At 36.5% G+C, this 72,089-nt stretch overlaps 1 protein-coding gene across 1 annotated transcript; it reads right to left on the reverse strand.

The window, feature by feature from the left end:
* Window positions 1-25,162: 25,162 nt before the first annotated feature.
* Window positions 25,163-50,107, reverse strand: LOC145029562 (uncharacterized). The gene is made up of 4 exons (XM_078978066.1): window positions 49,787-50,107; window positions 27,425-27,655; window positions 26,572-26,994; window positions 25,163-26,482 (listed from the first exon to the last, which is right to left on the reverse strand). Exons 1-4 carry the CDS (start codon window positions 50,105-50,107, stop codon window positions 25,163-25,165), a joined length of 2,295 nt encoding a protein of 764 aa, XP_078834192.1.
* Between the last annotated feature and the right edge of the window lie 21,982 nt (window positions 50,108-72,089).

Genomic DNA, 72,089 nt, shown 5'->3' on the forward strand with positions numbered 1-72,089 from the left:
CATCAACCAACAATAACCTGATTACCCGTTCCCATTATCCTCACATTACGTCGCTAAAAGAACTATCATAAGGGACCTAGATTAAGGATCAACATCGGGATGGACACTACTACCAAGGGGGTTCCTCAGCAATAAATGTGCTAAAGGAAACCATGAGGGGGATGGAGTACACCGGTGAACACATCGTTCACAAACACCTACAGGTTGCGAGCCTGCTACGTTCCGCTGGACTGTCTAGAAGAGTCTGTGGTCGTCATCCATACTCCGCTAGATGCTAGAATAAACAACAACAATATCGAAGTCTCTCATCATTTTATCACACATCATCTATTACATCTACCCATGTTTTACCCCAACATTTTTGTAGATATAAAACACATATACAGTTTAAATCATTTAAAACATGTATAAAAATCTTTCATCAGCATAGACAGCAAGTATTCATACAATATTCACACATAGCATGTAGTTTATATTAAATACTTCATATCTATGTGTAAGATGAAAGTAACTATGCACTCACCTGGTAAGGTGGTGACTTGGTACTCAGACAACACTTCGTTTACTCAAAACAAATTTTCGTGGACAAAACCTAATATCATTACCACTAGAGTTTAGTCTAATATTACACCGAGACTAATTAATAGTCTACCTATTATTACTATTATATAAGCACGAAACAATATTTCTCAACCACTATGTACAGATAGGGTCAAACATGAAACACCGGAGGGCAGGATCATTTTGGCATATAGCACTTCTAAATCCAACAACCCAAGCGGCCCTTCAAACCAGATTCCCCGTACCGCGAGTGGTTAAAAGGATATTATAATGACACTTATATAACTCATAATAATAGCCCAAATACTTATTATAAGGTCCTAATAACAATACTATATATAAATAAAAGCTATATTAGAAATCGTGTAGGCGTAGCTCACTTACAACGGGTTTTTATTAAAAACTGGGCTTCGCTGGAGCAGCGTTTCCAAGCCAAAAGCTTTTCTTCTCGGAGCCGTCGGGCACTGCGGGGCTTCCTACTCGTGCTAGGGAGGTTCCCTTGACTTCGGAGGAGTTAAGGGAGGCTAGAGAGAAGTTAGAGAGAGAAACAAAGGCTTATGGTGTGAAGAAATTATGAAGAGTTGATCTCTTATTAATAGGATTTTTATCGTAGAGTAGTCCATAATTTTCATCCGTATCTTCCACGTACATGCTCCTTTTTCTACGTCTTTATATCCACACATTGGTATTTACGAGTACTACAACTCTCATTTAGACCCCTTCGGCTAATTCTCATTTTATCTCAAATTTACAAAAATTGTATCGTATTTATCGCGCTCGAAGAGTAAAGACTAAGCTTCATCCATATCTTTCGCATACGAGCTCAGTTTTTAACGTTATTTATATCCATTCGTTGGTAATTATGGGTACTACAACTTTCATTTAGACCCTGTTAGCTAATTCTCATTCTTTCTCAGATTTACAAAACTGTATCGAATTCGTCGCGCTCGAAAAGTAGAGACTACGCTTCGTCCATATCTTTCGCATACAAGCTCCGTTTTCATCGTTCTTTATATCTATGCATAGGTAAAACAAGATCTACAACTTTTCTTTTGACTCTATTGGCTAATTCTTGACCGATTTTAAATTTAACAGTATACTGTTAAATGACGGCGTAAAATTCATAACTTCTACATACAGACTCTTTTCTCGTTTGTATTTTTGTCGTTGGGTTCCTATTAATGAGATCTTCAATTCTCATTTAGGTCGCGTTGGCCAAAAACCGCTCGATCTAAAATTCAAATTCCGTGCTGTGCACTGCTATGCCTAATCTTAAAAAAATCATAACTTCCTCATACGAAGTTAGATTTGGGTGTTGTTTGTATGCACGCTCCCGGTTTAACGTATACTATGACTTTTGGTTAGATCACTAAGGCTAAAAATTCTTCTACCATAAATTCATTATTTACGTCACACTGTGTCGTGCCGGTTTTGCTATAAAACTTCCACAGATCATAACTTCATCGTTATAACTCAAATTTCAGCGTTCTTTATATCTCTGGTATCCTTGTTTTGACAACTACAACTTTATGTAAAGATATCAGGTTTATCTAACACTTTAATTTTGATACTTATTTTTATCCTTTATTTATCATACATTTATAAACAAGTAATAAGCACAAAAATGCATATAATTAACATAATACTCAAACAATTCATCTTTATTACTTCAAAAAGAGTTACAATAGTTGACCTAGACTATTACATCATCTACTAATGCTTAGCCCACAAACACGGGCATTATAATTCTCTCCCCCTTAGGATGATTCCGTCCCGGAATCATGCGCCAGCAAAATGATGTGGGTAGTGATTCATCATGTCCCTCTCTGTTTCCCAAGTGAGATTCGACCCATTCGTATGTTTCCAATGAACTAGCACTAAGTCGACCATCTTGCATCGTAACTTCTTAGTCTTATGGTCAATAATCACCTCGGACTCTTTGATTAGCATCTGGTTCTCATCCATCCTTAATTCTGAGATTGGAATTATGTTGGGAACTTCTCCCGTGAACCTCCTCAAATAACACACATGGAAGGTGTTATGAATATCATCTAGTTCTTAGGGTAATTCGAGCTTGTAAGCTTGGTTCCTAATCTTCTAAAGAACTTTGAATGGTCCAATAAACCATGGACTCAACTTTCCTCACTTTCCGAATCTTATAAGTCCGTTCCATGGTGAGACTTTAAGCAAAACAAAATCTCCAACTTCAAAAGTCATTGTTCGTCTTTTCTTGTCAGCATAGCTCTTCTGACGATCTTGAGCTGCTAACATACTTTCCATGATCACCCTCAGATTTTCAGCAATCTCATGGACTTTCTCGGGGCCATAAACTACTTTTTTCCGGCCTCAAGCCAACAAGACGGAATACGAGACTTTTGTCCATACAAAGCTTGATAGGGTGCCATCTTGATGCTCGAGTGGAGACTGTTATTGTAGGAAAACTCTACCAAAGGTAAGTGTTCATCCCAGTTTCCTTGGAATTCCAGGGTACATGCTCTCAACATATCTCCCACTGTCTGAATTATTCTTTCACTCTTACCATCAATCTGCGTATTGTAAGCTGTACTCAAGTACAACTTCATACCCAATTCCTCTTGTAGGCTTCTCCAAAACCTTGATGTGAAACGACTATCACGATCCGATACAATCGTTAGAGGAACACCATGAAGTTTTACTACTTCCTTCACATAAGCATTTTCAAGCTTATCCATAGACCACCTCTCGTTAGCTGCTATGAAGTGTGCACTCTTAGTGAAACGATCCACGACCACCCAAATCTTGTCGTGACCGTTCTTCGTTCTGGGTAGTTTAGTCACAAAATCCATGGTGATGTCTTCCCATTTACCCATGGGTATAGGTAAAGGTTCTAAACTCCTGTACGGTTTCTGATGTTACGCTTTAACTCTTGCACATGTCACGCACTCGGCCTCATACTTTGCAACATCGAGCTTCGTCGTCGGGCACTAGTAGTAAGGTTTTAGGTCCCTATACATTTTATTGCTACCAGGATGAATCGAGTACATGGTCTTGTGAGCTTCTCCCATTAGAATATGAGCTTCTTCCATTAGAAGATCTCTTATGTCTACCGTCTTAGGTACCCAAATCCGATCTTGAAATACCTTCAGTCCTTGACTATTTGTATGGAACTCCAACATTTTGCACAAATGTTCTTCCTTTCGGTCATTCTTCTCTGAAGCTTCTTCTTGAGCTTTCTTTATGCTTTCCACAATCGTCGAGACAACTTCAATTATCAATGCTCTTGGCCTTTTTATTTCAAGGTTGACTTTTTGACTTAGGGCGTCGGCGACGATATTTGCTTTACCAGGGTGCTAAAGAATCTCACAATCGTAATCCTTGAGTAATTCCAGCTAGCGTCGTTGCCTCATATTCAATTCCTTCTGATTAAATAGATACTGGAGACTCTTATGATCAGTGAAAAGTTTGCACTTCGTGCCATAAAGGTAATGCCTCCATATCTTTAGGGCAAATACTATCGCTGCCAACTCCAGATCATGAGCGGGGTCGTTCTTTTCATGCTCCTTCAATTGTCGAGATGCATACGCTATCACCTTTTCAATTTGAGTTAGTACACATCCTAACCCAACTCCCGAAGCATCGCTATATACAGCGAAGTCTTCAATTCCATCGAGTAGAGAAAGAATCGATGCTTCACATAACTTCTTCTTCATGCTTATCACTCCACGTATTTGTAGCTCCTTTGTGGGTTAAAGTTGTTAATGGAGCAACTATCAAAGAAAATCCTTGGATAAACCTTCGATAATATCCAGCTAATCCCAGAAAGCTTCGGATCTCTGTCGGACTTTTTGGTCATTCCCACTTCATCACAACTTCGATCTTTGCTAGGTCAACCATTATTCCCTCCTGGTTAACCACATGACCCAAGAATTGGACTTCTCGAATCCAAAATTAGCACTTGGAGAACTTTACATATAGCTTCTCCTGCTTCAGGACATCTAACACTTCTCACAAGTGTCTGCCATGTTCCTCCTGACTTTTCGAATAAATCAGAATGTCATCTATGAATACGATCACTGATTTATCGAGGAATGGTTTACAAACCCTGTTCATCAAATCCATGAATGTTGCTGGAGCATTCGTTAGTCCAAACGACATAACAAAGAACTCGTAGTGTCCACATCTAGTTCTGAATGCAGTCTACTCGATATCCTTCTCTCTCACCTTTAGCTGATGATATCCTGACCTAAGATCGATCTTTGAGAAATAGCTCGAACCTTGCAAGTGATCGACTAGGTCATAAATCCTCGGCAATGGGTACTTGTTTTTCACCATTGCCTTATTCAGCTCTTTGAAATGTATGCACATCCGCATGCTTCCATCTTTCTTCTTCACAAATAGCACCGGATTTACAAAACTGTATCAAATTCGTCGCGCTCAAAAAGTACAGACTAAGCTTCGTCCATATCTTTCGCATATGAGATTCATTTTCATCGTTCTTTATATCCACACGTAGGTAAAAACAAGATCTATAACTTCTCTTTTGACACTGTTGGCGAATTCTTGACCGATTTTAAGTTTAACAGTATGAGGAGATTATATTGTTAAACGACCGCGTAAAATTTATAACTTCGGTATACGGACTCCGTTTTCGTCTGTATTTTTTTCGTTGAGTTCCTATTAATGAGATATTCAATTCTCATTTAGGTCGCATTGGCCAAAAAGCGCTCGATCTAAAATTCTCCAAAATCTTAATTTCTTGCCTCATGGTAGCACGAATGCCCACCATTGCTTCCGGGTTGTTAAGTAACTCTCCTATACATATCAATGTATTTTCCATTGATCAAGGTGCTTTTCCTTTATGCAGTCAAATGAGAACTCATAGAACTCACATGCATGGTTGACTTAAAACTAGAATGACATAGAAACAAACATATGTCAACACGATAGGTTATGAACTTCAAGTCGTGTGCTAGTGATTTACTATAGGTTTACTCTTTATTAGCTCTTGAACCTTTTCAAGATGTTTAAGACTCCCACTGACCTCTTGATATATATGATTCTCTTGTCAAGAACCATTCCTTGACAAAACAAGTATTCAAGGGTTAGTGTGAATTCCTATCAAGACCAACACTTCAAACAATTGGTTCTAGTTGGTCTTTGTCTTATCTAAGACATCACAACTTACCAATTTCAAATGTGCAGAATTAAGAAACTTTTCCTATTCCACATTTGATGAGTGTTACAAACCTACTAAATATGTGTCACTCAATGTCACAATCTCGGAATATGACGCTAAGACTCGATTTGGAATGAAGTATGATTCATCCTTTGATTTAACCATTTCAACAATTCACGATTCCTATACTTAGCCATACTAGTGCACTAAGTTTTTCCTAGAGGATCAATTATGATATGGTTCTATAATCACTAAGACGATCATAAAACATGATACAAAGGTACTCTCCCTTCTTTTCAGATTGGAGAAACTTTTATCTTTCTTCGTAAATGATTCTTCTTATTCGTTCTGCCATTCATTTAAACTTTTCAAGGATTCAGAATTATACATAATCTTGTAAGCTTGACTACATTTACTAAAATTTTAGCAAATCATGATGAATATTTTTTATCGTTCTTTGTGTTGGACTTAACAAGTACACAAACATGTGTACCAGTTCTCGTAGTCCTTCACTTAACTCTTTGTCAAGGAATTAGTCTTAATTTTCCAAATATGAAGATTCTCATTCCTCACACAATACAAATTGTACGATTCCAAGTTTTTGTCCAATTGAGACTTGGGCGATGAGAATCTTTCGATATTTGGTAAATTTTTGACACCAACACAAATAACATAACTAGAATTACATCTATTTCAATATTGCTAATAATACAAACAAACATATATTTTCACAAATGACATTTCAAGGATAAATAAAGAAGACAAAAATCAAAATTTCATTTTATTTATAAAACTTGCAAAAAACTTGTCCATACAACGCAATTCAAATGAAAACTATGCTATTACATATTCCTAAGCAATCTATCGTAACTCTAAGCAGCAACTCAAAAATCCGATCTTCAAACCATGCGATCGAAATCCATTTCTTCGCGATCAGACTTAGCTCACTTTTCCTTTAAATTTCCTTTCTTTTCTCCGATCCTTCAAAACATCAAAATGCAATCTTATCACATCATGTATTAAGAATCTACAAATAGGAACATAATAGAGTCAGATAGTGGATTTTACCTGAAGTAGAGTCATACATTTTGACTCTCCCATCTCTTAGATCTCGCAGGTAGTCAGGGCAGCTTCGTAACCAATGCCCCTTCTCTTGGAAGTAAAGGCAAACAGACTATTTTGGACTAGCACATGGGACAATCTCAGATTCAGTCTTTCACTTTACCATCCGGTTAAACGGTTTGACCATGGCAATCCCTTTCCATTGGGAAGAGAAGACTTTTATGGACTTCTAGTGTTGCCAGTGTTAATGGAAGTTTTGGAAGTTGGTCTACTAGACAAATTGGGTTGACCAGTGTGCCAAATCATCACTGATTCGACAAATAGGTGAGATCAATCAGGATCACGTCATCGTCCATCATATTGTACTCTCTAACGAACTCACTATATGAGTCAGGAAGTGATTGAAGAACCCAGTCAACAGCGAGCTTCCTAGAGACAACAACACCCATCATTCCCAACCTATCAATGTGTGACTTCATCTCCAAGACTTGTGCACATATAGACTTTCCATCTTTGTGTTTACTTGCCAAAAAGGCTTGAGTGAGCTTGAACTTTTCAAGTCTTCGAACACGTGGGTCAGGGAGAATAGTAGGAGGAGGAGGAGGAAGTGAATAATGATCTTGTGTTCCTCTATCGAATCGTGGAATATCATCTTCATGTGGAAAGCTTGTTCCAAAGGATTTGGGAAAACCACAGTTAGAATAAGACATCTACAAACCGGGACATAATTCAAGTTAGTTGATTGAGTACTTAATAAAACACCCAAATGAGATATTAAGGCAGGGCCCAACACAATATCCTACAACTCGGAAGAGGGATGTTGTAATCCAGTTGCAGAACATTTGAAGGTAGGTAAATGTCGATTTACCAATTTCCACCATGAAAAACAAAAAGGAAATTTAAGTTTTAAATGAATTGTACCTCCTAGATCTTTTGAGATTCATTGAACTTTACAATGTCATGTTTAATCTCAATTATGCCCTTCATGTTTGTGTCTGGGATACCCAGGATCACAAACAAGGTGTGAATAACCATGCAAATGTACTTGGTACACCCAATGCTACAAATCACCTAATCAATGTGCCAGTTAACCACACATGCTCCATTGATTTCTGATTAACATCGAGTTACCCTTTGCCACCCTTACCAGTCCCAAATTAGTGTGTTGGTTAACCACACTCGCTCCACTAACGTCTCGACAAGGTGCAAAGTGTAATTTCTTGGTTTAGCATCAACTTCACATTTTTCCTAAAGTAACTAAGATTTGGGAATTTTATAAAAACATTTAGTTACTTCGTGTTCATTATACTTATAATGGAAGGTTGTGTCCAATCTTACCCAACGGCTAACGACCCTCCACTAGTCAAGCATGTGGAGGGTAAGAGTGGATACCCAATGGCGGTCATTTTATATGCTAGCTCCTTAAACACCCCTTACGGACTAGCTTCGTGAATTAGGTCTACTAACGGTAAGATAACTCTTTTCCCATACATATATAATATTAGACTTTTAGTTTTATATATATTATAAGGGTGTATTTTACATTATGGATTTACTAACTCTCTTTTAATTACACACTTAATTAACTTAATAAAACCATAAGTGTTGAATTTTAGACTTGTAAAATTCTAGGGTTTAGAATTTAAATATTTCAAAACTAAACTTTTAATCAAAAATTTAAATTCTAAAACTTGAGGGCAAGTTTTGAAACATTTCAAAACCATCTAGATCAAATTACAAATAATTCATTTAATCAAATAATTGGTGGTTATCAAAATTTGACCTAATTTAATTTTCTTGCAAGATCATTCAATCAAACAATTCAAATAACTAAATTTTATCATATAAGGCAATGATTATCCAACTAAATGACAATTATCTTCTATTTTGGAAAAGACAATCACTCCATATCAATAAAAATCGGATTTTATAAATGAAAAACGTTTTAGGTAATTATCCAAAGCCAAAACAGGTCAAAATCCCGAAAACTTTGGCATCTGACTCTTTGAATCGTCGAGTTCCAAGTGGACTCAGCGAGTTCACATATGGACTCACCGAGTCCATGCTTTAGAGTGGATTTTTCGCGATTTTCAGCCTTGAACGATCATGTAAAGCATCAAATACATTAGATAAACAGCCAAGGCTATTATACAATTAATGGGTTTTGAGCATTACATCAATCCTATGGTGCACATGCAAACCCTAAAGCTTTGGATGTAGTTTGTCTAATTGTACATGCAATAATCATCCAAAGCTCATAAACCCTAGATCTAGCATCCTATAATCAAAATTAACATATGAAAAGGGTTTAGATCTTCCCTGGATTGTTATGTAGCAATAGCAATCATAAACCTTCTTGATCTTGAATACTGAAAGCCTAGTGCCCCAAGTGTTACACCTATAACAGAGTCATAAACCCTAAAGGGTTCCTTTTATATTTAGGCTTTTAGGGTTATCAACTTGGAAACCCTAATCCAATTGCTTAGTCCTTAAGCAACCCAAAGATCCTTCCAAAAGTCCCCTTGGATGATTTCTATATGGACTCTCATATAAAATTCGTCCATTGCTTCTTTATGGATCCTAAGCCCAACTTTGTAGCTATCTTAGAATTATAGTATCAGTCCCCTTTATATAATTAATCTCTTTTGACTACAAAATTAATTCTAAATTAATTGTTGATCAATATTTGTTAAACAATATGATTTCTCTTTTAATATATTATTATTATAATATATTAATAAATCATAATTAATCATCTTTCTCATTTATTCATCCTATCAGTTTGCTATGGTGATCATCCTAATCCATTTAAAAGATAACTGTCAAAATTTCAAGTTTATAGTTAGTTTATAAGATAAGCTAATTTTTTTGGAAATTGTTGATATGAATTATCTTGGCTTATGAGATTAATAAGATCATAGAAAATTATTTGGTAGTATTTGTTAGTGAAATAATTGATCTTAATGCCTTTAATGAATTCGATAACTTGTCCTCAAGTTATGGAAAATGAAAAGTCTTATTTTTAAAAGGTCATTAAACTCATAAGTTAAGGAAACCAAAAGTTTTTTAAGAGTTCAAAACTTTCCCTCAAGTTTTGGAATTTGTAAAGTCACACTTATGAATACGTTAATTCCAAACACTAGAATTTTAAAAGTTAAAATTCAACCCTTCTGCTATTATAATATTAAAGTTAATACTTATAGATATGTATAAGAATAAGTCAGCCTTACCTTTAGTAAACCGGCCTCATTCACGAAGCCAGTCTATGAGGGGGAATAAGGCTACTCCCTATAAAATGATAGTTTAATGGGTGTCCACTCTCACCCACGGCTTCCTTGACTGGTGGAGGGTCGTTAGCCGAACGGGTAGGATAGGACACCAATTTTCATTATAATTATAATGATAATTAATTGAAGTAACTAAACTTTTATTAAATTCTAGATCTTAGTTACTTAGGAAAAATGTGAATTTGGTTCTATCCCATGAAATTGCACTTTGCACCTTGTTAAGTCGTTAGTTGAGCATGTGTGGTTAACCGGCATACTAATCTAGGACTGGTAGTGCACGAAAAAGGGTAGGCTAATGTTAATCATGGATCAATGAAGCGTGTATGGTTAACCAACACATTGATTGGATGTTCTGTAACATTAAGTGTACCAAGTTAATTTGCATGGTTATTCACACTTTGTTTGTGATCCTCGGCATCCCAGTCACAAACCTAAAGGGCATAATTGAGATTTAAGCATGCTTTTGGAAAGTTCGAGGAATCGCAAAGAATCTAGGAATTTCACTTTATTTAAAACCTAAAATTCTTTTTGTTTTTTTATGGTGGAAATTGGTAAATCGTCATTCAGTTACCTTCAAATATTTTGCAATTGGATTACGACATCCCTCTTCCAAATTGTAAAATATTGTGTTGGGTCCTAGCCTTAATATTTCATTTGGGTGTTATATTAAGGACTTAAATGAACTAACTTGAATTTCTCCCTCATAGATGTTGTCACACCCCGCTAAAGCGGAAACGCAAGGTATGACAGCGATAACGGTTTCATTGCAAAAGATAAAGATACATCACCATAGCAGTATTTAAAAGTTTACAACCCATAGCTTCAAAAGAACAAAATACAAGTTTTTCAAAATAACATTGTTCAAAATATAGCTTCATAATAGCTTCAACACGATGCAGCATGCTCTATGATGATGAATCTTTACATCCACTTACTAATTATTTCCTGAAAAAGCATGTAAAACGAGCGTCAACTATGAAAATAGTTGGTGAGTATCACAAGTTTATAAAATCGAGCGTACAATAAGGCTTTTCGTAAATACAAGTACATTGCTTCAATGATAAACAAGTTGATTGCTATTAATGAATACAAGTTTATTGCTATAACGTGAAACGCGTTTGTATGTGTATGAGCAAACAATGAGTCTCAACCAAACCTATGACTGAAGCCCTATCGAGATCTATGCTTATCGTTCCATAGATGAATATGGTATCATGCACTCCAGCGATTCGGGCGAGTGAGGAGTTGTCAATTCCTAATAGCGCTATCCATAACGACCATTGGCTCAAAGAGTTAATGGTTAGAGATAAGGGAAGGGCCTTTGTACGATAAGTTCTCATGTTCCGTGTTGCATAGACATACATAAAGAAACATATCAATACAATAGCAATCATGTTTGATACAATTCAATTTAAGTACAACATGCAAACAATAGTTTTTCTGGACATGCTTTTCCACCCCAAAACATAAAACTGAAAATAGGGGAGTGCGTGAATACTCACGATGTTTTGTGTAGACACAAGCGGTACTTCGGGATGCACCAACGTCTTACTACCGGGATCCTACGACACCAAACACACGCACTAGTGAGTTTCCATGTCGATATCTAATGCTAATATACTAAACTCTACATATAGGGAAATGCCAATTTATGTTTTAGTATTGGATTTATATCATTTTGTTACACTTTTTCTGATGTATTGAAATTTTACAAGTCGTGCGATTAATTACAACCTTGGAAGGTTAATTTTCCAAATTTTAAGTCTCAATAACAACATAAATTCACGAAAAATAGCATTCGAGGGATAAAAATTCTCAAACTTTTTATTTAACTGTTAATACACAATACTAAGCTGGGAAAATTATAAAAATGGATTTCCAAGCTGTTTAATTATATTTTATAATTTTTGAGCATTTATTTCAATAAAAATTGAAATAAATAGTAAACAGTTTCCAAAATTACCCAAACTTTTTATTTAATTGTTATTATACATAAATAGGCTGGGAAAAATATAAAATATATTTTTCAGTGGTTATTTGTATTTTTCCTTGTTTTATTCCTTTAAATAGTCATTAATTAAAGAAATATTATTAAACAGTTAAAATAAATTACCATAAATTTTTGTAACATCTTGGGAAAAATATCAAAAGTGGTTTTCATAATGTATAAACTGGTTTTGGGTATTTATGTATATTTAAGTGAATTTTAGTGCAATTAACTTTAGAAAATAAGGGAAAAATAGTTTACAGTGGAGAAAAATATTCAAAATTTTTATGTAACCTCCTAATATATAATATGATATCCTGGCAAATTTTCATGAATTTTGGATAATCAGAACTATTTTTCCCATTTTTAAGCCATTATAATTACCAAAAATTGGGAAAAATAGCTAGACATGATGAAAAATCTTGAAATTATTTTCTTGAGTCACCCATCACAAGTAAGGTATGCGAAAATTGTTAGATACAATTTTCACATCCTAAAAAGTGGTTTTGTAATTTATCATGTCCTAAATAAAAGAAAATTAGAAATCATATGAAACAGTAACAAAAATTGCTGAAATTTGGTGAGGGGTCATTATTCCCCATAAGTATCATCCATGAATTTATTTAGGATTTATTGACCTCTGGAAGTATTTTATATGATTTATGCCCTTGGTTTTAGCAATAATTCTAATAAATCAAATAAATAACAAAAGCTCTTGAAATTTTCCAGATTATCTCATGCATGCAAGGGCTTTCAAAAGTAAAAATGTTAAGAATGTATTCAGAAGAGAAATGAGGGTAATGATTCCAAACAATTTAAGAAAAGTTGCATGCAATAATGCATGAAGTGTAGATGTGGCTGAGGTTCATGAATTTTTGTAGCCCATTCAGTGAGGTTTTAAGCCACGAAATTTCAACCATAACTCACTAGATATGTTAAGTTTCTAAGGTATTTTTCCTAAGATTTATGGTTGGGTTTAAGACCATTGTTTAAGCAAGATAAAAATAGTGATCACAGAAAAAGAGCTGTATGCGCAACCTTTTTGTAAAATCTGCCAAAAATCGGATATTTAATATTTTACAGTAAGACCAGTTGGGTTTGAAAGTTAACTCGTGGAACTAACCAATACAAAAAGAATATCATGATTTGGTTAAAAAAATGACTGAGTTATGACTGTTCAAAGTCGAACAAAATAATCTGGCAGATTGCATGTTTGCTTGTGTGCATTTTTAGGGTATTTCAATAAGAACATCATGCATGTCCTTGGTAAGGCCCGATTTCTAACACATGCATGGAATGAATGAGCATCCAAGATGTACTAGAAATGGTTTAATGCTTTCGTTCATGCATGAACACACAAGAAATGGAGAAGAACATGAAATATTATGTTTTGATGTCACATGATCATATGTGCTTCTTTTCCACTCCTTGCATGGGTTTGATCCCGGATTTTCACCATCTTTAACACATGCATTGTGTTATGGTGAGAATCTACAAACCACAAGGGGAGAATAAAGATTTCTAGCCATGGAAAGGCATAGAATCCGAAAAGTAGAGAAGACTAAGAAGAAAAAGAGGTTTAACCATGAAACTATGGAAGAAGATGTTGTTGTTTACCTTGGTTTTGATCTTGAGAGAAGTAAGAACACTTCAAGGGATTCAAAATCTGGAAATTTTGCAGAGGATTGAGAGGATTTTCGTGAGTTTAGAGAGAAGGAAGAAGAGAGTGAAGTGAGAGAGTGAAGTGGAAGAGGTGGAGTAAGGGTTTAGGCTTGATGATTGTGTTTTGGGGAAGAGAGAGGGCATGGGGAGAGGTGATGGCCGGTTTTTGCATGCCTTTTGGCCTCCTCTCTCCTAAATTTTAAACTTTATAAACTTCCCTCCCATATTTTATATAAAAACATTCATTTTTATAAAATGTTTATTAAGCAATTTGATTTATTTAAAAATCTTGTTTTCAACAAATAATTTATGATTAATACTTGTAATTTATATTTCTAGTTCATTGGTATAATCCATAATTTGATTAATATAATTTGATACTAGGAAGTTTATAGCCAAATTTTATAAAGTTTTTAAGCTTTATATTTTATAACTTTGGATTTTTGGCTCTTTAGGGTTTTTGGAACATTGTTTGGTATTCAACAACATGTTGAAGTATAATTAGAGTGTTTTAATTTATTTTTAGAGTTTTATACCCTATTTCAATTATAACAAAGTTTGAAGCTTATTCTAATTATAGTATTGGCATTTCCTATTGTAGCTAAGCAACTTACTAGAATTGTAAGTATCAAGTATATTAGTCCTAGACCTTAGTTGGATCCTAGTTTATGCAAGATTTTTGACCTAATTTATACTACTAGGTCATGGCATGTTGTGCATGAATGGTTATTATAAAGATGCATGAGTCCAAGAATGACCTGAATTGACAGTTGTCACAGATGTCTAGTTCTGACAACTATGGTCTTCCTTATCCTCTTGGAAAAAGCCTTCCTGATGTAGATGATATCCCACATGGTGATCAAGGTGAAAGATTAATCCCTTTATCGTCCATTAATGGGACTGGAAATAATATTGCACTTCCTCCACCTTCTCTAAATTATTCTCCCTAACCCACAAGTTCAAAGACTTGAGAAGTTTAAGGTCACACAAGGCCTATTGGCAAGCAAACACAAATATGGAAAGTCTGTGTGCACTCACTTCCTGGAGATGAAGTCACATATTGATAGGTTAGGAGACTTGGGTGTCGAAGTCTCGAGGAAGTTGGCTATTGACTGGGTGCTTCAATCACTTCTTAAGTCATATAGCGTGTTCATTAAGGAATACTATATGACAGACTACGACACGACCCTTTTTCAATCTTACCTATTTGCTTGTTGCTGCTGAATCAGCAATGATTTGGCGCACTGGTAAAGCAAATTTGATGGAAGATCAACTCCCCAAACTTCCATGGACATTAACAATGGTAACATTGAAAGTCCCTAAAATCTCTCTTTCCAATGGAAAGGGATAGACCATGGTCAAGTCATTTGACCAAATGGTAAAGAGAAAGGCTAAGTCTGAGATAGTCTCATGTACCATTCCCAAAGAGTCCATATGTTTCTATTGCCAAGAGAAGGGGCATTGGTTGCCAACAAGTCCTATTTACGTGAAAGATCATAAGAAAGGTAAAGTCAAAAAGTTTGACTCTGTTTCAGGTAAGTCCACTATCTAATTCTATTAAGTTCCTATTTGGAGATTCTTAATACATGATGTAATGTAATTACATTTAAAGAATCGAAGAAAAGAAAGGAATCTTAAAGAAAGAGTAAGCTGATTCTGATCGCGAGGAGATGGATTTCGATCGCATGGTTCGGTGATCAGAATTTTGAGGTGTTGCTTAAGAGTTGTGATAGATTGCTTACGCGTAGATAAGAACATAGTTCGCACTTGTAATTGCATTGTAAGGAAAAGTTTTCTGCAATTTTATAAATAAAAGAAAATTTTTGTTTTTTATTTTATTTTCGTTTGGTAATTCCCAATAGTGTGACAAATCTTTTTTTTTCGTAGTTGCACAATTTTTTTTTGTAGTTGCATGATTTTTTTTATGTAGTGGCACAATAGGTCAAAATAAAAAAAAAAAACGAAACTTTTTCTACTACGTGCATGAAACCTTTTACTACGTGCATGAAAGCTTCTACTACGTGCACGAAAGTTGGGTGTTGCCAGTGCCACACCGGGCACCTAACTAGGATCACCCTTGACATACTCATGGTCCCCCACTAAAAGTGAGATATGATGTTTGTGCCTTGGTCACCTTCAAGACACCTTCAGAAAATCTTTTAGGCTTGAACTCGCTCACATCAGCAGCCAATATATCATGATCATGGTGCATAAGCATAATTTGCAAATGGAGGAAAGTTCCAGCTGGTTATTTTACGTCCCCTAATTTGGTTTCCTCATGTGTCATTCGTCCTAGTCCTACTACTGGTGGGTATAGCCTAAGAACCTCATGAAGAATCATGTTAACTTGAAAAACATAAGGAGCGAAGCTCACACACACCGGCTGATGTAGGGTGGGAAAAAGTTGCCAATGCGAGTCACGCGCAGAGTTGGACACTTTTTTTGAAGCGTGACGCTGATAAGTCCACTCGATAAGATACAACTTCCGAGGCCTTATGGGGGAGGGCCGACCTTGGTTTTAGCCCGGTGGTGTGGTCCGTAGTGGGTTTAGTACGCCCCGCCAAAACGGCTCCGAAACAAACAAAAAGGTGTGTGCCGCACTCACGAAGGACTGCCAGTGATATACGGGAGGGCGTTACCAGCCGGTAATAGCCGAAGGCAAAAAAAAGGGGGAGATAGAGAAGAGGAGATTCAATATATATATATATATATATATATATATATATATATATATATATATATATATATATATATGTTATTTGCTCAATATATAGATCAAAATATATAATCATCTGAAATAAATAATACAGGGACCAAAATGTAAAATTTTTTTTCTTAAATTTGTTTTCGTTTGACTTTCCTTATGTTAATGACGAACTTCAAAAGTCAAACACATTTCATTATTTAGTTACATGGTATGGGCGGATCAACAGGAATTGATTTTGATATTCTCCACAGAGCAAGCGTTTTATAATGAATCGCTTTTGCTACCTTTTCAGATCATAACATTATGACTACTTTTTACCTTGACATGAGTTTTTTCATGTGATCAACTTTATTATTAGAATTAATCACTTAAAATTAAAATTTGTCACCTTATATGTCTTTAAATCTTACTTAATAAGGTAAAGATACATATCAAATAAAAAACTCTTTAAATCTAACTTAATAATGTAATGATACATATCAAATAAAAAACTCGTTAATCAAAATTATATTTGGACACTGTTTTTTATCGTGGTCATGGGGATGCTAAGAGAAAGGCAAAGTGGACACTTGTACATGGCCCAATTTTTTTGAGGGATCAATTTCTTTAATATATTATCTAAGTGTGTGTGTGTGTGTATATATATATATATATATATATATATATATATATATATATATATATATATTAGGGTTAGGTTCATTTGAGACCAACTATATTTTGTGAAACTGTGAGTCGCATTTTTTTATTTTTTTATTTAATTTTTTTAGTTAATTCAAGTTCGGAAAATAATATTTAAAAAAAGAATTTTTGGATTTTTACATTTATTTTGCATTTTAAAATTATTTTTTAGAATATGTACAGTATAATATTCTATTAGAATATTTCACGTATTTTTCAAACAAATGAGATTTTTTTTATTTTTTTTAGTTAATTCATGTTCCGAAAATAATATTTAAAAAAACAATTTTTAGATTTTTTCATTTGTTTTGCATTTTAAAATTATTTTTTAGATTATGTACAGTGTAATATTCTATTAGAATATTTCACTTATTTTTCAAAAAAAATGAGATTTTTATTTATTTTTTTTAGTTAATTCATGTTCCAAAAATAATATTTAAAAAAATAATTTTTAGATTTTTCCATTTATTTTTCATTTTAAAATTATTTTTTAGAATATGTCAGTGTAATATTTTATTAGAATATTTCACGTATTTAAAAAAAAAACGGGATTTTTTTTATTTTTTTTTATTATTTTTTAGTTAATTTATGTTCCGAAACTAATATTTAAAAAAAGAATTTTTGGATTTTTTCATTTATTTTGCATTTTAAAATTATTTTTAGATTTGGTCTCACGGCCTCACAAAATTAGAATGATCTCAAATGAACCTGAACACAAATATATATATATATATATATATATATATATATATATATATATATATATATATATATATATATATATATATATATATATATTTATAAATAAAGTACTTAAAATAGTAATAGCGGTCCTTCTTTTCTAGCTCGTCCATGACATTTAAGGATATTTAAATCCTTAAGATAGGTCCTGACTGTGGTACTACTTGTCAATACTCTTACATAAAATCGATGTTAATATGTGAAGTTTGATTTGCAATGGTGATGTGTTTTGAGTAAAATGTCATGGAAACAATATTGGAAATTAGTGTATGGCCTTTTGTGATGAGAAATATAAAACCGACACCTCCTTGTTTTTAGAAATTGTCACTAATAGACAATTTGTATTAGTGAACGATAAAATTGTATACCTCTAATGAGGGCATGCCAATGAAAACCGAAATTGATTTTTGAACCATAATGTTTAATTATGGTAATGTGAGGAATGAAATAGAAACAAAATATATACACAAAGAACATAATGTATTTGTGGAAGCCCTTTAAAGAGATGAGATTATTTGGGCAGAAAGGGAACATTCTATTTACTTTTTCAGACTTGCTTTTTCATCTGAAAGTTTAAGAGGGATATTTTTAACTAAGAGGCATAAATTCATATGCAATCAAACAGTCTACATTTGAAAAATTAAGAGGTTGCCTCTTATTTTTTCAATTAAGAGGCTACCAAACAGGGCCTAAGGCACATGCTAGAAACTTTTATAAATAAAATTAAAGAATTAGAATGGGTTTTAAATTGTTAATAGGAGAATAATATATATGAGTCCATAGGATGCAATGAAAAGAACAAACAAATATAGAATCTAAACATATTTATTTAGGCTGGAGCATGTAGGTCACTTCCTGATGCATACTAAATTTTTTCCACATCATCCTCCACATTACACCATTTTTGTTATGCAAATACCCACCACACCGCCATATAGGTAAAACCCTTTTTATTGGTTTTTTAATCTAAGGTCCAAGGACCGTTTCTTTTATTTTCATTGATGTGCATTGAGCAAGCAACAAGAATTAACACAATGAGCAGGTATAGAAGTGATTCTTCATCCTTAACATCACAGAGGCGTTCCAACTCAGACACTCAACACAGTTGAGAAGCCCATACCGATCAACCTTATACATGAATAACTACTAATAGTAAGGAAGCATTGCTAACTATTGTGCTACTTGATAATCAATAAATCAAGTAATATTTTAGGTAAGAATTGGCTCACAGAGTAAAACCCATGCACCATTAAAAGAAATGGTGCATTCAAATTAGAACCTGCAATGTTGCATAATGCAACGTCTTAGAAAATGTAGGTTTCGATACATCTTCAACAAAAATCCATCTTGAGATAAATCCAATCTTTAGAAAAATGTAACGCTCATGTATTTTTGTTAAGAATTTCATAAAAGAATCTTAAGTTACGTTAGTTAATAAAGTAAATTTCCATATCCCTAACCTAATAAATAAGTACTAATGTGCCATGTGTCAGTCACTGAGCACCCTCCCATGTAATTTTCCCGCTCAAAAAACCAATTTGAATTTCCATCTTTTCCCTTTCTTTCTTTTCCTGCTCATTTTACATTGATGTTGTCTTCTTTTTCTTCGGATAAGATACCATGAATTAAAGAGTGGATTGTTAATTTCAATTTTGTGTCCTGTAACAATCATCTTCCATAAATAATGTTGCATCCCTTATCAAACCCTAGAAATTAGCAAAACAAAAACATTTCCTCTCACTCATGTCCCCTCTCTCGTATAACCAACCCACAATCCATGGTGAATGGGATTCCGCTATCACAACCTGATTGTGACAACTTCATCACACAAAATCAGCAACGATTTTCTCCAAATCACTAAAGAAATTAACAACGAGATTATCTCCCAAATCGAATCATATAAAGCCGCTCTTTAATTGATCTCCATCGAAGCTGATAATCTACGTCGAAGCTTGTATTTAAAGTGTATTTTGTTGTTAGGCTATATCTATTTCTTAACGTTACTGCTTCATTATGATAATTCTAAGTATTCCTTAATGTTTCGTATGTTTTACTTTGAATGATTTGAAGTATTGAAGTATTGAAGTTGAGATTAATATCCATCCGAAGGAAAATGAGAGATCTTTCTGTGACTCATTCCCAAAATCAAATATATCAAATATGATGATTAGAAGGAAATTAGGAATGAATTTCCCAGTTACCGATTGTAGCTATTCCAAAAAATCAACAACATAGTTTGAATTCGATTCCATTAGCAAGAAATCAAGAATCCATGATCAATTTCAAATATAAATTCGACGGTCTATATATACCTCCATCGTTCTTTATTTTATTATGTTCTAATAACAAAGATTAATAAAAGGATTGAATAAGTACATAAGGTTAGTAACTAATGCCCAATCTATCTATTTATACGATTTGGTTCTAGCTTTTTACCTTTCGATTAAGTGAAAGCTTTACTTTAGGCAGTCATGTATAATGTTTGCAGACATTCAGTGAATGAGTTTTACCTATAATGATGTTTTCTTTATTCTGTAAAATAATATGTGATTCAATTATGTGTATTATGTGTATTGATGTTTGTACCGAGTATGTGTTTTATATGTAATCCAAAGATTCAACTGATTAATGTTGTGGTTATTTCAAGGTTTGTAATTTTCAAGTTCGTATTAATCTTCTTGATAGCAATTATTTCTTCCATGAATTCTACTTCAAATTTTGAAGCTTTGTATTTGAAGCTTAGATTGAAAAACTGAATGATACTATGGATAAGGAAAAAAAATCAATGATATAATGTTTTTTAAATGTGACAAGTTTGATTATGCACACTTAGTGTTCAATGAAACGCTTGAACTAGATCTTATAGATTTTTCAATATATTGTTGAATCACTTCATTTCTCACAAATATATTTCTAATTTAGGAGTGAGAATTAATCAGACATACTCCAGGTATGTCTCCAGACATACTCTAGGTAAAAGCAGGGTTGTATGTGATTCCTCCAACGGATATGGTGATTGGAGGGCTAAACTGCAAGCAACATGTTCACTGCGAGACATCATGAATACTTTGTGTATCTTTCCATCGTTCTCTCAATTTTATATTTTCATGTTCCTTAATAATTTGAAATTTGTAGTTTTGTTGATGCATCTTGTACAAATCAGTATTGTTAACTTTCCATCTATTGTAGGAACTGGTTATTGGGTGAAAGAAGATATTATATTTTTTTCTTCTACATTTATATGTTATGCCAAATGGGAGGAAGTTGCGCCATCCTTGCATGAAATGGACCATCTTTAAGAAAGCTACACCATCTTGGTGCAAGGTGCACCCTGATGAGTGACATGTACTATGAAGTCCTCTATGATCCTCAGAAGTTAGAGATGGTCAAGTAAGATTCTATGTATGGTTGATGTACCATCTTGATAGCAGGTGCACCATCATGATGTGCCATGGTGGCTCATGATGCGTCATCATGGCCCATGATGCTCTATCATATATCTAGTTGATGCTCATGAAGTTAACGGTTCTAGAAGCGCCTACACAGCATTCCGTAATTGGTTAGAAATTTGGCATCACCTTAAAGGTTTGATTATGAATCGGCATGGCCCATGAACATTAGCGTTTCCCATGCTTGCCTATAAATAGACTCATATCTCTATCATTGTAAATCACTATAACTTTATGAGCGCTCAAAGTGAGAACAATTTTAAGTGCTTGTAATAGTTCTAGAAAATTAATTAAATCCTCTATCCCTCGTTCGCCCATGGACGTATGTCACCTTGACTGAACCACGTTAAATATTGTGTTTCTTTTTGGATTACGTTTTTCAAAAGTTTTATTTCCATGAATTTCAACAAAACTTGTTTGATATTTGTTTGAAGTGTTTAACTTGTTTTGTTGTAACCCAATAATTTATGGAAGATATGTAGAGCAAAAAGAGATGTGTAGAGAGAGAGAGAGAGTGTGTGTGTGTGTGTGTGTATGTGGGTGTGTGTGTGTGAGAGAGAGAGAAAGAAAGAGAGAGTAGGTCTTATGGCTACATTAGTAGAAATAAAAATATTGGCGGTTGTTCAAATGAAACACATTGACGCTGACAAAGATCAAAAGGGGTAGGAAAGACAATTGTAGGGGGATTCGGTTGAAGCTATTTACATTCGAGTGGTGACTTGTGGTGATGAATATATGAAATCTGTGTACCTGAATGTTAACAAAGATGAGTGATGGTGGTCGGAGAAGACAAGGTGAGGGGTATAAAGGAAGAGATAAAGAGAAAGAAGACGGAGGGGTCGATAATAGAAAAGGAGTCAGTAATAGAAAAGAGGGGGATACATGAGGGTGGGGTTGAGTTACTTTAGATGTGTATTAATTTAAAATCATTAAAACCCGAAACTGAAATCAATATATATTTGAAGAGTAAATAGTCATTTCATGTTTAATCTCAATTCCAAAAAATAAAAAATAATAAAATAATAATAAAATAAAAAATAACCTCCTATGGTTTTTGAACTAAATGCAACCAAAACAGTAGACATAGGGCCTTTTTTGTAATTTTACCATAGTAAAGTGAAAAAATAATTAAAATGAAATGAATAAGAAGAAAGTTAACCACACATACTCTGATATCCACAATCACCCATATACTTACATGTTGATACATACATAACCACACATTTGTGACATCCCCCAATTCATTCTCAACTTCTTAAAGTCTACTACTTTCAGCTTGAATCTCCTGATTGGCTTTCTCAATATTGTTTTCTATGTTAAATAACTGTGCTTCGGATCATATGTTGTATGTATGTAAAATTAAATTATGTAATGAAGGGTTTTGTGTCAAAATTATGGTGTATATACATGGAAGAATGACAAGTCATCAAAATGGCATATTTTTTTCCTCGTTATTTCCAAATCAAATGAGAACAAAGTTTCTGGTTCACCTCAAAGGTTATTAGACATACAAATGAACTTCCTTCTTCTTTCATGAAATTTCACATATTGTATTTCCAAATCTTCTATGAACTTATTTTGATAACTCGTTTATTTGTTTTCATTGTCACAAATAATTATTTATATAGATTTGTGATCAAACTTCATATTTATATTAATTCTTTAACCTTTGTCATTCATATCATTGTCCCTTTATTATTCTTATTAGATTTGATTAAATTGTTAAACGAATAGTTGATATCTCAAATATTATTGACTAAAAAATCTCAATGTTCAAAGTTTGAGCATGACATATTTATTTTATTAAATTTAATATTAGGCGCCATTAAAAAAAGAAAAAAAAATCTCGGGTAATACATAAATTTTCCAAAACCAAGCAACTACCCGAATTTAATTTGTGTTGGGTAACAGGTAATTTTTTTAACATGAAAAACTCGAATTACCCGAAACCCGAAAAATTTACCAAAACAACACCTATACTTTAGATGTGTATTAATTTAAAATCATCAAAATCCAAAACTGAAATTAATATATTTAAAGTGTAAATAGTCTTTTCAAGCTTAATATCAAATCCAAAAAATAAAAATAAATAAAAAATAACCTCCTATGGTTGTTTGAACTAAATGCAACCAAAACAATAGACACATGGATTCTTTTTTGTAATTTTACCTGGGCATGAGAAAAAGGACCGAAACGGCCAAAACCACCTCTACTCAGGATTCGGTTTTGGCCAAAATCAAGAACAGAACTGGCCGACGGTTCTACCGGTTCCGGTTCCGGGTCTGCTTTTTGTCGGAGTTTCGATTTTTGAACTGGCCGGTCTGATTTGACATGCTTCCTTGCGTGGCTTGTAACTCATTAAATTTTTAACCAAATCAAACGTTTTTATAGTTTAAGCTTAACTACAAAACCTAAACTACGTTTAGGAAAAAGATTCAGATAAAAAAAACTTAAATTGAGTGAGTTTTTGCACATTTGAACAACAAAGTCAGATTATGTTTAATTGCTATAACGTAAAAAAATTCTGCTTTGACACCCTTCCTTACGGGGCTTGTAACTCATTCAATTTTAACTAAATCAAGCGTTTTTATAGCCTAAGCTTAATTACAAATCCTAATCTACATTTGGAAAAAGATTCAAGTCAAAAGAAGTTAAATTGAGTGAATTGTGCACATTTGAAAAACAAAGTTAGATTACATTTAATTGCTGAAACATTAAAAAAAATTCTGATTTCACACTCCCTCCTTGCGGGGCTTATAACTCATTCAATTTTTAACCAAATTCAACGTTTTTATAGTCTAAACTTAATTACAAAGCATAATCTATGTGTAGGAAAAGATTCAGGTCAAAAAAAGTTAAATTTAGTAAGCTATGCAACTTTCAAATTTTGAGTGAGTTATACGGTCCCGTTCCCGGTTTTGGGCCGATTCCAACGACCGGTTTTACTGGGTCCCGGTTCAAAAAATTGACGAAATTATAGTTTCGGTCTCGGCCCGACCGATTCCATCCCGATGCCGATTCCGGGACCGATTCATTAAATCATTAAAAAAAATGAAATGAATAAGAAGAAAGTTAACATAAATAAATCGAATGGGAGCCACAATATATGGTCTTATCAATTTTAGGAACGGTTTTCCACAGTTTCAAATTGTTAATGAAGATTACACAAACAAGTCTCTTTAAAAAAAAAATGGTTAGCAATACACATGCATAGCGTGGCAGGATGACCACGCCAGAATATGATGTCTTAGATCAAACATATATTGGAAGTCAAGATAAATTAAACCGCAGAGACAAAGTTCAGGAAATGAGCAAGAAGGTAGGATTTCTTAGGCGGCTATAGCTAACAACTGCGCGCCACACTCTTTTCTTACCAATTTCCTTTACTCGGACTATATCGTTGACTAAAACAATTGGACACTGTTTGAACAAACCATTGGGGAATGATCGTGTATAAATGGATCTTTCATCAATGGTTACTCACACATCCATATTCATTAAATCATTAAAAAAATGGCCTCGATCTTAAAAGGAGGGTGACTTACCTTGGCTCTTATCATACTCATCGTCATTAGTTCATCATCTCACCTCATTACAACCATCGCTACTGCTCGGACTCCATACAAGCATGTCCGCCAACTAGGTTCGGTTTTCTCTAAACATCTCACATCTCACAGTTAATAATAAAAAAAACGCTAATAGAAGCTGCTCCACAGGGACGGACGCAGGAATTGATAGTAGGTGTTGCCGAATTTTTTTTCCGGTCAAACATAATATAAAACCAAAAGCTAATTCATTATGTCTAATACAAATAAGCGATCCAGTACATAAAAGTTAAAACCATAAAAACAATCTATCATCTATTACAATTTAAATTTGTCCTCTTCGTGCGGACATCTTTTGAAACCGTTCCATTACCTTTTCATTCTCAACTTTCACAAGTGCTTCGGTCTCAACATAGCAAAGCAACGCATCGTTCAAAAACTCATCGCCAATCTTGTTGCGCAAGTCGGTCTTCAGGAGCTTTATCTTCGAAAAACATCTTTCTACACTAGCGGTTGCTACAGGTAATATGAAAGCTAACTTTAATAGCTTATAAACCAAAGGATAAGACTGATGTTTCCCCGTACTAACCATCAAATGAGAAAGCTCGAAAATTCCTTTCAAAGTGGTAAAACGCTCATCTTTAATGGAAGAGTGATAAAATATCTCAAGTTGTCCTTCAAGATCTATCAAATCCGAATCATCAAAGTCATACTTGTACAACTTAGCCAACTTCAACAACTTTGATTTGTCAAATTGTGAAAATGAATCACAAGGGCTTAAAGCACCCATGTATTCTAGTAACTGGGTGCTTGTTTCACTAAATCGATCCCGATATTCTGTCAGTTGCATATCTACCACCGTGTTGAAGATTTCAACCTCAAAGTGAAATCTATTAGTCTTTGTGGTCGTACGGTTTCTCGCACCAATATAAAAATCCTGCATTTGTAGAGTAGCAATATTGTGTGTTTGACAAAAAGAGGATACCTTTGGCAAAATGGTAGCAAACCCCGTGTCTCTTAAAGATTGCAATGCGTCCATTGTCCCTCTAACCATCGAAGCCGCTTCTAAAATGTCTAGATCTTTTTTTTGAAGTTGCTTTGATAATGTACCCGTGAGGTGTAAAATGTCATACATCATATACAAGTAAAACACGAACTTATAAGATTGAAAATATGCTAAAATTCCGGACGCTTGTTGGCGGTTTGTCAGTGACCCTCCATCCACTTTCACAAATTCTAAAACCAAAAGAACATCCGCAAACAACTTCATCAGACTTGTGAGTGTGTTGAAATGTGAACCCCATCTTGTATCTCCCGCCCGAACAAGTGTAGTCTCTTGATTTAACCCTCTTCCCGTTTCAAGTTCACCACTACATAAGCCTTTTTGCACCCTTTGTCTTGCTTGTTCCCATAGCATGTCTTTTCTTTTACACGAGGCACAAACAACATTAACCACCAACGAAATTTGCTCAAAAAAGTCACTAACACCATCATGCTTTTTTGCTACAGCTACAACCACCAATTGAAGTTGGTGTGCAAAGCAATGTACATAAAAAGCTGTGTCATTCTCTTGTAATATCAAAGCTTTCAAACCATTGAATTCCCCTCGCATATTGCTCGCCCCATCATAACCTTGTCCTCTTATCTATTTAAAAAATTGAAAAATATATAAATAATATAACACAAAGCTAATTAAATTAAATTAAAGTAACAAAAAAGTAAAGAATAAATTACCTGACTAAAACTCAACTTATTACTTATAAGTACTTCATTTAAGGCGTTTTTGAGTGTCAAAGAGGATGTATCCTTTACGTGCACAACTCCAATGAATCTTTCTTTCACAAAGCCAAGACTATCAACATATCGCAAAACAATAGCCATTTGTTCCTTTTTTGAGACATTGCTAGATTCATCCAATAAAGCGAATACATCTTGACCAATCTCTTGACGAATACTCAAAAGTACTTCTTGTGCAAAACATTGCACAAGTTCTTTTTGGATTTTAGGGCAAATAAGTTGATTGTTCTTAGGAGTATTTTCTAAAGTATTGTTGAAAATATCTTCACTAGTCTCTCGAATGGCTTTTAACACTTCAATGTAAAGCCCTCCATTTTCCGAGTTAACCGACTCGTCATTACCACGAAACGGTAAACCGGTCTTCAATAAAAGTTTAACAACAATAATAGAAACACGTAATCGTGCTTTATATTTATGGTCCTCTGCTTCGTTTGCCTCCTCAACACTACATTAATAGCTTGTTTTTCTCTCAATAAAAAGTCACACTTTTCTCTTGCTTTGTTGTGAAAACTATCAACATTACCCATATGAGTCCGAAATGCATTTTTTTTATTCCAAGTATCAAAACCTAGGGAAACAAATGCATCTCTCCCTCCTTTTTGTCCCATGAGGTCTCCACATACATAACAATATAAACAATATTCTTTTTTATCTTTCACACTATATTCTAACGAATCAAAATCGTAAACCATGAAGGAACGAAGCTTCTTAATCTATCACCTATTTTCTTTTTTGGAAACTTATGTAGCCTTATTTGACAAGGTCCTTGAAGCAAATATGCCCTTCTTACATCATCTCTTATATTTGAGGCATAACTTGTAATCATTGGCTTATACGCCAGGTCCTTTGGAAGATCTTTCAAATCAACACCATCATTAGTTTCATTAGAGCATGGTGTTTGTGGAATTGCATTAGAGACCGAAGGAATTGATTGGTTGGTGATTGGTGTTTGGGAAGACCCTTCACCACTTTCATTAATATTAGGTCTTGGTCTTTTGGTAAGAAAACCACCAAGGGTAACCTACAATTCAACATTAAGCTAAATAACTAATAATTTCACCAAATCATCCAATAGCTTCAATCAAAAGTCAAAACATAGAAATTACACCAAATCAAAATTGAATTTCAATAAAGACAATATGACGTAGCAATTTTATTTCACCAAATCAATCAATAAGTCAATAACATCAATGAAAATATAGCAATTTCATCAATTCAAGATAAAAACATAGCAATTTCAACCTAAATAAATTGGTAAAATTTCACCAAATCAATCAATAAGGCAATAACATCAATGAAAATATAACAATTTCACCAATTCAAGATAAAAACATAGCAATTTCAACCTAAACAAATTGGTAAAATTTCACCAAATCAATCAATAAGGCAATAACATCAATGGAAACATAGCAATTTCACCAATTCAAGATAAAAACATAGCAATTTCAACCTAAACAAATTGGTAAAATTTCAATTTTCAAACACTTACTTATTTCATTCTTAGCTAGGGCTTGGTCAATTGGAGTCGAATTGAACAATTGGGAATCGATTTTTGCTACTCAATCAACAAGATACTCAAGAAATTAGAAGGAATTAGCAATGGAAGTATCAAGCACCAAGTAAGTCTTCGTGAATCATGAGGGCTGAGGCGTCACAGTCGAACTCTCCAAGTCGACTTCACTGTGTCGATTTTTTTTTCTTTTTTTTTTTGCTTTCTGTTTTGCTACTCATCTTGGCCGCAAGTTTTTTTTTACCCTTCTTCCAATTGGATCAAAAGATCCAATTATCCAAATGAGCTTTGGGCTACACTAGTTTTTTTTTGGGCTAAAATTAATAGACTTTTTGGACTACTAATTGATAAATCTAAGTTATAAATATATTTTTGGGCTTAGTTGATCCAATTGGGTGGCAAATTTTTTTTTGTAGTTGCCAATTTTTTTTACATAGTTGCCGATATATAAAAAAAAAATTTTGAAAAAATTTACAATACATATACGAAAATTAGGTGTTGCCGGTGCCACACCGGGCAACACTACAAAACCGTCCCTGCTGCTCCGGTATTACTTATAAATTAACTAAGTTTGCATTGTAAATACGTGTAGTTATTTATTTTTTTATAAGAAAACAATTTTATTTTATCTTACTTTTGGTAGGGTTATATTCTTGTGATTTTGTTTTCTCACATGTTATTTTGAATTAATTTTTATTCCACGTGTAATTTTGTGGTTTTCTATTTTATTAAATTTCATATGATATTTAAATATTCTCTAATAAATGAAGATTTTTTTTGCTACTTTGTCACTTTTATTTATTTTGCGACATGTTATTTTATGGTTATTTTGAATTATTTTTTTCCACATGTAATTTTGTGGTTTTCCTATTTTATTAAATTTCATATGATATTTAAATTTAATAGTAAATGCATATCAATTTCATTAATAGACTTTTCTTATAATTTGAAAATTACAAAAATAAAGTTTCATTAATTTACTTTGGTTATTTATCTAAATTATTTGTTTAAACTTAAAAGAGAAAAAACAAGACTTTAATTCTAATAATTCAAAATTTTTCTCATTTTTCTTATAAATTCAAATTTCTCAAATGTTTATATATATATATATATATATATATATATATATATATATATATATATATATATATATAATTGTTTTAAGTATACTCATGTAATACACATGCGGCTCACACCTAGATTACTATCAATAGTCTATAGTTAATTTCTTTTCCAGTCATCACTGATTTCTAGATTTTCTGATCAAACTAACCTTAAATATAATATATAGGAGTGCATATACAACTTGTCCTTCCCTAAAGATTAAAAATATTTGAAATTGATGTATGCAGCTACAAAATGCGTTGATGACTATGTACAACAAATAGATGGACCCGACGGGTGTGGTAGTGGAAGTCGAACTGGAAGTGGAAATGGAAATGGAAATGGTAATGGAAGTGGAAGTGGAAGTGGCGGATCATTAAAACCACAATCATGTGGTTCAACACCGGGTGGGAGCCTTTGTAGGAAGGGTTGCTGTGGAATAAATAAAATGCAAAGAGCCATATGTTGCTTGTAGTACAACCTCCTGGAGGTTGTACTACATCAAATAATACATCTGAATCCCTTATTTAGATGAGAAAATAATAATTAAAATCATTTCCAACCTTTTTTTACTGTTTTTCCTTAAAGTTCTACATGTATGAGTATGTCAACAATAATTTTATATATAGATGTTGTTCAAAATGTTGTTTGAATCTCGAGGAAAAGATTATATTACATTTACGTATTCTAAATAAAATCCAATATCTTTAGTTATTAAAAAAATCAATAGATCGTTCATTTACACTTGAGTGAAATTTCACCAAGAACTAATAACATGTTGTATCCTCTAATTACAGATGTGGGGTGAGTCTTGTTTTTTACTCTCTTAAAATATACTATAGTAGTACATATCCTATTTCTTTATCTTGAAGCTTAACCAATTCAACAAGAACCTATATAATTAAACATATTTAATTAAACAAAAGTAATAAGTAGCTATATAGCAATTGGAAATAACATAAAAGATATAATTTTACATGTCTCACCTTGGAAGCGGGATATGCTCAAACATCAAACATCTTGAGAATTTCAACACCATCATTTGCTGTAACATTTGGTCCAAGTATAAAACATTTCTCAAAATATTAGAAAATCATGGTTGGAACTCGACGAGTTGGCGGCTGGGATGAATCCCTAATTTTAAGGTGTTGCATCCTATTTAAAGGTCCTAAACCCCCCTTTGCTGGCCTCCTTACCTACCTCCTTTGTCCAGAAACCCTAAGTTTGTATATCACCTTGCAAGTTTGAGTGTATGAGTTGTGGTGAGCTTGGAGAATTGATTTTGGTGATCCTTTGGAAGGAGCTTAGAAGTTGGAAGCATCTAGCTTGGAAGAAGGATTGTAGATCCAGAAACTCTTCACCAATAACAATCTTCTTGAGGTATAAAGTCGACATATTGCCTTATATTCATCTAGATCCCTTTGTTTGAAGTTTTAGCACGATTTTGGGATTTTCATTAGGTTGTCGAAGATGTTGAGGTTTCCAGTGTTAATAAGTTAGATCTGACACCTTCATGACTCCTCTTGACTTAAAGTTGCAAACGTTATTAGTTTTTAAGTTCCATTCATGCAATAAGTCCCTCATTAAGACTTTATTAAGCGCTAGAGTGTATTTTAGCTTGTATGGACGTAAAGTTGGACACTTTACGTGATTTTCCAACCTTTGGACACCAGATCCGGGTTATGGGACTATGTCGTGAAAGTTTAAGGGATTAATGTATTAAGACTCACTCTAATAAACCTAGAGATTGATTTTGACTCATTATGGATGGTACTTAAGGGAAAAGTTGGAAACTTTACTCTTCTAGACATCATTTTGGAAGAAATCTGAGATTTGGAGTCTATAGATTCGTTGGAATCAGATTAATACATTAAGACGTTGGATTTTTGGCCAACTCGACAAGTTCATTAGTGAACTCGACGAGTTAATGGGAATTTTTTGTTGGAATAGCTGTCTAAGCCCATAACTATAATTGGTATGTACTTAACCCGAGAGTAGCTTGGTCCATTTCGGGTTGTATATCACCATGGAAATTTGATATGATGGACTTTTGAGAAGAGGTTACGTATGATTTATTAATATATTATAATGTATAATATATTAATATGAAATCATATGATTTAATTAGTATTGATCAAGAATTAATTTGGAATTAATTTAGTGATCAAAAGAGAGTAATTAAATTAATGGGGACTAATTGTGTTAATTAGTTATATACATGGTTTGGGATTATGATACATGATGGACTAAATTTAAGGGAGAATCCATAAAGAGTTAGCCCACTTGAATCATGGATCATAGATAATTAGCCCAAGAGTATGGATTAGGGTTTACCCATGACTCTTGGATTCCTAAAATATATATACTTGACCCTATAGGTAAAATCGGAAACCCTAATGTTCTATGAGTTCATATGAGCCAATTTGTGAGCAAGACATTCTCTCTCAAAATTCATCCTTTGTCCAAGGTGTGTTGTGAACCGTTTGAGGTGCAACATTTCAGGCACTAAGTTCTTAAAGGCCAAAACTACAAGCTACAAGATTTGGAAACAATATATGTTAGTTGTAGGCTTCAAGATTTGGAAACAATATTATATGTATAATTAGAGAAAACATAGATGAAAAGCTTTTAGGGTTATATATGCACCATAAGATGTTATAGTATACAAAAACCAATAGTGGTATCCGAGACAAGGGTTGTTTTCTATTATATTTGATGCAGAGCTAATTGTTCAATGCTGGAAAACCAAAAAACAACAATCTGGCAGGTTGAACTCGCTGAGTCCAAAGATGAACTCGACGAGTTGCATGATCAGACGCAAATTTTCGGGGTTTTTGGCCATAGTTGGTTTAGGATCATTACCACAAACTGTTTTGAATCATTAAATCTATTTTTTTATTGTATAGTAGCATGATGGGTTTTGATGATTACATCAATCCTATGGTGGACATGCCAACCCTAAAGCTTTGGATCTAGTTTGTCTAGTTGTACATGTAATAATCATCCAAAGCTCATAAACCCTAGATCTAACATAATATAATGAAAATAAACATATGAAAAGGGTTTAGATCTTACCTTGATTGTTATGTTGCAGAAAAAACCATAAACCTTCTTGATCTTGACTTCTGGAAGCCTAGTGTCCTAAGTGTTGCACCTCTAATGGAGTCACAAAAACCACTTAGCAAAAAGATGACTTAGCAAGAAGAAGATTTAGGCAGGTTTTTGGAGACATAAAAGGGTTGCTTTTATTGTTAGGCTTCTAGGGTTATCAAGTTAGAAAGCCTAATCCAGTTGTTTAGTCCTTAGGCAACCCAAAAATCCTTCGAGAAGGCCCCTTGGACGATTTCTATATGGACTCTCATATAGAATTCATCCATTGTTTCTTTATGGATCCTAAGCCCAATTTTGTAACTATCTTATAACTACAGTATCAGTCCCCTCTATCTAATTAATCTATTTTGACCAAAGAATTAATTCTAAATTAATTATTGATCAATATTAATTAAACAATATGATTTCTCTTTTAATATATTATTCTTATAATATATTAATAAAATCATAAGTAACCCTCTTTCTCCTTTATTCATCATATCAGTTTGCTATGGTGAAGGCAACCCACAAGGACCATACTCATTATCGTCTCACCAATCACTCATTTTAAAATCCATGAAGTGATTCAAGTCAGCGTGGGTTTAATACAATACTCTAATGTTATTACAGGTGCACTCATGAACTCTGCGACAAACTTGTGCTTTTTCTAAACACCTTAGAAAATCTACAGACGGATTCATGACAGTGCTTCCTCATACCTACTTCCAACGCATGACCGACCATAGATGTTTTGAATAACCTAGTTATTCTGGAAGTCAAAACATGCAAAGTGAAACATAAGAATAATATTAATCCTATATGGCCCCAAAACTTTTGGGTATAAATAGAAAACACCTTTAATTTAATCACCATATTTATTACCCAATATTCATTTCACAATGTTTTGGATAATCAACTTATTACTTGAATCATAACAACAGTTGTCTCATGCTCCAAGCATGCACACTATGTTTACTTATAGTCCTTACTTTGTGAAATAGATCACTTGAAAACATTTCTAATGATGCACATTTCACAATTCCTAATTCCATATCACAAAAGTCACTGAGACTCTAGCAACGAAATTACAAAGTGCTCTATTGGATATTGTTACAAGACAATTCCATAGACATGAAGTCTCACATTCAAAGTACATTCCTTTGAACATCCTTCTTGCATAAAGGATTCTAATCTACATAGATTCTTAATATCCAACTCCCATTATGGAAAAATTTCCATATTTTCCATATGACAAATCATTTTAAATAGAGTCCTATATATTCATAATAAATTCAATATGGTCCATTCATTACTATACTTCCAACTACGCACAAGTGACCAATCCTTGACGAACCTTAGATTGTCTTTGACAGTTGTTTAACTATTTTAGTCATGACCAGTTCTGGTCCATTTTCCCTCTTATTGCCCGAGTCATTTGGAAAATCAGAAGGGTAGAATATTACAGCATATGCAATTCATATTATACCCTAAGCGTATGGGACACGATTCATAGTAAGAAAGTGATACTTTACCAGTTTTTTTTCTATAATATTGCCATATATATAATTTCCTTATGTTGAATCTTTTCAACATAACATTTATATATGTCCTATGAATAATTTTGATTAAAATTTCTTGATCTAAGATTTTAGATTTTAAATAAAGTATAATATTCTCTCCCTTAATTATAGCAAAACAACCCGTGACATCCTCATTTTCACGGCCAGAAAAAACCGATTTCGGTTCCCAAAATAAAATATGATAAAGATTAGAAAAGAATTTCCATAGAAATGTATTTCATTAAAAACCTCGGTATGTCATGTTCGATACAGATCAAAAGCATAAATAGTATAATATAATCCTTACGGCATTTATTCATAACTGTAGGCCTGTATTCGTAATCTCTCATCCCAAACATCATGTCTATGCTCGTGCGCCACTACCTATAACAAAAGAAACTGAGTGGGTCAGGCTTGGGAGCGTGGTGAGCACATAGGGTTTTCAACCCACAATAAATAAGTTTATTAATTTCATCAACCAACAATAACCTGATTACCCGTTCCCATTATCCTCACATTACGTCGCTAAAAGAACTATCATAAGGGACCTAGATTAAGGATCAACATCGGGATGGACACTACTACCAAGGGGTTTCCTCAGCAATAAATGTGCTAAAGGCAACCGTGAGGGGGATGGAGTACACCGGTGAACACATCGTTCACAAACACCTACAGGTTGCGAGCCTATTATGTTCCGCTGGACTGTCTAGAAGAGTCTGTGGTCGTCATCCATACTCCGCTAGATGCCAGAATAAACAACAACAATAACGAAGTCTCTCATCATTTTATCACACATCATCTATTACATCTACCCATGTTTTACCCCAACATTTTTGTAGATATAAAACACATATACAGTTTAAATCATTTAAAACATGTATAAAAATCTTTCATCAACATAGACAGCAAGTATTCAGACAATATTCCCACATAGCACGTAGTTTATATTAAATACTTCATATCTATGTGTAAGATGAAAGTAACTATGCACTTACCTGGTAAGGTGGTGACTTGGTACTCAAACAACACTTTGTTTACTCAAAACAAATTTTCGTGGACAAAACCTAATATCATTACCACTAGAGTTTAGTCTAGTATTACACCGAGACTAATTAATAGTCTACCTATTATTACTATTATATAAGCACGAAACAATATTTCTCAACCACTATGTACAGATAGGGTCAAACATGAAACACCGAAGGGCAGGATCATTTTGGCATATAGCACTTCTAAATCCAACAACCCAAGTGGCCCTTCAAACCAGATTCCCCGTACCGCGAGTGGTTAAAAAGATATTATAATGACACTTATATAACTCATAATAATAGCCCAAATACTTATTATAAGGTCCTAATAACAATACTATATATAAATAAAAGCTATATTAGAAATCGTGTAGGCGTAGCTCACTTACAGCGGGTTTTTATTAAAAACTGGGGTTCGCTGGAGCAGCGTTTCCAAGCCAAAAGGTTTTCTTCTCGGAGCCTTCGGGCACTACGGGGCTTCCTACTCGTGCTAGGGAGGTTCCCTTGACTTGGGAGGAGTTTAGGGAGGCTAGTGAGAAGTTAGAGAGAGCAACAAAGGCTTATGGTGTGAAGAAATTATGAAGAGTTCATCTCTTATTAATAGGAGTTTTATTGTAGAGTAGTCCATAAGTTTCATCCGTATCTTCCACGTACAAGCTCCTTTTTCTACGTCTTTATATCCACACATTGGTATTTACGAGTACTACAACTCTCATTTAGACCCCGTCGGCTAATTCTCATTCTATCTCAAATTTACAAAAATTGTATCGTATTTATCGCGCTCGAAGAGTAAAGACTAAGCTTCATCCATATCTTTCGCATACGAGCTCGGTTTTCAATGTTATTTATATCCATTCGTTGGTAATTATGGGTACTACAACTTTCATTTAGACCCTGTTGGCTAATTCTCATTCTATCTTAGATTTACAAAACTGTATCGAATTCGTCGCGCTCGAAAAGTAGAGACTACGCTTTCATCGTTCTTTATATCCATGCGTAGGTAAAACAAGATCTACAACTTTTCTTTTGACTCTATTGGCTAATTCTTGACCGATTTTAAAGTTAACAGTATACTGTTAAATGACGTCGTAAAATTCATAACTTCTACTTACAAACTCTTTTCTCATCTGTATTTTTGTCATTGGGTTCCTATTAATGAGATCTTCAATTCTCATTTAGGTCGCGTTGGCCAAAACCCGATCGATCTAAAATTCAAATTCCGTGCTGTGCACTGCTATGCCCAATCTTAGAAAAATCATAACTTCCTCATACGAAGTTAGATTTGGGCGTTGTTTGTATGCACGCTCCAGGTTTAACGTATACTATGACTTTTGGTCAGATCACTAAGGCTAAAAAGTCTTCTACCATAAATTCACTATTTACGTCGCACTGTGTCGTGCCGGTTTTGCTATAAAACTTCCACATATCATAACTTCATCGTTATAACTCAAATTTCAGTGTTCTTTATATCTCCGGTATCCTTGTTTTGACAACTACAACTTTATGTAAAGATATCAGGTTTATCTAACACTTTAATTTTGATACTTATTTTTATCCTTTATTTATTATACCTTTATAAACAAGTAATAAGCACAAAAATGCATATAATTCACATAATACTCAAACAATTCATCTTTATTACTTCAAAAAGAGTTACAATAGTTGACCTAGACTATTACATCATCTACTAATGCTTAGCCCATAAACACGGCCATTATAATTCTTTCCCCCTTAGGATGATTCCGTCCCGGAATCATGCGCGAACAAACAGATGTTGTTAGTGATTCATCATGTCCCTCTCTGTTTCCCAAGTGAGATTCGACCCATTCGTATGTTTCCAATGAACTAGCACTAAATCGACCATCTTGCATTGTAACTTCTTAGTCTTATGGTCAATAATCACCTCGGACTCTTCGATTAGCCTCTTGTTCTCATCCATCCTTAATTCTGAGATTGGAATTATGTTGGGAACTTCTCCCGTGAACTTCCTCAAATAACACACATGGAAGGTGTTATGAATACCATCTAGTTCTTAGGGTAATTCGAGCTTGTAAGCTTGGTTCCTAATCTTCTAAAGAACTTTGAATGGTCCAATAAACCTTGGACTCAACTTTCCTCACTTTCCGAATCTTATAAGTCCCTTCCATGGTGAGACTTTAAGCAAACAGAATCTCCAACTTCAAAAGTCATTGTTCGTCTTTTCTTGTCAGCATAGCTCTTCTGACGATCTTGAGCTGCTAACATACTTTCCCTGATCACCTTCAGCTTTTCAGCAATCTCATGGACTATCTCGGGGTCATAAACTACTTTTTTCCGGCCTCAAGCCAACAAGACGGAATACGAGACTATTGTCCATGCAATGCTTGATTGGGTGCCATCTTGATGCTCGAGTGGAAACTGTTATTGTAGGAAAACTCTACCAAAGGTAAGTGTTCATCCCAGTTTCCTTGGAATTCCAGAGTACATGCTCTCAGCATATCTCCCACTGTCTGAATCATTCTTTCACTCTTACCATCAATCTGCGAATTGTAAGCTGTACTTAAGTACAACTTCATACCCAATTCCTCTTGTAGGCTTCTCCAAAACCTTCATGTGAAACGACTATCACAATCCAATACAATCGTTAGAGGAACACCATGAAGTTTTACTACTTCCTTCACATAAGCATTTGCAAGCTTATCCATAGACCACCTCTCGTTGGCTGCTATGAAGTGTGCACTGTTAGTGAAACGATCCACGACCACCCAAATCTTGTCGTGACCGTTCTTCGTTCTGGGCAGTTTAGTCACAAAATCCATGGTGATGTCTTCCCATTTACCCATGGGTATAGGTGAAGGTTCTAAACTCCTGAATGGTTTCTGATGTTACGCTTTAACTCTTGCACATGTCACGCACTCGGCAACATACTTTGCAACATCGAGCTTCGTCGTCGGCCACCAGTAGTAAGGTTTTAGGTCCCTATACATTTTATTGCTACCAGGATGAATCGAGTACATGGTCTTGTGAGCTTCTCCCATTAGAAGATGAGCTTCTTCCATTAGAAGATCTCTTATGTCTACTGTCTTAGGTACCCAAATCTGATCTTGAAATACCTTCAGTCCTTGACTATTTGTATCGAACTCCAACGTTTTGCCCAAACGTTCTTCCTTTCGGTCATTCTTCTCTGAAGCTTCTTCTTGAGCTTTCTTTATGCTTTCCACAATCGTCGAGACAACTTCAATTCTCAATGCTCTTGGCCTTTTTCTTTCAAGGTTGACTTTTTGACTTAGAGCGTCGGCGATGATATTTGCTTCACCAAGGTGCTAAAGAATCTCACAATCGTAATCCTTGAGTAATTCCAGCTAGCGTCGTTGCCTCATATTCAATTCCTTCTGATTAAATAGATACTGGAGACTCTTATGATCAGTGAAAAGTTTTCACTTTGTGCCATAAAGGTAATGCGTCCATATCTTTAGGGCAAATACTATCGCTGCCAACTCCAGATCATGAGCGGGGTCGTTCTTTTCATGCTCCTTCAATTGTCGAGATGCATACGCTATCACCTTTTCAATTTGAGTTAGTACACATCCTAACCCAATTCCCGACGCATCGCTATATACTGCGAAGTCTTCAATTCCATCGAGTAGAGAAAGAATCGATGTTTCACATAACTTCTTCTTCATGCTTCTCACTCCACGTATTTGTAGCTCCTTTGTGGGTTAAAGCTGTTAATGGAGCAGCTATCAAATAAAATCCTTGGATAAACCTTCGGTAATATCTAGCTAATCCCCGAAAGCTTCGGATCTCTGTCGGACTTTTTGTTCGTTCCCACTTCATCACCACTTCGATCTTTGCTAAGTCAACCATTATTCCCTCCTGGTTAACCACATGACCCATGAATTGGACTTCTCGAATCCAAAAGTAGCACTTGGAGAACTTTACATATAGCTTCTCCTTCTTCAGGACATCTAACACTTCTCGCAAGTGTCTGCCATGCTCCTCCTGACTTTTCGAGTAAATCAGAATGTCATCTATGAATACGATCACTGATTTATCGAGGAATGGTTTAAAAACCGTGTTCATCAAATCCATGAATGTTGCTGGAGCATTCATTATTCCAAACGACATAACAAAGAACTCATAGTGTCCATATCTAGTTCTGAATGTAGTCTTCTCGATATCCTTCTCTCTCACCTTCGGTTGATGATATCCTGACCTAAGATCGATCTTTGAGAAATAGCTCGAACCTTGCAGGTGATCGACTAGGTCATAAATCCTCGGCAATGGGTACTTGTTTTTCACCATTGCCTTATTCAGCTCTTTGTAATCTATGCACATCCACATGCTTCAATCTTTCTTCTTCACAAATAGCACTGGATTTACAAAATTGTATCAAATTCGTCGCGCTCGAAAAGTACAGACTAAGCTTCGTCCATATCTTTCGCATACGAGATTCATTTTCATCGTTCTTTATATCCACACGTAGGTAAAAACAAGATCTATAACTTTTCTTTTGACTCTGTTGGCGAATTCTCAACCGATTTTAAGTTTAACAGTATGAGGAGATTATATTGTTAAACGACTACGTAAAATTTATAACTTCTACATACGGACTCCGTTTTCGTCTGTATTTTTTTTTTCATTGAGTTCCTATTAATGAGATATTCAATTCTCATTTAGGTCTCATTGGCCAAAAAGCGCTCGATCTAAAATTCAAATTTCGGGTTGTGCACTATTATGCCCAATCTTAGAAAAATCATAACTTCCTCAAACAAAGTCAGATTTGGGCGTCCTTTTTATGCACGCTCCCGGTTTAATATATACTAAGACTTTTTTTTAGATCACTAAGGCAAAAAATTCTTCTATCATAAATTCACTATTTACGTCGCACTGTGTCGTGCCGGTTTAGCTGTAAAACTTCGACAGGTCATAACTTCTTCATTATAACTCGGATTTCGGCGTTCTTTATATCCCCGGAAACCTTGTTTTGACCACTACAACTTTATGTAAATATATTGGGTTTATATAACAATTTAATTTTGATGCTTATTTTTATCCTTTATTTATTATATATTTATAAATGAGTAATAAGCACATAAATGCACATAATTCACATAATACTCAAATAATTCATCTTTATTACTTCAAAAAGAGTTACAATAGTTAACCTAGACTATTACATCATCTACTAATGCTTAGCCTAGAAACATGGGCATTACATAGCCTTTTAAACCCTGCAACTTTGCAAAGTGAAACTTTTGTTTTCTATAATTAATTTTGCTAACTTGCAACACTTAAAATAATAATCATGCTCCCCTAACATGATGATTATGTGCTTACTAGCATAACAGTTATGCTCCCACTAGCTTTGACATGTACCCAGAAATCAGCTGAACTTCTAGAAATCAATACTTATTGACTTTTACCAAAGTTCAAATTTCTTATACGAGATGCTTTGATTAACCTTTATCTAAGCTTCTCAAACTCATACACCTCTCCTTAGATAACTTACATGTGTGTTTAAACAATTCCAGAACTTATATCAATAAGTCCCAAATGTTTAGAATAATTGCCAAATCTTACAATTCGAACTATGTAGACGGATTTCGTAATCATAATCGAATCTGAGAACACAATTTTCACAATTAGTATCTCCTTAAAATATCTCTTAGTAAAAGCGTTTCCTCGCAATCATTTTCATGAAATGGAGAGAAACCTTATGACACTTAGATATTACGGTGTATGTGTTCCTATCCATGTGAATTTGTCATAACCATAATTACAAGATAATGTTTGTGACAAATCCAAACTCATATGGACAAAACTACTTCATCTTAATTTCTTGCCTCATGGTAGCACGAATGCCCACCATTGCTTCCAGGTTGTTAAGTAGCTCTCCTATACATATCAATGTATTTTCCATTGATCAAGGTGCTTTTCCTTTATGCAGTCAAATGAGAACTCATAGAACTCACATGCATGGTTGACTTAAAACTAGAATGACATAGAAACAAACATATGTCAACACGATAGGTTATGAACTTCAAGTCGTGTGCTAGTGATTTACTATAGGTTTACTCTTTATTAGCTCTTGAACCTTTTCAAGATGTTTAAGACTCCCACTGACCTCTTGATATATATGATTCTCTTGTCAAGAACCATTCCTTGACAAAACAAGTATTCAAGGGTTAGTGTGAATTCCTATCAAGACCAACACTTCAAACAATTGGTTCTAGTTGGTCTTTGTCTTATCTAAGACATCACAACTTACCAATTTCAAATGTGCAGAATTAAGAAACTTTTCCTATTCCACATTTGATGAGTGTTACAAACCTACTAAATATGTGTCACTCAATGTCACAATCTCGGAGTATGACGCTAAGACTCGATTTGGAATGAAGTATGATTCATCCTTTGATTTAACCATTTCAACAATTCACGATTCCTATACTTAGCCATACTAGTGCACTAAGTTTTTCCTAGAGGATCAATTATGATATGGTTCTATAATCACTAAGACGATCATAAAACATGATACAAAGGTACTCTCCCTTCTTTTCAGATTCGAGAAACTTTTATCTTTCTACGTAAATGATTCTTCTTATTCGTTCTGCTATTCATTTAAACTTTTCAATGATTCAGAATTATACATAATCTTGTAAGCTTGACTACATTTACTAAAATTTTAGCAAATCATGATGAATATTTTTTATCGTTCTTTGTGTTGGACTTAACAAGTACACAAACATGTGTACCAGTTCTCGTAGTCCTTCACTTAACTCTTTGTCAAGGAATTAGTCTTAATTTTCCAAATATGAAGATTCTCATTCCTCACACAATACAAGTTGTATGATTCAAAGTTTCTGTCCAATTAAGACTTGGGCGATGAGAATCTTTCGATATTTGGTAAATTTTTGACACCACCACAAATAACATAACTAGAATTACATCCATTTCAATATTGCTAATAATACAAACAAACATATATTTTCACAAATGACATTTCAAGGATAAATAAATAAGACAAAAATCAAAATTTCATTTTGTTTATAAAACTTGCAAAAAACTTGCCCTTACAACGCAATTCAAATGAAAACTATGCTATTACATATTCCTAAGCAATCTATCATAACTCTAAGCAGCAACTCAAAAATCCGATCTTCAAACCATGCGGTCGAAATCCATTTCTTCGCGATCAGACTTAGCTCACATTTCCTTTAAATTTCCTTTCTTTTCTCTGATCCTTCAAAACATCAAAATGCATTCTTTTCACATCATGTATTAAGAATCTACAAATAGGAACATAATAGAGTCAGATAGTGGATTTTACCTGAAGTAGAGTCATACATTTTGACTCTCCCATCTCTTAGATCTCGCAGGTAGTCAGGGCAGCTTCGTAACCAATGCCCCTTCTCTTGGAAGTAAAGGCAAACATACTATTTTAGACTAGCACATGGGACAATCTCAGATTCAGTCTTTCACTTTACCATCCGGTTAAACGGTTTGACCATGGCAATCCCTTTCCATTGGGAAGAGAAGACTTTTATGGACTTCCAGTGTTGCCAGTGTTAATGGAAGTTTTGGAAGTTGGTCTACCAGACAAATTGGGTTGACCAGTGTGCCAAATCATCACTGATTCGACAAATAGGTGAGATCAATGAGGATCACGTCATCGCCCATCATATTGTACTCTTTAACGAACTCACTATATGAGTCAGGAAGTGATTGAAGAACCCAGTCAACAGCGAGCTTCCTAGAGACAACAACACCCATCATTCCCAACCTATCAATGTGTGACTTCATCTCCAAGACTTGTGCACATATAGACTTTCCATCTTTGTGTTTACTTGCCAAAAAGGCTTGAGTGAGCTTGAACTTTTCAAGTCTTCGAACACGTGGGTCAGGGAGAATAGTAGGAGGAGGTGGAGGAAGTGAATAATGATCTTGTGTTCCTCTATCGAATCGTGGAATATCATCTTCATGTGGAAAGCTTGTTCCAAAGGATTTGGGAAAACCACAGTTAGAATAAGACATCTACAAACCGGGACATAATTCAAGTTAGTTGATTGAGTACTTAATAAAACACCCAAATGAGATATTAAGGCAGGGCCCAACACAATATCCTACAACTCGGAAGAGGGATGTTGTAATCCAGTTGCAGAACATTTGAAGGTAGGTAAATGTCGATTTACCAATTTCCACCATGAAAATCGAAAAGGAAATTTAAGTTTTAAATGAATTGTACTTCCTAGATCTTTTGAGATTCATTGAACTTTACAATGTCATGTTTAATCTCAATTATGCCCTTCATGTTTGTGTCTGGGATACCCAGGATCACAAACAAGGTGTGAATAACCATGCAAATGTACTTGGTACACCCAATGTTACAAATCTCCTAATCAATGTGCCAGTTAACCACACATGCTCCATTGATTTATGATTAACATCGAGTTACCCTTTGCCACCCTTACCAGTCCCAAATTAGTGTGTTGGTTAACCACACTCGCTCCACTAACGTCTCGACAAGGTGCAAAGTGTAATTTCTTGGTTTAGCACCAACTTCACATTTTTCCTAAAGTAACTAAGATTTGGGAATTTTATAAAAACATTTAGTTACTTCGTGTTCATTATACTTATAATGGAAGGTTGTGTCCAATCCTACCCAACGGCTAACGACCCTCCACTAGTCAAGCATGTGGAGGGTAAGAGTGGATACCCAATGGCGGTCATTTTATAGACTAGCTCCTTAAACACCCCTTACGGACTAGCTTCGTGAATGAGGTCTACTAACGGTAAACCAACTCTTTTCCCATACATATATAATATTAGACTTTTAGTTTTATATATATATTATAATGGTGTATTTTACACTTTTAAAATACTAGGTGGTCTAACTTAATAAATTATACTGTTAATTTAATTAAATATAAACCATTACATTATGGATTTACTAACTGTCTTTTAATTACACACTTAATTAACTTAATAAAACCATAAGTGTTGAATTTTAGACTTGTAAAATTCTAGGGTTTAGAATTTAAATATTTCAAAACTAAACTTTTAATCAAAAATTTAAATTCCAAAACTTGAGGGCAAGTTTTGAAACTTTTCAAAACCTTCTAGATCAAATTACAAATAATTCATTTAATCAAATAATTGGTGGTTATCAAAATTTGACCTAATTCAATTTTCTTTCAAGATAATTCAATCAAATAATTCAAATAACTAAAGTTTATCATATAAGGCAATGATTATCCAACTAAATGACAATTATCTTCTATTTTGGCAAAGACAATCACTCCATATCAATAAAAATCGGATTTTGTAAATGAAAAACGTTTTAGGTAATTATCCAAAGCCAAAACAGGTCAAAATCCCGAAAACTTTGGTATCTGACTCTTTGAATCGTCGAGTTCCAAGTGGACTCGGCGAGTTCACATATGGACTCGCCGAGTCCATGCTTCAGAGTGGATTTTTCGCGATTTTCAGCCTTGAACGATCATGTAAAGCATCAAATACATTAGATAAACAGCCAAGGCTATTATACAACTAATGGGTTTTGAGCATTACATCAATCCTATGGTGCACATGCAAACCCTAAAGCTTTGGATGTAGTTTGTCTAATTGTACATGCAATAATCATCCAAAGATCATCAACCCTAGATCTAGCATCCTATAATCAAAATTAACATATGAAAAGGGTTTAGATCTTCCTTTGATTGTTATGTAGCAATAACAATCATAAACCTTCTTGATCTTGAATACTGAAAGCCTAGTGCCCCAAGTGTTACACCTCTAACAGAGTCATAAACCCTAAAGGGTTCCTTTTATATTTAGGCTTCTAGGGTTATCAACTTGGAAACCCTAATCCAATTCCTTAGTCCTTAAGCAACCTAAAGATCCTTCCAGAAGGCCCCTTCGATGATTTCTACATGGACTCTCATATAAAATTCGTCCATTGCTTCTTTATAGATCCTAAGCCCAACTTTGTAGCTATCTTAGAATTATAGTATCAGTCCCCTTTATATAATTAATCTCTTTTGACTACAAAATTAATTCTAAATTAATTTTTTATCAATATTAATTAAACAATATGATTTCTCTTTTAATATATTATTCTTATAATATATTAATAAATCATAATTAATCATCTTTCTCATTTATTCATCCTATCAGATTGCTATGGTGATCATCCTAATCCAATTAAAAGATAATTGTCAAAATTTCAAGTTTATAGTTAGTTTATAAGATAAGCTAATTTTTATGGAAATTGTTGATATGAATTATCTTGGCTTATGATTTTAATAAGATCATAGAAAATTATTTGGTAGTTTTTGTTAGTGAAATAATTGATCTTAATGCCTTTAATGAATTCGATAATGTCACACCCCGAAAACCAAAGGCGGAAACATTTCTGAGGTTGACTCCACGTTGAGTATCAAATCCAATGCACATAGAAAAGCGGTAATCACAAAACATTACATTACATAATATTGTTTACATCTATTTGAAAGTAAAGTTGTACAAGTGTTTTACATATGTAATATGAACAAAAGTAAAGACGAGTCTTCGGAACGCTCCGTCTTCTTCAAAAGGTTGTGATGTACGTGTCTAACGCCGACCTAAGAATACAAGCGGTTTGAAAATCAGCATAAAGCTGGTGAGTTTATAAGCGGTTTAGTTTTGAAAGAACGAGTTTCCTTTGCTTTCTGAAAAAGTTGTTGTTCAAGAAAATCCCATATTTTATTATAAAAACAGTTTGGTTATCCTTTGTTACAATTTCGAAAACGGTTGGTTATATCATTCCAGGAAAATCCCAAATTTTCCTTATAGTTTTAGTTATTCGTTTGTGACTTTATCCGTTTATGTTTTGATGTGCTACCAGGAAAATCCCATATTTTCCTATGTGTTGAGTTGTCTATTTGATTCTAAGTTCGTTACTAATTGTTATGTTATCCCAGGAAAATCCCATATTTTCCTATGTGTTGAGTTGGTTCTTAGGTTTGATTTCAAAGTACTAGTAATTACCAGGTGTATAGTATTAGTTAAGTATTCTAAACCCTTAATTATTCTACATTCGAATGACTATTATCTACTAACTTAGTTGTATTTTCGAATATTTGGAATCACACAGAAGCGTACATTATAGTATTTTTGAAGTTCTGTTGAGTTCCAAAAGAGTACAATAGTTGTGTAATCGAAGCTCTGTCGACATTTTGAGGCGGATATATTCGAAACTCAGTAGAGGTCCAGAGGCGTATTTTCGTATTTAATTCGAAACTCTGGTGACACTCAAGGGTTACACTAGTTGTATATTCGAAGTCTTGGTGTCATCCAAAGGCGTTAATTCGCATTCGTAGTCCTATTTCTATCCGTATTCGTTCTATCCTATTTGTTATATTCTTATTTGCATTCGTATTCGTACTATGCTATTGGATAGATTCGTATTCGTATTCGTTCTATCCTATTAGTTATATTCGTATTCGTACTAACCTAATAGTTATATTAGTATTCGTTCTATCCTATTAATTATATTCGTATTCGCATTCGTATTCGTACTAACCTAATAGTTATATTCGTATTCATTCTATCCTATTAGTTATATTCGTATTCACATTCGTTTACTATTAATCTTAGTTATGATTAGTATGATTTATTTTACAAAAAGTAATATAGTTTATAACACTTTAAAAGAAATTTGTATTTAACCTGCAATTCGAAACATTAGTTATCTCAATCTTTGGAAATCAAGATATTTAGAAACTGAAACCATTAATTTGAAAATCAGTTTAAGTACAAGATACACTTGTACCATTGAAAACACGGAAAAAGGGTAGGGGTATGAACTCACCGGACTCGGAAATGCGACGATTTCGGACACTAAATGTCGGTTCGGGGTCTGATTACTCGCGATGTCCCTATGTAAAATGAAATAATGTCCATATATATCTAATTAGATTTACAGTCACTAATTATATAGAACATTATACTCCAATGAGATTAAACACCTCAAAACGAGTGTTTGGAGTGACCCGGGTGACATCTACGGACGTGTAATGGTACTAAGGACTTGGGATTTGAGTTTACTCCCCAAGAGTAAACATTTTAGGGAGTTTACAACCATAAAACACATACATACATGAGTTCACGGTCGTGAACTCATGTTGGTGTGATTTTGAGTGCTTAATGGCTTGTTTGGACTTGGGAATTGTTGGAATGGACTTCTAAAATGCCTTGGATTAATTTAAGGGGACTTATACCATGTTTAAGGGAGTTCACGGCTGTAAACTTGGAGTTTACGGCCGTAAACTCTGTTATGGTCAAGAATAATTATTTTGGGGCACAAGGAACAATCACATGTGATTCTAGTTAATTTTCCAAGCCTTGTTATGAATTTAGGGCACCATTTAACTCACATTTAGGAGTTTATGGCCTAAGAGCATGATCTATGGCCATAAACTCTTATTAAGAGGATGTTTGATGTGTTTAAGACCCCCAAACTCTTTTTAGATGGTCCTACGATTTACCACAAGGCTATTGGTTGAGTTTCAAGGCATTTGGACATGTTAAAAGGGGTTTACTCTCCTTTTTTGAGGGGTTTACGGCCCAAGCATGTGCCTTCGCCGTAAACTCCCATTTACTCCTCAAAAATTATGTTTGTGATGTTCTAAGGCCATTACCAGTATTCTAAATGTCATATCTAAGCCTTGTTTGAGTCTTGGAAGGGTTTAAGGGCTTAAAATCCTTTTAACTTAGTGTTTACGGCCTAGGCACCTTCCTGGGCCATAAACTCTTTCAAATCCCTCAAAATCCTTGTCTATAATGTTCTAAGTCCAATCCATGAAGTCATTTAGCCATATCTAAAATCTAGTTGTGGTTTGGAAGGGTTTTGTTACTCAAACCCCCCCCCCCCCTTTAAATGAGTTTATGGCCTAGGATAGTTCTAGGGCCGTAAACCCATGATAATGGTCCTAATCCATGGTTTAAACTCGAATTTGAAGGCTAGAGGGGTTGTATAGCAAGTTAGGGAAGTTACCTCAAAGATTTGAAGCCTTAAATTGATGATTTGGACCCTTAAACTTGGATTTAGGAGAGAGGTTAGAGAGAGATAGTTGTGAAATGAAGCAAAAGATTCAAATGAAAGTTTGGATCACTTTAAATAGTATCCAAGTTCAGGACATGGTGGAATTCTACCCGATACCGGCACTAAACGGGGCTTTTGGTTGCACCCGATTAAGTTTCCGTAACCCGACGGGGACGTTTCTAAAATGTTTGAAATAAGTATTTTGGGCTAATTTCATGAGTTCCTAAGGGGTTTGGACAATCCTTAGAATATAATAAACATAGATGTTTAAATAATTTAACCCAAAACGAAAATGGAACGAATTTGATAAACGGCGAATTTTTCGGGTAGAACAGTTTTCGGCGATGGAAAACTTCGGGTTGTTACATTATCCCCCCGTTAGAGGGAATTTCGTCCCGAGATTCAAAGGTCACGTTACAGCTCATGAAATGAAAAGAGATGCAGATGGATCAACTGCTCCTGGTTTTCACACTCCCATGTGGCATCGGGTCTCCGCTTGACGTTCCAGCGAACCCTCACTATCGGGACGCGTCTTGGTTTCGTTGGGTAGATACTTCTTAAGGACCGAGACGTGAAGTATAAGATGGGTGTTACTAAGTTCCAAGGGTAACCGGAGTTTGAAGGTTACGGAATCGATTTCACAAGGGTCGTGAAGGGTCTTATGTACCATGAGGGAAGTCTTTCGCTTTTCCAAAGCATTCCATGTTTTCCCTAGGATAAGGCTTCCAACAGAAAACAAACTCCAACAAGAAGATACATCTTCATGTGGCAGAGTAACTAAGGGTTTGATGATCCTGAAAGAGAATTCTGGGACCTGTGGGTTATGGGCCCACGGGTATGGCTGCTTTGTTTACTACAAGATCAAGGAAAATGATTTGACTGAAGGGTACCACTACGAACTCGTGGTGATCACATCAGGTCCTGGTCGCTGTATTGGATACATCATCTTCCGGAGGTTCGGCTACGAGGTAGCTCTAGGAACTAGATTAGTACGAGACTTGACTAGACGTTCGGAAAAGAATTCTCGAGGATTCTTGGAAAGGCATCAGGGAAAAAGTTACAGACTTCCCGTTTTCCCGAATATCATACGGATGGGGAATGGATGGAAAAACTTTCTAAGATTTGATGTACGAAGAATATGAGAGTTGGGTCAAAGGAAAGATACGAACAGACGACCCTTTCGAAGACAAGACTAACCGCATGAATGAGACTAAGTCATTCCATGCTGAGTTTGCATCAAAGCTTTCCATGAAAGGTTTACCTTTAGATCAAATGGAAAGGGATAACCATCCGAATTGAGGATACGATCTAAGGGTATGACGTTAACACTTTCTTTCTCACTGGTTGGTCATCTCGACGGTGCACGTTTCGATTATTAACGAAGGATTTAATTTAGAAAGATATTTCAATGAATGGTTAGCAAATCCTTTCATTATTAGAATCGAAAAGGATTACGGGCACAAGATTTATCGAAAAGAAGTATACCTGTGGCAACGGTGGGATCAGCGACTGTCCTTTCTTGCCCCATAGTTAGGACTCTCCCGGTGTTGCCAGACGTTACTGTCTTTGGACAGTTTCACTTATAGTGCCCGACCTCTCCACAGCTGTAGTAGGTTTGACCGATACCAGCTCCGGAAGCTTGACTAGTTGATGGGGTTGGGGTTTTTCAGGTCCGTGTGAGGTGACCTTCCTGGACACAGCTTCTACAGAACTTTACACGACAAGGGCCAGGGATGCGATGGTGGTAGTTACATCGGTAACACCACGGGAGGGTACCGACATATCCGGTAATAGGTACTTGAGATGTGGAATTGACAACAGAAACAACAACAGGAATAGTGGCAGCGTGGACTGCCACTATTTGCTGTTTCTTCGAGGGTTCTGGGGAAGACTGAATCTTCTTCTTCTTTTTCCAAAACTTTCTTTTCTCGCCACTCTTTTCTGTTGGCTCGGGAGTGGTGTTTGCTTCTTCTTGGTCATCATTGTGATCGATCAAAGTTTGTGCCAGACACTTGGCGCTATCATAGGTATCTGGCGTTGCTGTTATAACGTTCCCTTTGGTCGGCTGAGTTAATCCCCAGATGAACCTTTCTACCTTTTTGCTTTCCGGGGTAACCATTCCCGGAAAAAGAAGTGCCAAGTCATCAAACCTTGAAGTGTAAGAGGTGATATTGGAACCTTTCATCTTCAGGTTCCATAGCTCATGTTCCAGCTTCTGAATTTCACCCCAAGGGCAATACTCCGCACGTAGTAGTTCCTTCATAACTTCCCATCCCATAGCATTTGCTACAGGTAAAGTCAGGGATTTGACTCGGCCGTTCCACCAAGTCAAAGCCTTATCGGTGAGCGTATAGGCGGCAAATTTCACCTTATCAGATTCCGAACATGCACAAATCTTGAAGATAGATTCGATTTTCTCTAACCACCGAGTTAGAGCAATGACACCCCCTGTGCCATCGAAGAATGTCGGTTTTGCGTTCATGAAGTCTTTATAGGAACACTCCTTCCGGTGTCCCTGATTACCTTCTTGGTTTTGGTTTTGGGAACCACCTCCTGAACCATTGGGGTTTAGTTGAGGTAGGAGAGCTGATATGGTGGCAGAAATGGTTGCCTGAAGTGTTTCTAGATCGATTTGAAGAGGAGGTGGTGGCGGCGGAGGGTTGTTGGTGTTCTTTGAGCTGGCTCTTTTCCTTGGAGGCATCTTGATCTAAAAAGATCAGGAAAGAGAGGATCATAAGTCCTCTGAATTGAATCAAGAGATATGGATCAGGGGATATCTCATCGAGACAGATATAAAATTATATTAAGCGACAAAGCAGGAAAGAGTGATCAAGGCAGAAAATTTTATCGCTAGAGGAATGATCAAGGAACAACACGTATACGAGGATTTCTACAAAGGATCGGCTCGAGAAATACTCCCATAGTATTTCATGGTTCGCTGCAGCGACGACTCATTGTTTGGGATATTAGGTAAGTTTTAGGTATGCTGCGTACCACAGTCACTCCCAAGCACATGTTGGCCGTGTCTCGAATGAATATAGTTGGCCAGGCTATATTGATCCTAGACACGACAACATAACTGCCCAGGTTTAACCGCAGTGTACAACACCCATTTACTTATATTTTGTTCTACTTGTAGTTACGGATTTCGACGGTCGGTATACTTGTATACTTTAGAAAATACTTATATTCATAGAGTATACTTTTAGTTCAGAGCACTTAGGCCCTTTAATGTTTATAGTCTTATACCATGTAAGCTTTGGTATACCAGTTCACTATAAACAAGGGCTCTGATACCAATCTATCACACCTCGAAAACCAAAGGCCGAAACATTTCTGGGGTTGACTCCACGTTGAGTATCAAATCCAATGCACATAGTAAAGCAGTAATCACACAACATTACATTACATAATATTGTTTACATCTATTTGAAAGTAAAGTTGTACAAGTGTTTTACATATGTAATATGAACAAAACTAAAGACGAGTCTTCGGAACGCTCTGTCTTCTTCAAAAGGTTGCATGTAGTTCCTGGTTCCTAATATGTAAATCTTATTTGAGTATTTCTCTTCTTTTAGCCTTGGACTCGGCGAGTCATAGGTCCGACTCGCCGAGTAGATGCGGGACCCGGGACACGTTTAAGTTGGCGACTCGGCGAGTCCATATCCTGGACTCGGCGAGTCACGGCTGTTGGATGAAACCCTAAGTTTCAGGGGTTTGCACCCTATTTAAACAACATATCTGCCCCAAGCCAGCCCCCATTCCCCCCCCCCCCCCCAGAGCTTCCAACCCTCGTTCTAAGTCGTTCATTTAGAGTTTGAAGCAATTGTTGTGTGATCTTGAAGGTTTTGAGGCAAAAGGGAAGTAGATCAACAGGAAGGGAAGGAATCCAAGCATCTTTGTGCCCTCTCAGCAGTTCCTTTGAGGTATAACCCGTTTTCCCCATGTTTCTAATTTTATTACTTCATTTAAGTCATTCTTGAGCCAATCCCCAAGCTTGTATGTGCAATATAAGTCGTAATAAGTTGATTGGCCTCTAGATCTAGGCAAGATTGAGCTCTAGGAGCTCAGATCTGTTACCTTTATGGACCCATATTGCTTGTTCACCGTAGATCTACCCTTTTGAGGCATTTTGAGCCCTAAATCCCTCATTGGTGAGTATCTACACGTAAATTTGGAAACTTTACGTGTCATTCATGCTCTAGGAACTCAGATCTATAAATGGCATGGGCTGGATTCAAGCAGAATCGACCATATAATAATTGCATGGTAACGACTTGGCGAGTCGTTCATCTGACTCGGCGAGTCGGTTCGCGAGTCTCCGAGTTTGTCCCCTTTTCGTAGTGTCGAGTGAGCAGTGAGTCACGGGGTGTGACTCAGTGAATCGGAAGCTGAACTCATCTATGGAGGAACTCGGCGAGTCAATGCCCTGACTCGGCGATTTCAACGAAATCTCCTTAGATCAAGAACAGACTCGGCGAGCTTTTCATACAACTCGGCGAGTCTTAGCATAAGTGTTCTTCGGATGAAGATGAACTCGACGAGTTGTTCATACAACTCGGCGAGTAGGATGAAGGATTTTAATATCAGTTTAGAAGGAAAACTCGTCCAGTTGTCGCATTACTCGATGAGTAGTAATGGGATTCAGGACAATCGTTGGGTAGGGACTCGGCGAGTTGGAAAGCCAACTCGTCGAGTCGGGTCAACTGAAAGTTGACTCAGACTTTAACTTAGGGCATGATCAGGGGTAAAATGGTCATTTTACCCAAAGGACAGTTATTAGTGTTTGATTGAGTGTGTTGTGGGAATTGCAGCCGAAGGATTTCCGGAGCAGCAGCAGCAGCAATAGACAGTCAGTTCCCGATCAGATCAGCAGCTACTTCGAGGTGAGTTACCTTCCAGTAGCGGTGGGTCTACGACCACAATGCCGGCCCACCAGTAGGAGTTGTATGTAGATGATTGTCTCTGTGATATTCATCTAGGGATTACTACTACCTGTGTTATGTTTATGCGCTAGTATGATATGAGGCTATGTGCTAGTGACAGTAGGGGAGATAGTCCCCGAGATATCCGGTCGGTAGGGCCGAAGGGGTAGTCATACCCAGCCATGATAAATAGATTCTGATATTGTGATACATGTTATGTGGTAGTAGTAGAGGGGAGAAATAGTTCCCCAGTATCCGGTCGAGAGGACCGAAGGGGAGGCCAGCACCCAGATATGCTAGGTAGTATCCGGTCGAGAGGACCGAAGGGGAGGCCAGCACCCAGATATGCTAGGCAGTATCCGGTCGAGAGGACCGAAGGGGTAGGTCGGGCACCCAGATATGCCTGAAAATATATGTATGTTATGAGTTTATATGGTATGTGGTACAGTGGGGGAACTCACTAAACTTCGTGCTTATGGTTTTCATTTTTGATTTCAGGTACCTCCTCAGCTTGGGGAAAGGAGCCGGCGCGGTAGCAGCATGTCACACACACACACACACTCTCTTGTTTCCGTAGTTATTAGTTTATTCTAGGATTGATACTCTGATATTTGATTGATCGAATATTGTGGTTTTCAATTTGGTTTTCGATGTGAAATGGTTTAATCAAACAATGTTTTAACTATTAATGCTTTCATGTAATGTTTTATAACGAAATTTTTGGACGTGAAAATTGGGTCGTTACAAGTTGGTATCAGAGCCCTGGTTTCAGGGATCCGGACACACCTTCGGGGGTGTCTGGACTCAAATCAAGGGATTAAAAGATTTCCTAAAAGAAAAAGTTTTCTAAAATTGAGAAAGAGTTTTGAGAAAGAACGAAGTGTGTGATGTGCGCGACCGGCCGAGCTCAAATAAGTATTCCCCAAAGTACCCATACAAGTTTATGTTATGCTTTATCAGCTTTTGTAGAATAGCATGCTAGAATAGGACTAAGGATCTAGGAGTGATGCCTTATGTGCCTGCTTTATGTGTTTCAGTTGTATGAGAATTGCATGCTACATATTGAGTAGACAGTAAGTAGGATAGCCTGATTAGGTTATGCCTGATAGTATGAGTTTAGCACTTTATGCTAGCTCAGTTCCTGTAAGCGGATAGAGTTGATTGAGATTGTTACCCTTGTCTGAATGCTGCTTGCTTCGTGCTATGTGGGACTCTGAATAATGGGAGTTAGCCATTAGGCGAATACGTCACGTCACATGTGATCAGGGTTGAATAATCTTAGAGTGCCGGATTTGATCCTACTGCGCAACTCTCGTTTGAGTCCAACCGTTGTAGGGACGAGTCGGGTACTCGAAGGATTATCTGAGCCTCGTCACATGTGATGGTATTCGGGTAATGGCGAATTGGCATTACAAGGAGGCCTGCAGCAGCTAAGGACTGGATAGAGTAGAATCAGAGATTTTCCTAGGGCAAGCCTAGGATGAGTATAGCAGTGATCAGCAGTAGTGAAAGGGATCTGGTGGAGTCGAGGCATTCCATGAAGAAGGTACGGATAGATGTGGAAGGTAGTATGGGCCCGTACTACTGAAAGCAGAGGATCCGTACCCGAACCAAGGAAGGCCAAGATAAGACCAGGGAACTTGTAAGTAGCAGTGAACCCTCCGGAAGTATCAATATCACTAATGATTGTATTATGTATTGCAGAATGGTGGTACTTCAATCGAGGCTGGTAGACGGCGGTTCAGGAGAGGGGTCAGGTTCGGGATCAGGTTCCGAGCCGGTAGATGAGGGACTACGCGAGTTCATCGCGTCAGAGATCACCTGAGGCATCCTTGAGTCGACCCCCATCCTCTTTGGGTCGATCAAGGAAGGGATCATCGAGTTGATGGAGGATCGCCTTCGGGCATTCAGGAGTGATATGGTATCTAGCCAGTCGGGATGTCGCACACTATCCTTCAAGGACTTCAGGGGCAGTGGTGCGCCGAATTTCCATGGGGTGAAAGACCCCATTGCTGCCAGGCGATGGATTGCAGACATCGAGTCTGCACAATTGACTAGCTTCTGCCCCGAGGGGTCGAAGGTGAGGTATGCAGCAGGGTGTTTACGGGACCGAGCCCGGGATTGGTGGGAGTCAGTGGGTGACTCGTTGGGAGCCTCAACTATGGAGGCTATGAGCTGGTCGGACTTTGTGACCAGGTTCAGGGCAGAGTTTGCGCCGGCTGTCGAGCTTCAGCAGCTGGCCAGGGAGTTTCTAGACATGAGACAGACGACGGAGACTGTGGCGGAGATCACCGCCAAGTTCCGGGAGAGGGCTTTGTTGGTACCTCAGTATGCTGGTGATGAGGATATGAGGAGGACCCGTTATCATGACATACTACGAGCTGACATCTGGGAGCATGTTAGCTTTTCGGCTTGCCCTACCCTGGACTCCATGATTGCTAGGGAGAGGGAGATAGATTTGGAGCACAACCGGAAACAGAAGGCAGAAGAGGGTCAGTTAGGAGGGGCTTCGGGGAAGAAGCCCAAGGGATCAGATGCGGGGCCGAAAGGCCAGCAGGGACGGGGACGCTGCAGGAAATGCGGCAAGACGCACGAGGGAGCGTGCCGGTTGGGATCATCAGGCTGCTACAAGTGCGGCAAGCCTGGGCACTTTAGCAGGGATTGCACTGCTCCGACAGCAGTTATTCAGACATCGGAGTTGTTGTGTTTCCACTGCAACCAGAGGGGCCACAAGAAGGCCAATTGCCCCCAGTTGACAGTTTTAGTGCCGGTGAAGGCGCCAGCTCCAGCGACCCTGCGGATCACGGATGGCCGGCAGGGCAAGGCAGAGGCTCCGGTGGTGAGGAGCCGAGCATTTCAGTTGACTACCGAGGAGGCACGCACCGCACCCGATGTGGTGACGGGTATGATTCTTTCCCTCTATCTTTTATTTTTATGATGTTATGATATTGATATGTGCTCCGTATGTATATATATGTTTTAGGATCGTTCCATGTGAACGGTATCCCAGTTCAGGTGTTATTCGATTCGGGTGCATCCCGATCATTTGTGTCTCTTGCGCTTAGCAGGAAGTTTCCTGAGTCTTTGGGTATGTTGGATTGCCCTCTGGAGGTAGAGATTGTTGATGATCGATCGGTGCGAGCATCGATGGTGTTTTGGGATTGTGTATTGCGTCTGTTCGAGGAGCGCTACTTAGTAGACCTGGTTCCCATTCTGCTGCGTGGGAACAAGGTGATTATTGGCATGGATTGGTTGAGCCCTAACGGGGCGGTGATAGATTGCACGCAGCAGCTAGTGCGGGTCAGGACCCCAAGTGGGGGAGAGTTAGTGATTCATGGCGAGAAGCCGCAGTGTGGAGCCGCAGTATGTTCAGCAGCAAGGGCGAGACGCTATCTTCAGCAGGGATGCGCAGGATATGTCGCGTATGTGATGGATACTCGAGAGGCGGGTAAGGCGACAGTGAGCGAGGTTCCGGTGGTTCGAGATTTTGCAGATGTTTTCCCGGAGGAGCTTCCTGGGATACCTCCGGAGCGACAGGTGGAGTTTCGGATTGACCTTGTTCCTGGTGCGACTCTGGTAGCCAAGACACCGTATCGGTTGGCTCCTCCTGAGATGCAGGAGTTGTCTACATAGCTACAGGAGCTGTTAGACAAGGGATTCATTCGACCGAGTAGTTCACCCTGGGGAGCCCCGATTTTGTTCGTGAAGAAGAAGGATGGGTCGCATCAGATGTGTATAGATTACCGGGAGCTGAACAAGGTAACGGTGAAGAACCGTTACCCGCTCCCGAGGATTGATGACCTCTTTGACCAGCTTCAGGGAGCATCTTGGTTCTCCAAGATTGATTTGCGTTCGGGTTATCATCAGATGAGGGTCAGGGAGGAGGATACGCAGAAGACCGCGTTTCGAACGCGCTATGGCCACTATGAGTTTGTGGTGATGTCGTTTGGGCTCACCAATGCTCCTGCCGCGTTCATGGACCTCATGAACCGCGTATGCAGACCAATGCTGGATCGGTCTGTGATAGTCTTTATCGATGACATCTTGGTTTATTCCAAGACTCAGGAGGAGCATGAGGATCATCTGGGAGAGGTGTTCGAGACCCTGAGGAGGGAGAGCTTGAATGCCAAGTTCTCCAAGTGTGAGTTTTGGTTGCGCGAGGTGCAATTTCTCGGACACCTTGTCAACCAGAACGGGATTCTGGTCGATCCGTCCAAGGTCGAGGCCGTGATGAGATGGGAGGTTCCGAAGTCTCTATCTGAGATTTGGAGTTTCCTGGGATTAGCGGGCTACTATCGGAGATTTATTCAGGATTTCTCCAAGATAGGCGTACCCTTGACGCGGCTGACGAAGAAAGCCGTGGTCTTTCGGTGGGGACCCGAGCAGCAGGCTGCGTTTGAGACACTGAGACAGAGACTGTGCGAGGCGCCGATCTTAGCCCTGCCAGAGGGCGTAGAGGATTTTGTGGTATACTGCGACGCGTCTATTTCTGGGTTGGGCGCGGTACTGATGCAGAGGGGGCACGTCATTGCCTACGCTTCGAGGCAGCTCAAGCCTCACGAGGCAAACTACCCGACACATGATTTGGAGTTGGGGGCGGTGGTTTTTGCCCTCAATATTTGGCGGCATTACCTCTACGGGGTTCGATGTAACATCTACACAGACCACAAGATTTTGAGGTACCTCATGGATTAGCCGAATCTGAATATGAGGCAGCATCGGTGTTTGGACGTGGTAAAGGATTATGATTGCGCGATCCTCTACCACCCGGGGAAGGCCAATGTGGTGGCCGATGCGCTTAGCCGCAAGGCAACGCCGACCAGGGACGTTTGCATGAGGATGACCATGGTGACTCCCCTGTTGGAGCGAATTCGGGAGGCTCAACAGGAGGCTATCAAGGAGGAGCATCGGAAGAGCGAGCGTGTGGTGGGTCAGGCTTCCTCCTTTGATTATGATAGCCGGGGACTATTGACACTACACCGTAGGGTGTGGGTGCCGTATCACGGAGGCGTGCGCCAGATTTTGATGGAGGAAGCGCACAAGTCCCGATTCTCTATTCATCCCGGGGCGAAGAAGATGTATAGGGATCTTCTTCTAGATTATTGGTGGCCCTGCATGAAGCGGGATGTGGCATCGTACGTTGAGCGCTGCTTGACCTGCAGGAAGGTCAAGGCCGAACATCAGAGGTCGCATGGCAAGATGCAGCCGTTGGATATTCCACTGTGGAAATGGGAAGATATCACGATGGATTTTATCACAAAGCTTCCCAGGACCGCGCGTGGAGTGGATTCGATTTGGGTCATCGTGGATCGATTGACCAAGAGTGCTCACTTTATCCCGATTCAGGAGAGCATATCGGCCGAGAAATTGGCCGACATCTATATCAAGGAGATCGTGGCGCGGCACGGGGTGCCAGTATCGGTGATCTCGGACAGGGATGTGCGTCTTACTTCCAGATTTTCGAAGAGATTTCATGACGAGTTGGGCACTCGTTTGCATTTTAGCACCGCCTTTCACCCACAGACGGATGGTCAGAGCGAGCGGACCATCCAGACTCTGGAGGATATGTTGCGAGCATGCGTGCTAGACTTCGGTGGTAGCTGGGATACCTATCTTGCCCTGGACGAGTTCTCCTACAACAATAGCTATCACGCGAGTATCGACCCCGATATGTTGGGGTGAAGTTGGCCAGAGAGTCATGGGGAGCACCGAAGTGGTGCTCAAGATGACCGAGAGGATCCAGCAGGGTCGGAGCAGGCTTCAGACTGCTCAGAGTCGACAGAAGAGATACGCCGACAAGCGTCGATCCGACTTGGAGTTCCAAGTCGGGGATATGGTCCTCCTGAAGGTGTCGCCTTGGAAAGGCGTCATTCGATTCAGGAAGTGGGGCAAGTTGGGCTCGAGATTCATCGGACCGTTCAGGGTCGTAGCCCGGGTGGGCAAGGGGGCATATAGGTTGGATCTGCCAGCCGAACTCAGCCAGATCCACAGCACTTTCCATGTTTCTCAGCTGCGAAAGTGCCTAGTGGACGATTCAGTGATTGTGCCGTTAGAGGACATTCAGGTTGATGACAGCCTGAATTACATTGAGCGCCCAGTCGCAATCCTCGACAGGAAGTCGAAGGATTTGAGGAACAAGAGGGTGGAGCTAGTGAAGGTGCAATGGCAACACCGCAAGGGTTCGGAATGGACTTGGGAGCCGGTGGACGAGATGATGGAGCATTACCCCGAGCTGTTTCAGGATCAAGCAGCAGACGTCGAGGACGAAGTCTAAAATAAGTGGGGGAGATTTGTAACACCTGGTACGTAAATATTATTTGAGTATTTCTCTTCTTTTAGCCTTGGACTCGGCGAGTCATAGGTCCGACTCGCCGAGTAGATGCGGGACCCGGGAAACGTTTAAGTTGGCGACTCGGCGAGTCCATATCCTGGACTCGGCGAGTCACAACTGTTGGATGAAACCCTAAGTTTCAGGGGTTTGCACCCTATTTAAACAACATATCTGCCCCAAGCCAGCCCCCTTCCCCCCCCCCCCCCCCCCGAGCTTCCAACCCTCGTTCTAAGTTGTTCATTTAGAGTTTGAAGCAATTGTTGTGTGATCTTGAAGGTTTTGAGGCAAAAGGGAAGTAGATCAAGAGGAAGGGAAGGAATCCAAGCATCTTTGTGCTCTCTCAGCAGTCCCTTTGAGGTATAACCCATTTTCCCCATGTTTCTATGCTTATTACTTCATTTAAGTAATTCTTGAGCCAATCCCCAAGCCTGTATGTGCAATATAAGTCGTAATAAGTTGATTGGCCTCTAGATCTAGGAAGGATTGAGCTCCGGGAGCTCAGATCTGTTACCTTTATGGACCCATATTGCTTGTTCACCGTAGATCTACCCTTTTGAGGCATTTTGAGCCCTAAATCCCTCATTGCTGAGTATCTACACGTAAATTTGGAAACTTTACGTGTCATTCATGCTCTAGGAACTCAGATCTATAAATGGCATGGGCTCGATTCAAGCAGAATCGACCATATAATAATTGCATGGTAACGACTCGGCGAGTCGTTCATCTGACTCGGCGAGTCGGTTCGCGAGTCTCCGAGTTTGTCCCCTTTTCGTAGTGTCGAGTGAGCAGTGAGTCACGGGGTGTGACTCAGTGAATCGGAAGCTGAACTCATCTATGGAGGAACTCGGCGAGTCAATGCCCTGACTCAGCGATTTCAAGGCAATCTCCTTAGATCAAGAACAGACTCGGCGAGCTTTTCATACAACTCGGCGAGTCTTAGCATAAGTGTTCTTCGGATGAAGATGAACTCGACGAGTTGTTCATACAACCCGGCGAGTAGGATGAAGGATTTTAATATCAGTTTAGAAGGAAAACTCATCCAGTTGTCGCATAACTCGATGAGTAGTAATGGGATTCAGGACAATCGTTGGGTAGGGACTCGGCGAGCTGGAAAGCCAACTCGTCGAGTCGGGTCAACTGAAAGTTGACTCAGACTTTAACTTAGGGCATGATCAGGGGTAAAATGGTCATTTTACCCAAAGGACAGTTATCAGTGTTTGATTGAGTGTGTTGTGGGAATTGCAGCCGGAGGATTTCCGGAGCAGCAGCAGCAGCAGTAGACAGTCATTTCCCGATCAGATCAGCAGCTACTTCGAGGTGGGTTACCTTCCAGTAGCGGTGGGTCTACGGCCTCAATGCCGACCCACCAGTAGGAGTTGTATGTAGATGATTGTCTCTGTGATATTCATCTAGGGATTACTACTACCTGTGTTATGTTTATGCGCTAGTATGATATGAGGCTATGTGCTAGTGACAGTAGGGGGAGATAATCCCCGAGATATCCGGTCGGTAAGGCCGAAGGGGTAGTCATACCCAACCATGATAGATAGATTCTGATATTGTGATACATTTTATGTGGTAGTAGTAGAGGGGAGAAATAGTTCCCTAGTATCCGGTTGAGAGGACCGAAGGGGAGGCCAGCACCGAGAGGACCGAAGGGGAGGCCAGCACCCAGATATGCTAGGCAGTATCCGGTCGAGAGGACCGAAAGGGTAGGTCGGGCACCCATATATGCCTGACAATATATGTATGTTATGAGTTTATATGGTATGTTGTACAGTGGGGGAACTCACTAAGCTTCGTGCTTACGATTTTCAGTTTTGGTTTCAGGTACCTCCTCAGCTAGGGGAAAGGAGCCGGCACGGTAGCAGCATGTCACACACACACACACTCTCTTGTTTCCACAGTTACGAGTTTATTCTGGGATTGAGACTCTGATATTTGATTGATCGAATGTTGTGGTTTTCAATTTGGTTTTCGATGTGAAATGGTTTAATCAAACAATGCTTTAACTATTAATGCTTTCATGTAATGTTTTATAACGAAATTTTTGGATGTGAAAATTGGGTCGTTACATTGCGATGTACCTGTCTAACGCTGACCTGAGAATACAAGCGGTTTGAAAATCAGCATAAAGCTGGTGAGTTCATAAGCAGTTTAGTTTTGAAAGAAGGAGTTTCCTTTGCTTTCTGAAAAAGTTGTTGTTCAAGAAAATCCCATATTTTCTTATAAAAACAGTTTGGTTATCCTTTGTTACAATTTCGAAAACGGTTGGTTATGTCATTCCAGGAAAATCCCATATTTTCCTTATAGTTTTAGTTATTCGTTTGTTACTTTATCCATTTATGTGTTGATGTGCTACCAGGAAAATCCCATATTTTCCTATGTGTTGAGTTGTCTATTTGATTTTAAGTTCGTTACTAATTGTTATGTTATCCCAGGAAAACCCCATATTTTCCTATGTGTTGAGTTGGTTCTTAGGTTTGATTTCGAAGTACTAGTAATTACCAGGTGTATAGTATTCGTTAAGTATTCTAAACCCTTAGTTATTCTACATTCGAATGACTATTATCTACTAACTTAGTTGTATTTTCGAATATTTGGAATCACACAGAAGCGTACATTACAGTATTTTTGAAGTTCTGTTGAGTTCCAAAAGAGTACGTTAGTTATGTAATCGAAGCTCTGTCGACATTATGTGGCGGATATATTCGAAACTCAGTAGAGGTCCAGAGGCATATTTTCGTATTTAATTTGAAACTCTGGTGACACTCAAGGGGTACACTAGCAGTATATTCGAAGTCTTGGTGTCATCCAAAGGCGTTAATTCGCATTCGTAGTCCTATTTCTATCCTATTAGTTATATTCGTATTCGCATTCGTATTCGTACTATGCTATTGGTTAGATTCGTATTCGTATTCGTTCTATCCTATTAGTTTTATTCATATTCGCATTCGTATTCGTACTAACCTAATAGTTATATTAGTATTCGTTCTATCCTATTAGTTATATTGGTATTCGTATTCGTACTAACCTAATAGTTATATTCGTATTCGTTCTATCCTATTAGTTATATTCGTATTCGCATTCGTTTAGTATTAATCTTAGTTATGATTAGTATGATTTCTTTTACAAAAAGTAATATAGTTTATAACACTTTAAAAGAAATATGTATTTAACCTACAATTCGAAACATTAGTTATCTCAATCTTTGGAAATCAAGATATTTAGAAATTGAAACCATTATTTTGAAAATTAGTTTAAGTTCAAGATACACTTGTACTTTTTCTTGTATTCCCCCCATGAAAACATAGAAAAACCATTGAAAACACGGAAAAAGGGTAGGGGTATGAACTCCCCGAACTCGGAAATGCGACGATTTCGGACACTAAACGTCGGTTCGGGGCCTGATTACTCGCGATGTCCCTATGTAAAATGAAATAATGTCCATATATATCTAATTAGATTTACAATCACTAATTATATGGAACATTATACTCCAATGAGATTAAACACCTCAAAACGAGTGTTTGGAGTGACCCGGGTGACATCTACGGACGTGTAATGGTACTAAGGACTTGGGATTTGAGTTTACTCCCCAAGAGTAAACATTTTAGGGAGTTTACAACCATAAAACACATACATACATGAGTTCACGGTCGTGAACTCATGTTGGTGTGATTTTGAGTGCTTAATGGCTTGTTTGGACTTAGGAATTGTTGGAATGGACTTCTAAAATGCCTTGGATTAATTTAAGGGGACTTATACCATGTTTAAGGGAGTTCATGGCTGTAAACTTGGAGTTTACGGCCGTAAACTCTGTTATGGTCAAGAATAATTATTTTGGGGCACAAGGAACAATCACATGTGATTCTAGTTAATTTTCCAAGCCTGGTTATGAATTTAGGGCACCATTTAACTCATATTTAGGAGTTTATGGCCTAAGAGCATGATCTATGGCCATAAACTCTTATTAAGAGGATGTTTGATGTGTTTAAGACCCCCAAACTCTTTTTAGATGGTCCTACGATTTACCACAAGGCTATTGGTTGAGTTTCAAGGCATTTGGACATGTTAAAAGGGGTTTACTCTCCTTTTTTGAGGGGTTTACGGCCCAAGCATGTGCCTTGGCCGTAAACTCCCATTTACTCCTCAAAAATTATGTTTGTGATGTTCTAAGGCCATTACCAGTATTCTAAATGTCATATCTAAGCCTTGTTTGAGTCTAGGAAGGGTTTAAGGGCTTAAAACCCTTTTAACTTAGTGTTTACGGCCTAGGCACCTTCCTGGGCCGTAAACTCTTTCAAATCCCTCAAAATCCATGTCTAAAATGTTCTAAGTCCAATCCATGAAGTCATTTAGCCATATCTAAAATCTAGTTGTGGTTTGGAAGGGTTTTGTTACTCAAACCCCCCCCCCCCCCCTTTAAATGAGTTTACAGCCTAGGATAGTTCTAGGGCCGTAAACCCATGATAATGGTCCTAATACATGGTTTAAACTCGAATTTTAAGGCTAGAGGGGTTGTATAGCAAGTTAGGGAAGTTACCTCAAAGATTTGAAGCCTTAAATTGATGATTTGGACCCTTAAACTTGGATTTAGGAGAGAGGTTAGAGAGAGACGGTTGTGAAATGAAGCAAAAGCTTCAAATGAAAGTTTGGATCACTTTAAATAGTATCCAAGTTCGGGACATGGTGGAATTCTACCCGATACCGACACTAAACGGGGCTTTTGGTTGCACCCGATTAAGTTTCCGTAACCCGATGGGGACATTTCTAAAATTTCTGAAATAAATATTTTGGGCTAATTTCATGAGTTCCTAAGGGTTTTGGACACTCATTAGATTATAATAAACATATAAGTTTAAATAATTTAACCCAAAACGAAAACGGAACGAATTTGATAAACGGCGAATTTTTCGGGTAGAACGGTTTTCGGCGATGGAAAACTTCGGGTTGTTATAGATAACTTGTCCTCAAGTTATGGAAAATGAAAAGTCTTATTTTTAAAAGGTCATTAAACTCATAAGTTAGGGAAACCAAAAGTTTTTTAAGAGTTCAAAACTTGACCTCAAGTTTTGGAATTTGTAAAGTCACACTTATGAATACGTTAATTCCAAACACTCGAATTTTAAAAGTTAAAATTCAACCCTTCTAATGTTATAATATTAAAGTTAATACTTATATATATGTATAAGAATAAGTCAGCCTTACCTTTAGTAAAGCTCATTCACGAAGCTAGTCTATGAGGGGGAATAAGGCTACTCCCTATAAAATGATAGTTTAATGGGTGTCCACTCTCACCCACCGCTTCCTTGACTGGTGGAGGGTCGTTAGCCGAACGGGTAGGATAGGACACCAATTCTCATTATAAGTATAATGATAATTAATTGAAGTAACTAAACTTTTATTAAATTCCCGATCTTAGTTACTTAGGAAAAATGTGAATTTGGTTCTATTCCATGAAATTGCACTTTGCACTTTGTTAAGTCGTTAGTGGAGCATGTGTGGTTAACAGGCATACTAATCTAGGACTGGCAGTGCATGGCAAAGGGTAGCTTGATGTTAATCATGGATCAATGAAGCGTGTATGGTTAATCGACACATTGATTGGATGATCTGTAACATTAAGTGTACCAAGTTAATTTGCATGGTTATTCACACTTTGTTTGTGATCCTCAGCATCCCAGTCACAAACCTGAAGGGCATAATCGAGATTTAAACATGCCATTGAAAAGTTCAACGAATCTCAAAGAATCTAGGAATTTCACTTCATTTAAAACCTTAAATTCTTTTTCTTTTTTTTATGGTGGAAATTGGTAAATCGTCATTCACCTACCTTCAAACATTTTGCAATTGGATTACGACATCCCTCTTCCAAATTGTAAAATATTGTGTTGGGTCCTAGCCTTAATATTTCATTTGGGTGTTATATTAAGGACTTAAATCAACTAACTTGAATTTCTCCCTCATAGATGTCTAGTTCTAACAACTATGGTCTTCCTTATCCTCTTGGAAAAAGCCTTCCTGATGTAGATGATATCCCACATGGCGATTAAGGTGAAAGATTAATCCCTTTATCGTCCATTAATGGGACTGGAAATAATATTTCACTTCCTCCACCTTCTCTAAATTATTCTCCCTAACCCACAAGTTCAAAGACTTCAAAAGTTCAAGGTCACACAAGCCCTATTGGCAAGCAAACACAAATATGGAAAGTCTGTGTGCACTCACGTCCTTGAGATGAAGTCACATATTGACAGGCTAGGAGAGTTGGGTGTCGAAGTCTCGAGGAAGTTGGCTATTGACTGGGTGCTTCAATCACTTCTTAAGTCATATAGTGGGTTCATTAAGGACTACTATATGACAGACTACGACACGACCCTTTTTCGATCTTACCTATTTGCTTGTTGCTGCTGAATCAACAATGATTTGGCGCACTGGTAAAGCAAATTTGATGGAAGATCTACTCCCCAAACTTCCATGGACATTAACAATGGTAACATTGAAAGTCCCGAAAATCTTTCTCTTCCCAATGGAAAGGGATAGACCATGGTCAAGTCATTTGACGAAATGGTAAAGAGAAAGGCTAAGTCTGAGATAGTCTCGTAGCATTCCCAAAGAGTCCATATGTTTCTATTGCCAAGAGAAGGGGCATTGGTTGCGAAGAAGTCCTATTTACCTAAAAGATCATAAGGATGGTAAAGTCAAAAAGTTTGACTCTGTTTCAGGTAAGTCCACTATCTAATTCTATTAAGTTCCTATTTGGAGATTCTTAATACATGATGTAATGTAATTACATTTTGATGTTTTAAAGAATCGAAGAAAAGAAAGGAATCTTAAAGAAAGAGTAAGCTGATTCTGATCGCGAGGAGATGGATTTCGATCGCATGGTTCGGTGATCAGAATTTTGAGTTGTTGCTTAAGGGTTGTGATAGATTGCTTACGCATAGATAACAACATAGTTCTCACTTGTAATTGCATTGTAAGGAAAAGTTTTCTGCAATCTTAAAAATAAAAGAAAATTTTTGTTTTTTATTTTATTTTTGTTTGGTAATTCCCGATAGAGTGACAAATCTTTTTTTTTGTAGTTGCACAAATTTTTTTTAGTAGTTGCATGATTTTTTTTATGTAGTGGCACAATAGGTCAAAATTAAAAAAAAAAAAAAAAACGAAAATTATATTCTACTACATGCACGAAAGCTTCTACTACGTGCACGAAAGCTGGGTGTTGCCAGTGCCACACCGGGCACCTAGCTAGGATCACCCTTGACATACTCATGGTCCCCCACTAAAAGTGAGATATGATGTTTGTGCCTTGGTCACCTTCGAGACACCTTCAGAAATTCTTTTAGGCTTGAACTCGCTCACATTAGCACCCAATATATCATGATCATGGTGCATAAGCATAATTTGCAAATGGAGGAAAGTTCTAGCTGGTTATTTAACGTCCCCTAATTTGGTTTCCACATGTGTCATTCGTCCTAGTCCTACTGCTGGTGGGTATAGCCTAAGAACCTCATGAAGAATCATGTTAACTTGAAAAACATAAATGGAAAGAAACAAATGTATAGAATCATAGGAGCATGTATGATTTTATTAAGGTATTGAAAGGCACACAATTTTTAATATATATATATATATATATATATATATATATATATATATATATATATATATATATATATATATATATATTATTTGCTCAATATATAGATCAAAATATATAATCATCTGAAATAAATAATACAGGGACCAAAATGTAATTTTTTTTTCTTAAATTTGTTTTCGTTTGACTTGCCTTATGTTAATGACGAACTTTAAAATTCAAACACATTTCATTATTTAGTTACATGATATGGGCAGATCAACAGGAATTGATTTTGATATTCTCCACAGAGCAGTCGTTTTATAATGAATCGCCTTTGCTACCTTCTTAGATCATAATATTATGACTACTTTTTACTTTGACATGAGTTTTTTCATCTGACCAATTTTAATATTAGAATTAATCACTTAAAATTAAAATTTGTCACCTCTTTAAATCTCACTTAATAAGGTAAAGATGCATATCAAATAAAATAACTCTTTAAATCTCACTTAATAAGGTAAAGATACATATCAAATAAAAAACTCATTAATAAAAATTACATTTGGACACTGTTTTTTATCGTGGTCATGGGGATGCTAAGAGAAGGGCAAAGTGGGCAGTTGCACATGGCCCAATTTTTTTGAGGATCAATTTCTTTATTATATTATCTAAGTATATATATATATATATATATATATATATATATATATATATGTATATATATATATATATATATATATATATAGGGTTAGGTTCATTTGAGACCACCTATATTTTGTAAGACCGTGAGACGCAATTTTTTACTTTTTTATTTATTTTTATTTTTTTTTTAGTTAATTCAAGTTCCGAAAATAATATTTAAAAAAAGAATTTTTCGATTTTTCCATTTATTTTTCATTTTAAAATTATTTTTTAGAATATGTACAGTGTAATATTCTATTAGAATATTTCACGTATTTTTTAAAAAAAAAGGGATTTTTTTTTATTTTTTTTAGTTAATTCAAGTTCTGAAAATAATAATTAAAAAAAGAATTTTTAGATTTTTCCATTTATTTTGCATTTTAAAATTATTTTTTAGAATATGTACAGTGTAATATTCTACAAGAATATTTCACGTATTTTTCAAAAAAAACAGGATTTTTTTTTATTTTTTTTAGTTAATTCAAGTTCCGAAAAGAATATTTAAAAAAAGAATTTTTAGATTTTTCCATTTATTTTGCATTTTAAAATTATTTTTTAGAATATGTACAGTGTAATATTTCACGTATTTTTCAAATAAAATGAGATTTTTTTTTATTTTTTTTATTTTTTTTAGTTAATTCAAGTTCCGAAAACAATATTTAAAAAAAAGAATTTTTAGATTTTTCCATTTATTTTGTATTTTAAATTTATTTTTTAGAATATGTCAGTATAATATTCTATTAGAATATTTCACGTATTTAAAAAAAACGGGTTTTTATTTATTTATTTTTATTTTTTGTTTTTATTTATTTATTTTATTCTTTTTAGTTAATTCATGTTCCGAAAATAATATTTAAAAAAAGGATTTTTGGATTTTTCCATTTATTTTGCATTTTAAAATTATTTTTAGATTTGGTTTCACGGTCTCACAAAATTAGAATGGTCTCAAATGAACCTGAACCTATATATATATATATATATATATATATATATATATATATATATATATATATATATATATATATATATATATATATATAAACTACTTAAAATAGCAATAGCGATCCTTTTTTTCTAGCTCGTCCATGACATTCAAGGATATTTAAATCCTCAGGATAGGTCCTGACTGTGGTACTACCTGTCAATACTCTTACATAAAATCGATGTTAATATGCGAACTTTGATTTGCGATGGTGACGTGTTTTGAGTAAATTGTCATGGAAACAATATTGGAAATTAGTGTATGGCCTTTTGTGATAAGAAATATAAAACCGACACCTCCATGTTTTTAGAAATTGTCACTAATAGACAATTTGTATTAGTGAACGATAAAATTGTATAACTCTAATGAGGGCATGCCAATGAAAACTGAAATTGATTTTTGAACCATAATGTTTAATTATGGTAATGTGAGGAATGAAATAGAAACAAAATATACACACAAAGAACATAATGTATGTGTGGAAGCCCTTTCAGGAGATGGGATTATTTGGGCAAAAAGGGAACGTTCTATTTACTTTTTCAGACTTTCTTTTTCATCTGAAAGTTTAAGAGGGATCTTTTTAACTAAGAGGCATAAATTCATATGCAATCAAACAGTCTATATTTGAAAAATTAAGAGGTTGCCTCTTATTTTTTCTATTAAGAGGCTACGAAACAGGGCCTAAGGCACATGCTAGAAACATTTATAAACAAAATTAAAGAATTAGAATGGGTTTAAAATTGTTAATAGGGAGAATAATATATATGAGTCGATAGGATGCAATGAAAAGAACAAACAAATATAGAATCTAAACATATTTATTTAGGCTGGAGCATGTAGGTCACTTCCTCATCCATACTAAATTTTTTCCACATCATCCTCCACATTACACCATTTTTGTTATGTAAATACCCACCACACCGCCATATAGGTAAAACCCTTTTTTATTGTTTTTTTAATCTAAGGTCCAAGGACCGTTTCTTTTATTTTCATTGATGTGCATCGAGCAAGCAACAAGAATTAACACAATGAGCAGGTAAATAAGTGATTCTTCATTGCTAACTATTGTGCTACTTGATAATCAATAAATCAACTAATATTTTAGGTAAGAATTGGCTCACACAGTAAAACCCATGCACCATTAAAAGAAATGGTGCATTCAAATTAGAACCTACAATGTTGCATAATGCAACGTCTTAGAAAATGTAGGTTTTGATACATCTTCAACAAAACTCCATCTTGAGATAAATCCAATCTTTAGAAAAATGTAACGCTCATGTTTTTGTGTTAAGAATTTCATAAAAGAATCTTAAGTTACGTTAGTTAATAAAGTAAATTTCCATATCCCCTAACCTAATAAATAAGTACTAATGTGCCATGTGGCAGTCACTGAGCACCCTCCCATGTAATTTTCTCGCTCAAAAAACCAATTTGAATTTCCAGGTTTTCCATTTCTTTTTTTTTCCTGCTCATTTTACTTTGATGTCGTCTTCTTTTTCTTCGGATAAGATACCATGAATTAAGGAGTTGATTGTTAATTTCAATTTTGTGTCCTGTAACAATCATCTTCCATAAATATTGTTGCATCCCTTATCAAACCCTAGAAATTAGCAAAACAAAAACGTTTCCTCTCACTCATGTCCGCTCTCTCGTATAACCAACCCACAATCCATGGTGAATGGGATTCTGCTATCGCAACCTGATGGTGACAACTTGATCACACAAAATCAGCAACGATTTTCTCCAAATCACAAAAGAAACTAACTACGAGATTATCTCCCAAATCGAATCATATAAAGCCGGTCTTTAATTGATCTCCATCGAAGCTGATAATCAACATCGAAGCTTGTATTTAAAGTGTATTTTGTTGTTAGGCTATATCTATTTCTTAACGTTACTGCTTGATTATGATAATTCTAAGTATTTGTTAATGTTTCTTATGTTTTACTTTGAATGATTTGAAGTATTGAAGTTGAGATTAATATCCATCCGAAGGAAAATGAGAGATCTTTCTGTAACACATTCCCAAAATCAAATATATCAAATATCACTACTAGAAAAAAGGCCTTTTACGACGCTCATTGCACGTCATAAAACGCTCAGACGACGCGAAAATGCGTGTCAATGAAGGCCCTGTCATAAAGAGAGACGACGCGCATTTACGATGCGCATTCATGACGCACATTTACGACACACAATGCGTATCAAGGAAGGCCCTGTCATAAAGGAAGACGATACGCATTCGCGTGTCGTAACCTTACGACGTGCGTGTTAATGACACGCAATGCGTATCAAGAAAGCCTCTGTCAAGAAAGGCCATGTCATAAATGAAGATGACACGCATGTTTTCGTATCATAGTTTTAAATGTTAAAAAAAATTATTTTTTATAGATTTACTAATTTTCAAATTAAATTTGCATTTAATGCCTCACAATATAAAATAAAATATCATATACAAAAAATATAATCCATTTCATAAAATTTAATGTCATACAAATAAAATACCATAAATAACAAAGATAATTCATTTCACTAATATGTCAAATACAAATAATTATTCCAATAGTGAGTAAATGTTATAAAAAAATGAACTCAAGAGAAGCAGAATATACAATTGCATTATCTAGCTTACTATCTGCCAACAACTCTGCGTGTGTTTGCTTTTTGTTTGAGTCTCGTTTCCTCCAAAACTACTAGATACAATGGCTTACCACTTCAGATGCATCAGGAGTGAGTTCAATAAAAGATCCAACATCCCTGTAACCCTTCTTTCTTCCCAACCCAGGGACTTTTTCTATTCTTCAGCAACCAAGCATCAATCATAGGATTTTCGACCAATTCCTTATCCTCTATCAATAACACCAAGAAATCCTACACAGATAAAACCATGATTCTGTTAACAATTACTGGTTTATAGTTGTATAAATATACTCTTACTCACCATAGAGGAAATATCATATTTAAACAAGTTGACTCTCTTTTTCTATTAACCAGTAATCAAGAAATGGGCCTACAAGTAAAAGGGATCCAGCCTGGATAGGTGTTGTATGTCCCAGCAGATTGAAAGACCTTAACAAGTATTTCCTTTTGAGATAATGATGGAAGACAAGTCATCATCTTGTATTCCTATAAGAAATCAGTTGATCACAAACTACATGTGCAACTGCAGGTATACACACACATACAGAGAGAAAGAGAGAGAGAGAGAGAGAGAGAGAGAGAGAGAGATAGAGAGAGAGAGAGAGAGAGATAACCTTGGCATGTGTCATTATCTCTTTAGCCCAAGAGAAGAAATTATTGTTGTTGATGTTGCACACCAGAAACAAGAGATTGTGAAGAAACCTCTCAGAGGAGCAAGTCCAAGAAACCTGCATAAACTTCAAAGTAAACATACATGTTATATTTTATATTGTGCTTCAACATCTACCAAAGGGTATTGTTGTCTTTTAACAACAAATATAGCGGAGATGATTAATAAATTTGACTCAAAAACCAAACATATTTGAAGTTGGATGATGATTAATAAAAACCAAACATATTTGAAGTTGGATGATGATTAATAAATTTGACTCAAAAACTAAAAGAAAACATATA

Source organism: Lactuca saligna, chromosome 2, assembly GCF_052625555.1.
Source record: "Lactuca saligna cultivar CGN05327 chromosome 2, ASM5262555v1, whole genome shotgun sequence".
Classification (NCBI taxonomy): Eukaryota; Viridiplantae; Streptophyta; class Magnoliopsida; order Asterales; family Asteraceae; genus Lactuca; species Lactuca saligna.

Excerpts from the sequence above, each read along its gene's own strand:
- LOC145029562 (XM_078978066.1), bottom strand. The coding sequence starts at position 50,107 with ATGGTTACCCCGGAAAGCAAAAAGGTAGAAAGGTTCATCTGGGGATTA. Across the intron at positions 26,995-27,424 it reads CCTCAAATATAAGAGATGAT|ACCGGTTTACCGTTTCGTGG; the intron begins GTAAGAAGGGCA and ends CTTTTATTGAAG. Across the intron at positions 26,483-26,571 it reads ATAAGTTGAGTTTTAGTCAG|ATAAGAGGACAAGGTTATGA; the intron begins GTAATTTATTCT and ends TTTTTTAAATAG.